Source organism: Apodemus sylvaticus, chromosome 11 (genome assembly GCF_947179515.1).
Source record: "Apodemus sylvaticus chromosome 11, mApoSyl1.1, whole genome shotgun sequence".
NCBI classification, from domain to species: domain Eukaryota; kingdom Metazoa; phylum Chordata; class Mammalia; order Rodentia; family Muridae; genus Apodemus; species Apodemus sylvaticus.
In genome coordinates, this window is record NC_067482.1 from 50,079,617 (window position 1) to 50,151,705 (window position 72,089).

Consider the following 72,089-nt stretch of genomic DNA (forward strand, 5'->3'; position numbering starts at 1 on the left):
CACAGCTTTAAAATCATGCCCAGTCTAAAATGAAAAACAAGAAACCAAGAGCTCTCAGGAAAACCTTTTTTCTTCTCTTATCATGCTTCGTTTAGAAAAAATTACATCCCTAAAACAAAACTATACATTTTTATTTTATTTATATTACTTTTGCTTTATTTCATTTGATGCTGTCTGTGCTACATGTATGAGTATATGTTCACTTGTGTGCAATGGTGCACACACACACACACAGAGAGAGAGAGAGAGAGAGAGAGAGAGAGAGAGAGAGAGAGGATGAACCAATGGAGTGCTTCCTCAGAAGTTGTCCAGTTTTTCTTTCCATACAAGTCTTTGACTGGGACATAGCAATCTCCAAGTAAGCATGACTGTCTGACAGGAGAATATCAGGAATATTCTGGTTTTGCCTGCCCAACCCTAGGATTACAAAAAAACAAGTCAGGTTTCTAGTTAAGGTAGTGAGGACTGAACTCAGCTGGTATGGAAAGCAGTTTCCCTAATGAATTTTTTCCTGGACCAATTTACTTGAGTCGTAATAGCCAAAACTAATTCACATCACCAGAAGTGGCTAGAAAAAAAAACTATTGAAAAATAGGTTATTTGAACTTAATTATTATCATATGAAAATCAATGAAGTTGAGTGGATTGTCATTTAATTGAAATTTACACTGAAATATGTAGATAAAAAAATCTAAATCAAAATTATCAACTAATTTTCTTTATTCAATTAATAACAATTTTATAATTTTTGATATTTATTCCATATTATATTATTATAATAACTGTATATAAAATATCCCCTGACCACCAAAAGATTGAACTTATAAAAAAAAAACCCAGCCAAGTTAATATGTGCCTTGAGTTCCTTTAAAACTCTGTTCTAATCCTATCATGGACTCAGGCTATGAGTTTAACCTGCATTTATGAAGATGTATCCTCCTATATCCTAGATTTCCTATCCAGTAGGCTTTTACAAACTAAGCTTATGAACAGCTTTAGACTTCCATTTATGTACTTCTCCAGGCGTAGGCAAAAAGTAATATATATGTGCATCTATAAAATGTGGTAATTATTTGTTAAAATTGGCCAAGCGACCAGTGATAACATTATACAACATATTCACTAAAAGTATTGGAAGCAGCATTCAGATATAGTTTGATAGCATGCTTTTTTTACTGAGTGCTTCTAGTTCACTTGGTTTCAGTAAAGTTACCCATTCCCTTATAAAACTGTGTTTAATTTTTCTGATCAGAATCTCTCATCCATTTTCCATGCCACTCTTTCTGTGTTCTTTTTTTCCTATATTTTTGTTTACATTCCAGATGATTTCCCTTTTCCCTGTTCTTCCCTCCCTATAAGTTCCTTAAGCTCTTTTCCATCTGCCCAAACACCCTTCCCAATTCTCTGTTTTGACAATCCCCTACATTGCTGCATCAAGCCTTTCCAGTACCAGGGTCTTCTCCTTCTTGATTCTTGGGCATCATTTGATATATGAATTATGTCTTGGGTATTCAGAGCTTCTGGGCTAATATTCACTTAGCAGTGACTGCATTCCATGTGTATTCTTTTGTGATTGGGTTACCTCACTTAGGGTGATATTTTCTAGTTCCAACCATTTGCCTAAGAATTTCATGAATTCATTTTTTTTAACTGCTGAGTAGTATTCCATTGTGTGAATATACCACCGTTTCTGTATCCATTCCTCCATTGAGAGACATCTAGGTTCTTTCTAGCTTCTGGCTATTATAAATAAGGCTGCTATGAACATAGTGGGACATGTGTCCTTATTGCATGTCAGGGAATCCTCTGGGTATATGACCAGGAGTGATATAGCAGGGTCCTCCAGAAGTCTCATGCCCAGTTTTCTGAGGAACTGCCAGACTGATTTCCAGAGTGGTTGAACCAGCTTGTAATCCCACCAGCAGTAGAGGAGTGTTCCTCTTGCTCCACATCCTCACCAACACCTGCTGTCTCCTGAGTTTGTGTTCAATACTGAGCAAAGCCCTTTGTTACAGACAGAAGACACACATAACAGATAGACTGGTAACCACAAATACAGAAGGATGAAAGATAAAAGACACAAGAGAGATATGTGGGGAATTCAATGTTGGGCTCCTTCATGTACTAATTATTCTAAGACAGAGTGCTTTGTTTGGCTTTACTCATATCCTTAACTGAATATCAACACATTTTTGTGCATCTGAAGTTATCATTAATTTATTAATCACTCCTATGTTAGCTGAGCAGTACTCAGTGTTTGAAATATGATACTGAATCAATTTGATTGTTTTCTTGCCAGGATGACATACAGAAAATGTAAAACAGCAGTGCCAGAGAATTCATCATTGCATGGAAACATATGGTAGGAAGATTAATGGGTATCTCACTCAACAATGATGACTTGTGAAATTTCCCAGCTACGTAGGCCTGTCAAGTAGTGTGGTCATGATGGAGATCTTGTTTATTCACACAATTTTCTTTCTCCTACCACTTTTATAGCATATTCAGAGATAAGGGGAGATATTGCATTATAGATAAAGAAATTTTGACTTGGTTCTAAACAGAAATTTATTCTCTGAATTTTGACCAACTGTTCTTAGTCTGAGTTCTATAGACTCAGTTAGTTGAATAAGGAGAATCATTTGGTGATGAGTGAGAGATATGCCTACTTGTAATTATAAGGATAATCATTTAGAATGTGTTTAGAAATTATGTTAAATGGTTAATAAAAGAAAGTGAATAGGTTTGTTTAATGGATCAAGCCCCTAATAGGTAATCCATTCCTGGGTAGTATCCATAAACACATATTCATATGTGCAGCACTAAAGGAACTAAGTAGGTTGTATACCTATGCATACAATATCCATACATGATAGTGTCATAAAATTAAAGAGACATTTCATTTTTAAAGGAAAGATCTAAGCTTCATTTCCACAAAATTACGATGCCTAGCTTTAGATATGAAAATAAAGACAAAAGGGCTTGATATTTCTATGCAAACTTGGACAATTGAGAGAAATGAAGCCTGGGCTACTATTTCACTCAAAGTCCTCTGTTGTCCTGGAACTTTGAATAACTGTGATGACAGTGGTTATATGGTTAAGATCTCTCTCTCTCTCTCTCTCTCTCTCTCTCTCTCTCTCTCTCTCTCTCTCTCTCTCTCTCCCCTTTCCCTCTGTCTGTATGTGTGTGTGTGTGTGTGTTATACATTCACATGTTTATTAAAGTAAACGATAAAGAGGAAAACATGAGTTAACATTACTAGGTAAGGTAAGTTATGTTAAGTAACTCAAAGTTATTCTAAAACTATTAGGACTGGTACAAGATTTAAGTCGAAAAACTTCAGGCTTAGCTTTGTGGTTCAGGAAGAAAATGTGTGTTCAGAATAGAACATCTAAGAAAAACTTTCAGAGATACATAAGCTAAAAAGTACTTAAATGGATACATAATGTTAAATTATTTAAAAGAATGATAACCTCAAGCAATGAAGAGAAAGATGAATATATTCAGGGAACAACCATGAGCTTTTTACCAGTAATATTAATATTATCCTTTGGATCTCCAAGGAGAAATACATAAGAAGTTGGGTCAACATATTAGAGTAAAAAGAGCATGCTTTTGATTGAAGTATTTTATTTAGTAATAATCAGTACATAGAATAAAATTGAATTCAGGAGAGTGTGTAAAAGTGCTCAGAGAGATGTCCTGAGTAAGAAGAGAAACTAAATTAGAACCCAGAGGACTGACAACATGTGAGAGGCAGTACCAGGAAACTCATCCATCATTCCTTCTGGCTATAGCGTTCCTGAAATATGGCAGAAAGCAGGCTCTTGGATAATCATACTATCTCTTGTCAAAAGGAAATTGAATGAGCAAGATAAATTGACATATTGTGAGACCAAATGACAGTGATTAAGTACTGGCCATGCACTGAAGTGCTTGATCCAATTACATACTGTATACGGGGCTAGAGTGACCTTTTGAATGACACTACGGTAGAATGGCCTACATTTGAAAGCTTTCTTTTCCTCGGATTTGACAAAAAATGAAGGAAGGGTTTCAATACTTTAAAGTAAAACAGAGCATACTTGCTATCAGACTTAAAATAACTACTGATCAAAGGGTATGTAATAGGATTATTTTAGATGTCTTCCTCTTAATTGATTAAAGTTCTTATTTTCCCTGTCATCATTTAGCCACTTAAATGTATAAATAACCTGCTTAAGTTTGTCTAAAGATGAAAAAATGATGGTGTTAGTTTTCCCTTGCTTTCCTTTCTTTTTTTATTTTCATTTTTAAATTATTCTTTGAGGATTTCATATATAGTTTTACCATATTCTTTCCACTATACCAACTCTAGTATTTCCACCCCAATCTCTCTCTCTCTCTCTCTCTCTCTCTCTCTCTCTCTCTCTCTCACACACACACACACACACACACACACACACACACACCTTTATACTCTTTCTTAATAAAAGAAAAAAAAGAAAAAGGACCAAAAATGGGGGGTCACATAAAATGTGGAGCCTGAAAGGTGCTGACCAACTATTTTTGAGCATAGGGGCTGCTATATGGTGATGTCATTGAAAAGATATGATTTCCCTTCTCCTAGCTGTCTATAGTTTCTTTTTTGGACTTTCGGGGAGTGGGGGTCCAGAAAAGGGGAAATCATTTGAAATGTAAATAAATATATCAATAAATTTAAAAAAATTCAGTTATTATTATATATAAGTACACTGTAGCTGTCTTCAAATGCACCAGAAGAGGGCGACAGATTTATAGATGGTTGTGAGCCACCATGTGGTTGCTGGGGATTGAACTCAGTACCTTCAGAATTGCAGTCAGTGCTCTTAAACTCTGAGCCATCTCTCCAGTTCCCTGTCTATAGTTTCTTAGCTAGATGTGGGACACTGTGGCCATTTCCTTTCCTTTAAGTTGAGATTGTATCTGGTTTGAGTACGTACAAATCTTTTACATGCTGTCACCATGTCTGTGAGCTGTTGTGTCCAGGTGATGCTGCTTGTTTGGTTTTGATGAAATAATCTACTACCTCTATCTCTTATAATCTATCTGCCTCCTCTTCTGCATGGGCACCTGAGTGAGTGAAGAATAGTGTTTTAAAGTCACTTCATTCAGAGCTGAGAAATCTAACATCTCTCACTCTCTGACAATCCAGCCAGCTAATAATTTTTAACTCAGAATTGTCACTGTCTAAAAAAAAATGCAGGGACAAAAATGAAACAGAGGCTGAAGGAAAGGACATCTAGATACTGCCCCGATATGCAATCCATTCCATCCACAGACAACAAACTCCAACACTATTGCTTATGCCAAGATGTGCTTGCAGACAGGATCTCAGTATGACTGTCCTCTGAGAGGCCCACCACCACCTGACTAAGACAGATGCAGATACTCACAGCTAGTCATTGGACTGAGCCCTAGGATGCCAATAAAGGGGACGGGCTGGAGGAGCTGAAGGGATTCCAAATCCATTTGAAGAACAATGGTTATCAATTTACCAGACCCTTCAGGGCTCTCAGGCACTAAATCACAAACAAGAGAGTAAACATGTTCCTGTCCCTGGCTCCCTCTACACACATAGTAGAGGACTGCCTCATCTGGCCTCAGTGGGATGGGCGGCACTTGGTCCAGTGAAGGGAGATTCTAGAGGGGTGAGTTAGAAATGGGCGGTAGATGGGGGAGCACCATCTTAGAGGCAGAAGGGATGGGGTCCGTGGAAGGGGATTCATGGAGAAGAGACCAGGAAAGGGAATAATATTTGAAATGTAAATACATAAAATGATTAATAAAAGAATGAAGTTAGTTTTAAATATTTTAGCAATCAGGCTCATAATTAACTCTAAAGAAACATATACAACATTGGGTATCAAGAATACATTATCACTTAGGTAATAACATTCAACAAGGCATTGAAAAGTATGTGTGCATTTTTCTAGTTGTGTGACAATGGAAACTCATATAGAAACAATTTTCATGACCTCTGGCCAAATAGGAGGAATGGTCTTAAAAGGATTGATAAAAGATGAAAATGAAAATATGCCTTAGGGTAAGATTAGTCAGTCTATACTTTGGGAAGTTATCTTACAAGGTATAATGTACAAAGTACAATGTATAAAGTGCTTCCTCAGAACAAATATCCTGTGTTTCTAATATAACACTTTTGAATATGACTGTGGCAATGTACATTTTGTTGTATAGCTCTTTAACAGTGGCATTTAGAAAAAAACCCAAACATCAGTGTATCCAGTGTAACAATTTAAAACCATTTTTACAAATACTTTGAATGTTTTTGATTGGATCATATTCCATCCCTTCCCTAAATTCTTGTAGACCCAGCCTCCCATTCCATATCCACATTCATGTCCTCATTTCTTTTTGGACTGATTAACTCCTGCTTATATACTCCTAGCATGGTTGCCAAACACTGAAGATAGTTTCTCTTACCAGCTGTCTACCTTACAGAAAGCTATACTTCTCCTGGGTACTACCACTTATCAGAAACTAATATAACAAATTTTAATTATTTTTAAATTACATGTAGTTGGACTGTTTTATGTCATGTCACTCCATCCTCTTTTCACTCCAACCATTTCCATGTCCTCTACTATGACTCTCTCGGGTCTTCTTCTTCTTCTTCTCTCTCTCATATATATACATACGTGTGTGTGTGTGTGCATGTGTGTGTGTGTGTGTGTGTGCGTGTGTGTGTGTGTGTGTGTGTGTGTGTGTGGTTTTAGGACCTACCACATGGTTTTGAACAGATAGGAGATGCATCCCCTGGGAATAATAACTCTTCTCTCAGCTGTAAATTTTCACTTAGGAGTAAGGTCCATGTGATTTGCTCCATCTGCAGGTATTGATACTGTTCAGATTTCAATTATAAAGCCATATCACTGAAATGTTATGAGTACACTGTCCCTGACATATATAGAATATATAACCTGGCAGCATACTTCGTAGTTTTCTGGCTTTTACAATTATTTGGTTCCATCTTCTGTAACGATCCTGGAAGATTAGATGTAAGTGTCTTGTGAATGTACCATTTGGGGCAGAATACCTCAGTGAATATTGTTCTCCAGATTTTGACCTTTGCTTTCTACAGTTTGACAATTCAGGTTTTCTATAATGTTCTCTGCTGCAACAAGAACCCTCCTTGATCAATGATAAGAACTACACTTATTTGTTCATAAGCACTTTGTACACAGGATTTGGAGAAATTGTGTGGTAACTGACCCAAAAGTTTTCTCTTTGAAAACTAGCTTTCTCATAGTGCTTGAAGATGCTATGAAAGTTGCCAAGGGACAAAATCAATCAGCAGCCTCAACTAGCTGTGAAACCAACAAATTACAACACTGGTTCAATATGGGAAGACATTCCTACACTTGAACCATGACACTTAATGTCTTGGTGATAATTGATAATGGCCTAACTGTACTTAAGGTCTGCTCAACAGAAAATAATCCATTTTTGTTACTGCATATCTAGTCATAACAACAAGACTTGCTAGGTCATGGATAATAGGGGAGCCCCTACTAACATGACTTTCCTGCTTGCATTCACATAGAATAATTTATTGCTGTTAGTTTAATATTCATTTTTATTTCAAACATAGGCTTTTCAGAATCCCATCTCACCTTGTCTCTTATGCTTCTTTATTACTCTCTTACCTTTGTAGTTATTTGTAACATAGCCCAAGTTTTTTCATGCCAGGAGCCTAAGCAATCCCAGATCACTCACTGATAATGGTCCTTATAAAACTTTATAGTTAGCACAGTCATAAATACACATTTCTCCCATTGCAGATATTATCTTTAAAGTAGCCACACCACAAAACATTCAGTAATTCTTTAGGAGTGATGCTCTTGACTTAACAATAAAATCTAACATTTAAGCAATGATGTGTAAAAGAGTCCCAGCAAACCCTTTCAAATTACATGAAAACAGGGCAACTGGACATATAATTTTGTTAATATGGACTTCTAGGCAGTGTGAAATAAGGACTATTTTAGAAAACAAATAGAAATATGAATACTGAGTAAAAATTAATTTCTATACAAATCTTGCCAATTTAGCTTAAATAGAAAAAAAGGTTAGCTTTTAGAGATGTTTTTAAAAGCAGAAGCAATTTGATTACCTAGCAGTTTACTGGGGTGAGAATGATGGTTTTTTGTTGTTATGTGAGAGGTATTGAGTGTCTATATGAGTTAATGGAGAAGGTACAAGATGATAATGAATCATTGTTGCATACACTAATATCATGGAAGAGCTCCTTTATTCTTTGGATTGGAAATAAACCTAGACTCTTGAGTTTGCATGTGTCCTGAGCCTGATATAGCTGTCTCCTGAGAGTCTCTGCCAGTGCCTGACCAAAACAGATAGCATATGCTTGTAGCCAACCACTGGACTGAGCATGAGGACCCCAATGGATGAGTTAGAGGAAGGACTGAAGAAGCTGATGTGTTTGCAACTCCATAGGAAGGACAACACTATCAACTAACCAGACCCTGCCCCCAGAGCTCCCAGGGACTAAACCACCAACCAAAAAGGGAACATCTAGGGACCCTCTGCATATGTAGCAGAGGGTGACCTTATCTGGCATTAATTGGGAAGGGAAGCCCTTGGTCCTGTTAAGGTTCAATCCCCCAGTGTTGAGGAATGTTAGGGCAGTGAGGAGTAAGTAAGTGGGTAGGTGAGTACCCTCATAGAAGCAAAGGAATTGGGGATGGGATATGGGGTTTGCAGAAGGGAAACCAGGAAAGGGGATAACATTTGAAATGTAAATAAATTAATTAACCAATAAAAAATGCACAAAAAACCTAGATCTAAGAAAATAAATAGTTACACAAAATGAAAAGGGAGCAAACACACATTTGGAATTGAAACTGAACTTTAACAAAAGATATTTAAATATTTTCCCCTAAAATACCAATGATTTCATTTAGTCATCTCAATGTAGATAGTCTGAAGACATTTTCAAGTCATAAGAATGGATGTTAGTATTATCTCTGAAGAATTGGTAATTTAGCAACATATTGAGAGCATCCTGCTAACTCTTTCTCAGGCAAAGGTCATGATCATCTCTGCTCACATACATCTTAGACCACCAAAACTAATCAGGTATATCAGTAGTAACATCAGTTTCTACCTAGTAGGGGAGAATGAGAGAGAGAAAGAGACAGAGGGAGAGAGAGAAGGAGAGAGAGAGAGAGAGAGAGAGAGAGAGAGAGAGAGAGAGAGAGAGAGAGAGAGAGAAGGAGAGAGAGAGAGAGGAGAGAGAGAGAGAGAAAAAGAAAGAGAGAGAGAAGGAGAGAGAGAAGGAGAGAGAGAAAGAGAGAGAGAGAGAGAGAGAGAGAGAGAGAGAGAGAGAGAGAGAGAGAAGGAGAGAGAGAGAAGGAGAGAGAGAAAGGAGGTAAAGGAGGAAGGAGATAACTTTGGTCAATCACAGGACTGTCTTGTCTGGCATTGTAAGCATTATAAAGAACAGGTTTATTGACTTCAACAAATCTTCAGGGTTTTATAAAATTGTAATATCATCCTGACTTTTAACACAAAGGCAGAGAATTTTAAAAGCATGTAATATAGTATTACCATATAATCTGCTAGAGTTTAGGTGAAAATGATTTTACAATGTAATTCCTCAACAGTCCACTTTCTAATTCTCAAATACAGATTGAATTTCAATATGCAACTATAATTATCGATTCTCAGAGAAATATGTATGTCAACACACACATACACACACACACACACACACAAACTAAAAAACCAAAACCAACCAACCAAACAAACAAACAAACCAGCTCTAAACTACAAGATTGTTTATTGTGAAGTCAAATATGGGTAAAGGAATCAATCATTTATGTCTCTCCAAGTGCAATATGGAAATAGTTTCATGACCATTTTATAGTAACAAAATAATGGAAATTCTACATTAAGGAATTTTAAAAATACATTATTGGAAATTTTAAATAAGTAGTTATGACAGGCAAAGGAATCTTAACCACAGATGTCAGATACAATCTGTTAGCATTTTTCCCTTTTTCACTGGTAAGGAAATAGGGATTTACTTACTCAAATATTCAAAAAATTGTATTTATCTTGCTATTAGATCTTGTAATATAGAGGTTATCCAACAAAGCCTTTTTATGTGGCTAAGGAAAGTTCATGAAAATTGTAATTACAATATGAACAGCAACATCCAAATTGTCCATAGTCATTGACATTTTTAGTTTTTAGTTACAAGCCTATGCAGGCATACATTTCTATTTTTATGAATTGCCCTTAATAAATACAGTACTGTGATAAATGTTTCCCCTTAATCTCATTTTTCAATAATGAGAGCCATAAATTGGCCCCTTATCCAATAGGAGATTTGGAAAGTAAAATGGTTTCCTTTCTTCCTTTCCAAAAATCTCACGCTGTTGCTATTACCCTTAGGAACAAATTCTTTAAAAGGAAATTCCATCCCCACCCATAAATACTTTAAAGGTTTTTGTCCCCATTATGTCTTCATAATTTAAGACATAAAAGGAAGCAGAAAAATTGACTAACGTCTGAAAGGAAAGCAAGTAGGCAGGCCATTGCTAAGAGCACTCTTCTAAAAACATGTGTAATTCAGGATTGCTGGGCAAGTGTGTGATAGCTGCTAAAACTTAGGACTTAAAAAGTTTATATATATATATATATATATATATATATATATATATATATATATATATACACACACACATATATAATTATTGTTGCCTGAGGTGATTACTCAGTCAGTCTACTGCTTGTCTTTCATGTATGAAAATCTGAATTCAATAACATGCTAAATGTTAGGTGCAGGAGAGCTGGACGAGGGAGACAGACAGATCTCTGAGGCTGGTTTGGCCTGCCAGGATAATGGAATTAGAGAGGACTATCTTCAATAATATTAGGTCAAATGGAAACTATAGGAAATGAAAATGTTGGAGCACTATTGAAGAAAATAACCAATGATATTTAAGGCCTCCTCACATAATATAAATATATTACACAAACATAGCATTTCTACACACACTTTTTTTACCTTTTTTGTCTTTTGAGTTTTATTGCCATAGTCATATGACATATTATGTCATTTATATCATATTTATATGCATATCATATAAGCGCTCAGGAAATATTATTTTGAAATATAGAAATTCATTGATAAGCAAAGAAATATGAAAACAAAAGTACTGAAATGAGACATCTTCTATCTGGATTAACTTTTTTTATGGATATTAACTAAAGAACACTTTTTTTTTCAATTCGTGGGTTGATGTTTTGTCCTATTGACAGTGTCCTTTAACTTGCAGAAGTTTTTCAGTTTCAAGAGGTCCCATTTATCAATTCTTGTTAGAGCATGATCCACTGGTGTTCTTTTCAGGAAGTTTTCCCCTGTGTCAATGTGTTCAAGGCTATTTTCCACATTGTCTTCTATTAGATTCAATGCATCTGGTATTATGGTGAGTCCTTGATCCACTTGGACTTGAACTTTGTGCAGGATGATAAATATCAATTTACATTCTTCTACATGCAGACCCAGTAATAGTGTTAGGGTTTGATGCCTGGCAGTGGGATGGATCCCAGGTTGGGCCAGTCACTGGTCAACCATTCCTTTAGTATCCGTTCCATTTTTGTCCCTGCAATTATTTTAGACAGGAACAAGTCTGGGTGAAAAATTTGTAGGTGGGTTGGCATCCCCATCCCTCCACTGAGGGCCCTGTCTAAATACTGGAGGTGGATTGCATTTCCCCACTTTAGGGCATTTCTTCTAAGGTCATAACCATTGAGTCCTTGAAGCCTCTTGCTTCCAAGGTTTCTTGGATTTGGGGGGGGGGGGGGGGTGGTTGGTGGGAACATTCGAGATGTAAATAAAAACTAACTAATTAAAATAAAAATAAAAAACCCAATCAACCAGAATGTGGGAAATAAAGCCTGTTTCCAAACTTCGGGACCATTGACAAGAACCATGTAGTTGCAGACTATTTTCCATGATATCTGTTGGGGGGGGGGGAATAGCAAAACATTCTCACATGTTATCTGGATACATTTTTTGTCTCTTTATTAATGGGAGACAGTATAATTTAAACCAGTCTTGTAAAACAGACAGGGTATATGTTTAGTGAACTCTAACACAGTATGGAGTGTTATTAACCTAGAAAACTGGAATATCCAAAACATAATCCACACATCAAATGAGGTACAAGAAGAACGGAGGAGTGGCCCCTAGTTCTGGAAAGACTCAGTGAAGCAGTATAAGGCAAAACCAGAACAGGGAAGTGGGAAGGGGTGGGTGGGAGAACAGGGGGAGGGAAGGGGACTTATGGGACTTTTGGGGAGTGGGGGGCTAGAAAAGGGGAAATCATTTGAAATGTAAATAAAAAATATATTGAATAAAAAAAAAGAAAAAAGAAAAGAAAGTGGTTACATTAGAACACTTGGATTCTCCGGCCCTTCAGAAGGCTCAGTGCTTTAGAGAAATACCTAGGAAGGCTGAATCACAACACTGATTACCATTCTATTATGATCTTCTGAATGTAAAATTATAATTCCTTGATTCCTATTTAATTTGCTTTCTTTAATAAATATATACAAAACAAAGACCAAGCAAGAGATAGGGCATTTCATTTCAACATACTTGTTTTCATATTTCTATGCTTACTACTGTAATGTCCATATTTCCAAATACTATTTCATGAGTGTTCATAAGACTATAAAATTGAAAGGATGGGATAATAGGTAAGAAAATGTAAAATGATGATAATAAGGGAGCATAAATTTCTATAATTTTGAATATGCCTAATGCCCAGAAACACTAATAGGCTTTTTTTTTTCAAGGAAATCAAATCATTAACCAACAAAATACTCTAATGCCTAGAGTATTGCCAAATACACCTAAATAATGTTTTTGAATGTAAATTATATTAATTAAGGTGCAGAGGAAAATTGTGGCTGAAAAAGAGCTAGACGTGGTTTTCATCATCATGAACTTGAATAGCATCTGTGGTTGCTTACATAAGACCTCCAGAAGATCAAGATGGCCAACAACCTGGCATAGATGTGAAAGATGATCTCAGAACTTCATTCCAGATGGAGAAGCTATTGGCAATGGATAGTTAATGGATAGGAAGAATGAGAATCGTGTTTTTTGATGATATCATTACTTATAGGTACCATATGCTCTAGTTAATAGCAACACATCCATGAACATAGGGGCAGTACTAACTAAACTAGTCAGTTATCAAAAAAATATAAAATTTTGAGGAGGTTGTGTTCATGGAACATTATGTGCTTATGGCCCAACAGTCAATAGAATAAGGTGAGCTATATAACTATGTTAGGAATGTTGTTGCTATTAACATGTGTAGGCAGGCATTATAATAGAAGCTGCTAATATAGAAAGTGAGAAGCAGTGTGGCCTCCTAAGGTAAGGTAAATGCCAGTATCATTTTCAGGCTGTCAGGATCCAGAAAAATTCTTGACTAGGGAGAGCAAAAGTTGGTGTAATTAAGAGAAGAGAATCTGTCCTTCTTTTGAGGATGAACCAATCTCCTTCAGGAGAATACATGTGCAGAAAGAATAATCCACCCCAAATCTCTCTTTCTGGTCACTAAACTTGAAGTGTGTTTGCTACATACAATTTGTGCCCATTCCCACAGAGAGACTGCTGCGCCTCATTATTCTCATTAAAGAAAAAAAATATTCATATGGAAGATTAGTTTACTTACTTTTTCTTTTAGTTTTCACTTGCGTAGATCAGTCTTGATATAATAACTTAAAATATAAAGCACTTTAGATAGGTGTAAAATGATATCAAATGTTGCTACCATGGTTATTTAAAATGCAATCTCTGGGTATAATCTATTTCAGTTGGACAAAGATTTTTGTTTTCCTTAAGAGTAATGATTTTCCTAAACCTCAGAAAAGAAGGCTTTCATTTCATATAAAAGTGCTGTGACCTATATTTTACAGGTTACAGCTTCATTAAATAAAATATAATGTTCAAAAAATTAAAGAATTTTATTTATTTATTTATTTATTTATTTATTTATTTATTTATTTATTTAAAACTCCAGAATTAATTCTCCTCCTAGTCCACCCTCTAATTGTTCCACATCTCATACCTCCTCCTCACCCCCTGTCTACACGAGGATGTCCCCACTCTCAACCCCCATCCCACCAGACCTCTAAACACCCTGGGGCCTCCATTCTCTTGAGAGTTAGATGCATCTTTCTTGACTAAATGAAGATGCCACAGTCCTCTGCTATATATGTGTTGGGGTCCTCATATCAGCTGGTTTATGCTGCCTGATTGGTGGTCCAGTGTCTGAGAGATCTTGGAGGTTCAGGTTAACTGAGACTGCTGGTCCTGCTATAGGGTCTCCCTCCTCCTCAGCTTCTTCAAGCTTTTCCCTAATTTTACTAAGGGGGTCAGCAGCTTCTTTTTATTGGTTGGGTGCAAATATCTGCATCTGAATCTTTCAGATGTGTGTTGGTTCTTTTGGGGATTAATCATGAGAGGTGTTCATGCTTTTTGTGAGCATTCCTTAGACTCAGTAATAGTATCAGGTCTTGGGGCCTCCTCTTGAGGTGGATCCCACTTTGGGCCTGTCACTGGATCTTCTTTTCTTCAGGGTCCTCTCCATTTCCATCCATGCAGTTTTTTCAGACAGGAACAATTATCGGTCAGAGTTTTGACTGTGGGATGGCAAACCCATCCCTCACTTGATGCCCTGACATTCTGGTAAATGTGGGCTGTACAAGTTCCCTCTCCCTAATGTATGGCATTTCATCTAAGGTCCCTCCCTTTGAGTCCTGAGAGTTTCTCCCCTCCCAGGTCTCTGGTACACATTCTGGAATGTCCTCTCAACCTCCTACCTCCCAAGGTTGCCTGTTTCCATTCTTTCTGCTGGCTCTCATGTCTTCAGTCCTTTTCCCCCACCAAATGCCAGATCTTGTTCCACTCTTCCCCACATCCCCTTTCCCTCCCAGTTCCCTCTCTCCTTCCCACCTTGTACTTTCTTCTCCCTCCCAAGTGGAATTGAGGCATCCTTTTAGGCCCTTCAGTTTGTTGACCATTTTGCATTCTCTAGACTGTATCTTGGGTATTCTGTACTTTTTTTTCTAATATCCACTTATTAGTGAGTACATACCATGCATGCTATTTTGGGTCTGAGTTACATAATTCAGGATGATATTTTCTAATTCCATATATTTGCCTGAAAAATTCAGGTTGTTCTCATTCTTAATAGCTAGTAGTATTACATTGTGTAGCTGATTGACATTTTCTGTATCCATTCTTCTGTGGTGGTGCATCTAGTTTGTTTCCAGCTTCTGATTATCACAAACAAGGTTGCTTTGAACACAGAGGAACATGTGGCCCTGTGACATGGTGAGGCATCTTTTGAGTATATTTTAAAAAGTGGTATTACTGTGTCTTCTTATACAATATTTAAGAATATATATTCCAAAAATTATATAATTAGGACTTTAAAATTGAGTTCTTATTTTATAAGGTTAGCATTGTAGTTAAGTATTCTGGACATTTATAGTTTTATTCTGTACTATACAACTAAAAATATGTATATGTTGATAGCCTATTCCAAAGACACTTAGAGAATAGCTAGATTGAAGATACGAACATAATTTCAGAAGTTATTCAAAAGCAAGGAAGGTTAAAGAAGTAAAGAGAACAAAAATAATTCATTTGCAGAAATGCAAGGCATACAACCTCTGAGTCAGCTTGTAAAAATGCAAACTACATAAAGCATTAGGGGAAAATAACTTGGCCCATTCAAAGGCCAGGTGAAGCTTGTGTTAGTGCAAAATAGACCCAGGGGTGATGACACAAGGCAAATTCTATATGAGTATGCAATGTAGGTCTGCAACTGAAATGATCCACCTCTTTTGCGATCTATAGAAGTTGAAAGCAGTTTAGGAGCTGTGGTTTGATTGTGCTTTATCCACAAACAGAATAAAACCATTTAAAGCATTTACTATCACTATCATCCTGTGCTAAAATTCATTCTTTTATATTCTATTAAATTCATAGTTGCTACTAGCAATATTAGCAAACATTTAGGAGGCAATATAAAATGTCTGACAAGTTGAATTAATACATTAATAATTAGCTTTTGGTTATAAGAAATTTAAGTGTGGGCTGGAGAGATAGCTCAGTGGTTAATAGCACTGACTGTTCTTCCAGAGGTCCTGAGTTAAGAAGCCAATTCACCCAGGAGGAGTAGAAGAACGGAAATCATCAAACTCAGGGCTGAAATTAATCAAGTGGAAACAAAGAGAACCATACAAAGAATCAACGAATCCAGGAGCTGTTTTTTTGAGAAATTCAACAAGATAGATAAACCCTTAGCCAGACTGACCAAAGGGCACAGAGATAGTATCCAAATTACCAAAATTAGAAATGAAAAGGGGATATAACAACAGAAACTGAGGAAATTCAAAAAATCATCAGATCCTACTATAAAAGCCTATACTCAACACAACTGGAAAATCCCAGCAACTACATGGTGACTCACAACCATCTGTAATGAGATCTGATGCCCTGTTCTGGTGTCTGAAGACAGTGACAATAAAAATGCACATACAATAAATAAATCTTTTAAAAAGTGTTCATACTCCAGTCTTAAAAAAAAATTTAGTGCCACAAATAAATGATAGTTTTGCATAAAGAAAGAAAAGATCAGATCGTAAGTAAAAAAAAAAAACAAAAACAAAATTAAACAAACAAAAACCAATTAATTTGATATGAAAAAATTAAACATTTTCCTAAAGAAATGTAAAATAGTTCATATAATTTAACCTATACTTCTGCTGATTTTTCTTCATGTTTGCATTTAAATTGATATCTTTATATTCATTTATTTTATCATGTTTCTGTATGTGTGCTTGTATATCCATATGTGTGCATATATCCATATGCACATGCTTAATATAGTATACCTATGGAGGTGAGATGACAACTTGCAAGAATGAGTTATTTTTCTTCCACCAGGCATGTTTATGATATTAAACTGAGGTCGTGAGACACAGTGGCAAGTTCCATTAGCTGCTGATTCACCTCACTGTCCCGTGATATTTTTGATATTCTTATATTTGCATAGTATTTACTTCTTTTCCTCTTAGATTATTTATAAATATGACTTTGTGCATCCATACAGTTTTCATTTTTGAGTCTTAAATTGAGGGTTGAATTTCTACTCATACCCAAACCATCTAGAATGTGCTTATGAAGATTAGCATATTTCATTTTTGTGGAGATTTCTGATAAGAATTTTGTTTGGTTTTATCATATACTTCACTCATTTGCAGAGTGTCTGTCCACAGCTCTGAAAGATTGTATCAGTTGAGGTCAGTTGTAGAAGTACTAGGAATTCTCTATGTGAAATGATAAGATGTTAAGGAGCATTTAATAAATTGCATAATCTATTAATTTTTTTTCAGGATTGAATGATGCTTAGAAGGATCATCTCATGATACTTTATGAAATTTGAAATTGTTAAATATCAATAAGAATAATATATGAAAACATAAAAAGAAGAAAAGGATCAGACAACACAGGGACTTCGCTGAGGACAATTCCAGGAGAGGAAATATATCACTCTGGAGTAATAACTTCATATTCCCAGAAACAAGATTATGGGACAAGAGAAAATGACATAATCTCTGGGAACAGGAGTTTGAAAATTACATAAAGACATAAGACTTTTAGAATAGTGATCTTGCTACTGTTTGTGGACTGGGTTTAAGCTTTCAGAGCATTTATCAATGAGAGTTTTCTCAAGATCAGTAAAGCATAACATTCCTAGACAGAAACATGGCCTTGTAGCCGTCACATATGGTGTCTGGCCCTTTTTAGTATGTTATTATCATTCTTAGTTTTAGCCTATAGGGTCTTCCATTTTACAAAATGAGACCAAAATTTAAATCCATGAATTAACTATAATAGCTATTCATAACTTTATTATATGTTTTATAAAAATAATAATACTAGAAACCATTATATTAGAACTACAAAGTATATATATTACTTATCTAATCTAATAGTGTAAAGCTAAGTAAAAGAAATATATCTCTAAAATTTACCATGTAAATATTTTTTCATTTTTATTGGTTATTTTTTTATTTATAGTTCATTTGATTTTTCCATTCCCAATTTCCCCCCATACACAAATCTCCTATCCTCTTTTCCCTCTGGCTGGCTCTAAGAGGGTGCTCCCCCACCTGCCCACCCACTCCCACCTCAGTGGCCTAGCTCTCCCCTATCCTGGGTCATCAAGCCTCCACAGGAAGAAGGGCCTCCTCTCCCAATGATGTATGATAAGGTAATCCTCTACCACATATTCAGTTGAAGCCATGAGTCCCCAGTGTGTACTCCCTGGGAGCTTTGGGGGGGTCTGGTTGGTTGATACTATTCTTCCTGTGAGGCTGCAAACCCCTTCAGTTTTAACGATAGAAATGGCTTCACTTAACTCTATTTTTATTTTCCTCAATAGCTTCCGAATGATTTTAAAAGTTTTATTCTTATTGGTTCTTTTGTTTTTCTAAAGGAATAATATATATATAAAATCTTCCAGTCATAAAAGATACTGTCACTAAGTCACTTAGATTATGGCATTTTGGAACCACAAAACTTTTTATTATCCTTTTGGTATCTGATATTGAAATCTGATAAGAATACTTTCTGCATTTCTTACAGGGTACCATTTAGAATACAGCTTTTACTCATTGGTAATAGTTAAGTTGGTAAAGATAATTTTATATGCTTGAATAATACAAATTAACCTTTATTCACATTTCAACTCCTATCTTCAAAAGCTTTATTCCATTGAAACTGAAAATTGAATTTATACAGTTCAATTGCTTTTTTTCAAAATTAGAGAAATACATGGACATTGATTTAAGTATTTTATTTCACCATTAAATTACCATTTTGTTTTTTTCATTCCAGATTTTATCCCCCTCCTGGTACAACCTCTCAACCTCTGACTGTTCCACATCTCATACCCCCTTCCCCTCTTCCCCCACAAACCTGTCTCCAAGTGTATGTCCCCATCCCCCATACCCCACTCCAACAGACCTCCCCACTCTTTGGGGCCTCCAGTATCTCAAGGGTTAGGTGCAAGGTGCACCTTCTGTGACTAAACCCAGCAGCCTTCTACTGTATATGCCACGTGGGCCTCATGTCAGCTGGTGTATGCTCCCTGGTTGGTGGTCCAGTGTTTGAGATATTTCAAGAATCTGGGTTAACTGAGACTTCTGGTCCTCCTACAGGGTCTCCTGCCTCCTCATCTTCCAGCTCTTCTCTAATTTAATCCCAGGGGTCAACAGCATCTGTCCACTGGTTGGGGGTAAATAGCTGCATCTGACTCTTTCAGTTGCTTGTTGGGATTTTTAGAGGGAAGAATGCTAGGTCCCTTTTTGTGATAGTTCCATAGCCCCAGTAATAGTATCTGGCCTTGGGGCCTCCCTATTGAAAGAAATATCCTACAACAAAAAAAGAATCCTGCCAGCTCTCCAAGGTGGTGCCAGACCATGCTCCCTCACTTCTGCCGCCACCAAGGTCTCTCTGGAACAGTCTCGGCCCCTCTTGCCAACTCCCCTGCCCCTCCAGGCCACAGCACCAAGTCCCAGCAGGGTCATACTCAGTGCCATTCTTGCATCCAAGCTATTTTCTCTGGGCTAGTTGTCACAGCATCCCAGCTGTGTTCCTTCTCCACCATCAGGGGATCCACACTCCAGTAAGTAAGTAAATCAAAACTCTTAAGGCTTAATTAACTAATCAGATTTATGTACAATAATAACACAATTTACAAGATTCCAATACAGTAATTCCTGAGCCAATTAAAAATGATAAAGCTTATCCCAATATTTCTAACTTAATGAAAACACACAGAGAAAACATCAGAATCCATCCTGGTTCTCTGATCTGTGACCTCTTTCCTCAACTCCAACTTCACCCCATATTTCCCAGTCCAATCACAGACCACCTCGACTTGGGCAGGATCCCACTTTGGGCATGTCACTGGATCTCCTTTTCCTCAGGCTCTTCTCCAATTTTTGTTCCTACAGTTCATTCAGATAGGAACAATTCCGGGTCAGAGATTTTGACTGTGGGTTGACAGGTTTTATTTATTTAAACAACGTCAAAACAATTAAGAATTATTTGTTTTGAATCTTACAATGAAATTAAGTTATTAAATTTTGAATTGAGTAAATCATGTAATAGTGAAGCTGCCATATGCCTGCTTTCAAACATCAAGCAAGAATATTTATATTTTCATTTATTAAATGAGTATTTTACCAAGTTAAAAATATTTGTCAAAACTCTGACCCAAAATTGTTTCTGTCTGTCTGAACGAACTGCAGGAATAGAAACAGAGGAACCTGAGGGAAAAAAAAGTCCAGCGACATGCTCAAAGTGGGACCCAGCTCAAGGGGAGGTCCCAAGGCCTGATACAAGTACTGAGGCTATGGAGCACTCACAAAAAGGTACCTATCATGACTGCTCTCTGAGGAGAACTAGACCTTGTAGAAGGACCAGCACTTTCAACTAACCAGGGCCCCAGAGATCTCTCAGAACCTGGACCACCAAGCAGGCAGCATATACTAGCTGATATGAGGCCCTCAACACATATACAGCAGAGGACTGAAGGGTCTGGGTTCAATTAGAGAAGATGCACCTAACCTCAAGAGACTGGAAGCCCCAGTGAGTTTAAAAGTCTGGTGGGGTGGAGGATAAGGGATGGGGCTGGGGGTAGAGACATCTTCCTAGACACAGGGCCTGAGAGAGGGTATTTGTTGTGGAACTATTCAAGGTTAGACTGAGAGGAATAAAATGTGGAGTATAAAATAAAGAAAGAAAGAAAGAAAGAAAGAAAGAAAGAAAGAAAGAAAGAAAGAAAGAAAGAAAGAAAGAAAGAAAGAAAGAAAGAATATTTGCTGATGAACTGACTGTTGTGGGTGGCCCATCCCAGCATTCAAGAGGCAGAGGGAGTTAGACTCTGTGGGTTCAAGGCCAGCATGGTCTACAGAGGTCTAGAGTCACATAGAGAAGCCATAACTTAAATGATCAAAACTTACGAATATTCAGTCATTGAACATTGAATATATAGTTTCCCCTGCATGCACTGTCACTAATTATCAAAAACATAAAGATAAATATATTTTCTAAGAATACTGTGCTGTGATGTCTCTGATATGTATCTGATCAAATATCTCAAAATTAAAATCAAAATCTAAATATATTTGATCAAAATCTCTTTGTACCACTCACTGGATACTTTCTAGTATGAAAAAATGATAAAAAAAAATTGACATATTTTACTTTTTTAAAATATTAAGCAAACATCTATTATAATTTCATTACATTTGAATATTTTAATATTAAAAACATACAACTAAAATTAATATACCACTAATAAATAAAGAATATGAGGAGCAGCAGGTAAAATTACATCATGGACTGCACTCTGGAAAACAATGTTTTCTAAATTAGTGGCCACAGATCCAACATTTTTCTGCTTTCGTCGCTGGATGACCTTGTATTAAATATTTGGGCAGAGGTAATTCTCTCCTACAGAGCCACAGAGGGATTGATGCTGTCTCTGAGATTTGTTTTGATGGGATATTTTGTGCCCAAGTCCGAGTGAGATCTTTGCGTACTTTACTTGCTGTACTTTTAGAAGTTGTTTTTTATATCTTGTGTTTGCATTTTTATGAACTTTCATGAGTTTATTTGCATAATGCATATAGAGAGACTCTGGAAGCAACAAAGGGCATCATATCTCTTGGTGCTGGAGTTAGAGTAAGTCATGACCGTATATGTGTGCTGGGAGTCAAGCCATGACCTCTTTCATGGTTGCTGAACCAGCTCTCTATCCCAAACTTAACTTTTCTTTTTTTTAAAAAGATTTATTTATTTATTTATTATATGTAAGTACACTGTAGCTGTCTTTATACACCCCAGAAGAGGGCATCGGATCTCATTACAGATGGTTATGAGCCACCATGTGGTTGCTGGGACTTGAACTCAGGACCTTGGGAAGAGCAGTCAGTGCTCTTAACCACTGAGCCATCTCTCCAGCCCCCAAACTTAACTTTTCTTTGAGAAATATTCTAGGTAAATTTTATCCATGTATGAATTCAGATACTAGAGTACGATTAGCTTTCTTTGTCTCATCTATAGCTGTCACAAGGAGTGGAAACTCAAAAATTTTTCCACAAATACTTGTCTCAGTGATCAAGTTTTTATAGAGTCACGAAAAACAGATCCTATCTGAAAGTCTATTTGGCTGGTTGAAAATTTATGTCCTTTAAATTTCTTCAAGTTTCCTCTCACATATTTATAGTAAGGTCATTTGATAGGTAAACAACATTCACTTAAAAACTCTCATTAAGTCTTCCTCTCTTATTTGCTAAATTATTATTGCTGCAATAAAAAATATAAACCTTCACGGAGGTAAAGTTATTCACAAAATGGTTCTTGTTCTCAGATCCCTTCTATCTCTGCCACACTGTGCTGAACTAAAATGGTCTAGTATTGGACTTAGATTTAAGTACAGATGAAAATAGATTAGAAATAACCCTGATGCCTTGTTCATTTTTCTCTCAGTTTCACATGCCAGAGAATGATAGTTTATTGATGACAGTGTTCATCAGTTTTACAGGAAACATCAAAAGAATATTGTACTCCATCTTCCTTTGCTGTATCCTTACAAAAAATAGCACTGCCCTTTGAATAATATCTACTGCTAAATAAGTGCACAGTAAGATATAGAGTAGAGTATAAGAACTCCACATAGGCAACTTCTGAAAAGGATGACTAAAGACCTTTTCCTGTTTTTTTATGGCTCAAAACACCCTTTTAAATATTTTCTTCATTTTTTAGCCATTCCTTGACTACTTTATTTTGATAATACTCATCCTCTTCTAGATTCCAACATCCTCTAGATCTATCTGCCCTGCATTTCCCTCTGATTTTATAAGTCTATCACATACAATTTGTGCTGCCCATTTACTCTTAGATATGTGATTTTCCACTCAAATATCATATGCCTACCAGGGATCATATTTCTAAAGACCCAATTCTTTTGGCAAAATGGCCATTTTAACTATATTGATTCTACCGATCCATGAGCATGGGAGGTTTTCCCAATTTTGAGGTCTTCTTCCATTTCCTTCTTCAGAGTCTTGACGTTCTTGTCATACAGATCTTTCACATGTTTGGTAGGAGTCACCCCAAGATACTTTATACTGTTTGTGGCTATTGTGAAGGGGGTCATTTCCCTAATTTCTTTCTCAGCCTGCTTATCCTTTGAGTATAGGAAGGCCTACAGATTCAATGCAATACCCATTAAAATCCCAACTCAATTCTTCACAGAGTTAGAAAGAGCAATTATCAAATTCTTCTGGAATAACAAAAACCCCAGGATAGCTAAAACTATTCTCAGCAACAAAAGAAAGTCTGGGGGAATCAGTATCCCTGACCTCAAGCAATACTACAGAGCAATAGTGTTAAAAACTGCATGATATTGGTACAGTGACAGGCAGGAGGATCAATGGAACAAGATTGAAGATCCAGAAATGAACCCACACACCTATGGCCACTTGATCCTCGACAAAGAGGTAGAAAACATCCAATGGAAAAAAGATAGCCTTTTCAACAAATGGTGCTGGTTCAACTGGAGGTCAGCATGCAGAAGAATGCAAATTGATCCATCTTTGTCTCCTTGTACTAAGCTCAAATCCAAATGGATCAAGGACCTCCACATAAAGCCAGACACTCTGAAGTTAATAGAAAAGAAACTGGGGAAGACCCTTGAGGACATCGGTACAGGGAGAAAGTTTCTGAACAGAACACCAATAGGGTATGCTCTAAGAGCAAGAATTGACAAATGGGACCTCATTAAATTACAAAGTTTCTGTAAGGCAAGGGACACCATCAAAAGGACAAATCGGCAACCAACAAATTGGGAAAAGATCTTTACCAATCCTACATCAGATAGAGGGCTAATATCCAATATATATAAAGAACTCAAGAAGTTAGATTCCAGAAAACCAAACAACCCTATTAAAAATGGGGTACAGAGTTAAAGAATTCTCACCTGAAGAACTTCGGATGGCTGAGAAGCATCTTAAAAAATGTTCAACTTCATTAGTCATTAGGGAAATGCAAATCAAAACAACCCTGAGATTTCACTTTACACCAGTCAGAATGGCTAAGATTAAAAATTCAGGAGATAGTAGGTGTTGGAGAGGGTGTGGAGAAAGAGGAACACTCCTCCACTGCTGGTGTGGTTGCAATTTGGTACAACCACTCTGGAAATCAGTCTGGCAATTCCTCCGAAAACTGGGCACCTCACTTCCAGAAGATCCTGGTATACCACTCCTGGGCATATACCCAGAGGATTCCCCAGCATGTAATAAGAATACATGCTCTACTATGTTCATAGCAGCCCTATTTATAATTGTGAAATGCTGGAAAGAACCCAGGTATCCCTCAACAGAAGAGTGGATGCAAAAAATGTGGTATATCTACACAATGGAGTACTATTCAGCCATTAGAAACAATGAATTCATGAAATTTTTAGGCAAATGGATGAAGCTAGAGAACATCATACTAAGTAAAGTAACCCAGACTCAAAAGGTGAATCATGGTATGCACTCACTAATAAGTGGATATTAACCTAGAAACCTGGAATACCCAAAACATAATCTACACATCAAATGAGGTACAAGAAGAAAGGAGGAGTGGCCCCTGGTTCTGGAAAGACTCAGTGAAGCAGTATTCAGCAAAACCAGTACGGGGAAGTGGGAAGGGGTGGGTGGAAGGACAGGGGTACAGAAGGGGCTTACAGGACTTGCTGGGGGTGGGGGGGCTAGGAAAGGGGAAATCATTTGAAATGTAAATAAAAAATATATCGAATAAAAAAGACCCAATTCTTCCTTTCACATGCGCTTTCAAATCCTAATAATTTCTTATGAGTGGGACTTTGTACATCCTTTTGTTCTCAGTGACCAGATTGTTCTTGCTTGAGCTTGTACATGTTTTGTGAATGGTGTTATAACCACTGCTGAGTTCATATGACTAACTCCTCCACTGTTTCTACAAAATTATTTCCATGTAGTCATATACCACTTGTGACTCTGGAAATCTGTCCATGACTTCTTATGCAATGATCCTGGAGACTTAACAAGATCTGATGTGATATAGTTGCTCCATTTAGGGTGAAGTTTCCTTTAGTCTACTACCTTTTGAATGGTGTTTACTTGTGGGTATCTCTGTTACTCTATAGAAGTAAAAATATGTTTCTTTGATAATGGATGTGTCCGAGGTATTAATTTGTGGATATGAATGTGCATCATCATTATTATGACCATTTAGCAGAGTATTATGTCTGTTTTCCCTTAGGACCTATGCCCTCTTTTGCTCCAGGTTTTCGAGCTGATAGTACTATCAGGTATGTGCTTCAATTTATTGAAATGGTCTTAAGACATTCTTTCAAATGCCTCTTATGCCAGAAATTGAATATATTTTTGTTGCTTTAAAAATGTTTAAGCATTTTTGATCATTTTCACACATTTGCATATAATTGTCTTGTTACATATGGAGCCCACTATAAAATGAATAAAACTATTTTTTACTTTTGTAATTAAAAATATCTCAGCCACTGCCCCATTACTGATCACAAAAATCTAGATTTCATATTGTTATTCTAAAATTAGGGTGAAAGTCATTTCATCTGTTCTTTGCTTGATACTTTCACCTTACTCCAGAGAATTAAACACCATATTTCACTTAGACTACTTCCTGTCCTTTGTCCTTCTAGACAATAAAATAGTTAGATCTTTCATTTTTCTACTGTGTTCCATTGGACCTCATTACATAGATCAAAACCAGATAAACCTCTTTATACTCAACATGGAATTTTCAACTGTAGTGTCCTGAACATAAAATCTATGTTTTAGGGTTGACATTACAAATTATTACTTTAAGCTATAATCTCAGATTTATCACTACCTCAGTGTAACATATCCTTGTTCAAAGTTTCCTTTCATGAGAACTGGCTTGATTTAGCTCCGTAGTAATGAGATTTGTTAAACTAGACCAAGCAGTTTTGTGTTGTATTTGTTGTGGACAGTGATTCTTGTTCCAGGCTAGTTGGAGTAGAGCTCTGTGTCCTCCTGTATCCAGCTGAGTAAATTTAGGCATGTTCCTCTTCTCCCTGTACCCTCCAATGCCACTGCTTAAGCTTGGAAAATACACAGTAGGCTGGAAACCCTATCTCGCATAATAAATCACTGTGCTTCTCAAACCGTTCCATGTGACAGACATGACAGTGTTTCTAAAACAAAACAAGACAAAACAAAACAAACAAAAATTTCTCTGAGACTTTCTCACATCATTGTATTTTAATTGAAAATACATATTTAATACAATATATTCTGAGCACAGTTTCCTCTACCCCATCCCCCTACCAGTTCCTCCCCTTGTATCCCTTTTACCCTATGCCTACTTTATATATATATATATATTAATAACAGAAATAGGCAAAGTGAAAAATGTAAAACAAAATCAGCAAACAGAAAGACAGAAACAAACAAACAGCAATAGAAGAAGAAACAAAGCCCAAAGAATTCACATACACACAGGCACTGAAAAATAAAATCCATAAAACACAAAACAAGAATTCATAATATACCAGTATTATTATTGCTTTTTTTTTAACTAAAGCACTGAATTCTCTGAGGACTTTTGTTCATCAGGTGTGGTTTCAGTTAGGGTAAAACTGATTGATTCAAAAATGATCATAACTTGAAGCTTGAAATCCCTTTCTTTCTATAATGTAAATTCTGATGGTTTTACTTGATTAACTTCGGATCACACTAACTTCAGTGTTTGATAAGTTAACCAACTTAACTACCTAAATATTCCCTCCAGATCAAATCAATGTATAAAATCTCTGCTCCTATATTACTGCCATAGGAGTGAACTTTTTCCAGTAGAACACAGCTTTTATTTATTATAGGCCAGCATCTGCAACATCTACCCACTTCAAAAGCAGCAGAATCATGCTCATAGTGAGCAGAATATTTTTGAATTGTTTTTAGTATATAAGCATCACTTCTTTATGCTACTGGTTTATGATTTCATAAATCTTGTTACATGAGAGGCAATAGGAGTGTTTACTGAAACAAGTGTTCTTTTATCCTTATGCTTAGGGTGAAATATGATGGATTTCTGAAAAAAATGTTTACTTTGTTCTCACAGTTATATTAGCTCATGAATTTTTGAAATTATCTTCTAAAAAAACATTACAGTTTGCTATCTGTATTACCTTAAAGACACTGTGTTATGTGCCTGCATCCCACACTTTCTGAACAGATATGATTTCTATGGCATTGGAGTGAGCCAAGATTGTTCTTTAAATGCAAATTAGAACTAATTTGGGTGTTATAAATGATACATTGTCTGCTGGAACAAATGAGCTCTGTAGACTATGCCATGGTATCATAACAACATAAATATAAAGACCACTGTGATTATATCCAAATAAATTTATTAACAAAAATCACAGGTGTTACATAAGAATTCTGATTTACTGTCTCTTGATACAGAAATCAAAATATAACATGTTTAGTCTTTAAATGAACAATAATACGATTAGATATTTTATTGATTCATAGACATAGCTGCCCACTGATTGTGAGAAGAAACCACCTCAAATTTTCCTTGGAATCCTCTGACTCTCAGCACAGGTTGTAACTGATACATTATTCATAACATTTTCCAGCCCCCACCTTGTATATGCTCTCTGGGAATGTCAGAAAATCCTGCTATTTATCCTTGTTACCAGGGCACATAATTGCCACATGGATTTGAAATGTTACTGCTCTGTCATCATCTTGCATGCCATCCTACATTATACCTGGGATGATTTGAATAATCATGATGCCAATCTATGCCAGGAAACGCAAGTATTGCATTTCCGACAGCAATGGGATTAACCTCATGTTTTTGTGATAAATGATAAAAGCAAACCGGAGCAGGTGCTTGCAGCCAACCGTTGGACTGAGCAAAGGGTCCCTGATGGACGAGTTGGAGAAGAGACTGAAGGAGATGAGGGGGTTTGCAGCCCCATGGGGAGGGCAACAGTGTCAACTGGCCAGGCCCTCTCAGAACTCTTGGGGAGTGAACCACTAACCAAAGAGTACACATGGAGGGAACCGTGTCTCTGGCCTCATATGTGGCAGAGGATGGCCTTGTTGGACATCAGGGGAAGGAGTGGCCTTTGGGCTGAGGATGTTCGATGCCCCAGTGTAGGGGAATGTCAGGGCTAGACGACCGGAATGGGTACATGGGTAGGGGAGCACCCTCATAGAAGCAGGGGGAAGAGTGATGGGATAAGGGGTGTCTGGAAGGGAGACCTGGAAAAGGGGTACCATTTCAAATGTAAATAAAGAAAATATTCAAAAACAAACAAAACAAAACAGATTACAATTTCAGAGTTTGTACCACCAAGCTCTTCTGGTAACAATTCATCATTCAGGATCATTGCAGATATAAAACAATGCCACAGAAATTATTTATATAATAGTGAAACTATTATAAAGTGGGAATGGTGCTTAGTTACAACATGGGGTTTGTAAACTACCTATATCATCTAATGTCCATATATTTGTTGTTTCCATTAAAACTTTTTCTAACCTAACTTTTAGAATGGTCACAGGAGTGCTAAGGATATGACACAGTCGTTAAGAGCATCAGCTGCATTTCCATAGAAGCCAAATTTGATTATGAAACATATATGGTATTTCAGAACCATCTATAACTGTGGTTCTGGGGCACAACACCATCTCCTGGCTTCTGCAGTTATAGGCCCCATACCACACACATATGTACATCCAGGCAATACAGTCTTACACTGAAAATAAAATAAAATGAAATGAAATAAAATAAAAAGCTCAATTGCTCTTTACTTTTAGTTCTCATATCCTAGAATCCTGTGATACATACATCTTATTTGTTCATAAAAAGGTTCAAAGTAAATTTGATATGTACCATGTTCCTTTGTTTTGGTCACCAGAGAAAGCATTTAAGGCTCTTTTTGTTTTTCTTTTCCTTTCTGTTTCTTTTTCCTGTAGGATTGCATCTCACTCTTTTCAGTTCTCATCTAGCTAATTTTAGATTAAAAAAAATAATTTAACAGTATTTAAGGCATTTTAGATACACTGTGTTTTCATTCAATATTTAGCCAGGTATTGTAGAGCATGCTTGCAATACTAGCTCTCGGGAATAAGAGGCAAAAAGATCTCCCCAAGTTCAAGGCCTGCCTTTACTACTTAGTGAATTATAGACTAGGTATTTAGTAACACACTGTCTCAAAGGAAAAAAACATAAATAAATTAAAAAAGCACAATTTTTGAATGATTGATAATTGATGTTAATAATTCATTTTATATGCTTAAATATTAAAATATTACAAGTAATATTATAACCACCATTATTACATTCTTGTTAAAGCCAAGAAGCTTGAAAAAAGTGCTTTTGATAATAATAATAATAATAATAACTGCATTTTTGGCATGGAGTGCTAATCTGTCCTGGCAATGCAGGAGTATTAGTTTCATGTGTTCTGCTCCCCTCCTCCTCTGTACCAGTACACACTGCTCAAACAGATCCCAGTAATGGCGATGGCGCCCCTCTCTACCCAGCCCAGTGTTCTGCCTTCCTTAATGAAACACACAGACATGCAGCCTTATGTTTTAGTAAGTCTTTTCTCTCTCTTCTCTATGTCTGTCTTTCTGTGTCTCTGTCTCTGTCTCTGTCTCTGTCTCTGTCTCTCTCTCTCTCTCTCTCTCTCTCTCTCACACACACACACACACATGCACACCCCACTTGCTATGTATCTAGCCCTCTGGTCAGAATGGTTCTTGCCTTTTATGAATGGCCATCCATGCCAGTGTAATAGCTTCTTCAACAAGAAGATATACTATATGACAACATATATTTACTTTCTAGGCTTCAGAAGATATACTATATGACAACATTGATTCAGTTTCTGGGCTTCAGAAACTAAATAAAATAATCACATAAAATGTGTTCAATGGCTGTAAACCTGTTCCACTGACAAGAGCCTTTTCATGTTTCTCTATATTCTAATTCAGCATAAGGCATAAGGGTTTTAAATTTAGATTACAGTTATTGAACTAAAAATACCTTAAAACACAGGATTTGGACTCTTATGTAGTACTGAAATGTTTGAGGGTTAAAAGGTATTTCTTTTACACTTATAAAAACTAGCAATATTTAAACTACTGTGTATGTAAAACTCTTTTCCACATTCTTCCTGAGTCTGTTTACACATTTATCATCATCAGTATTGTTTTCTAGAATACATATATAAGAGTTTATATAAGAGTATATAAAAATTTATCTCATATATTCCTAACTTTACGCAAACTTCGTAAGGTCTTGATTTTGAGTCTTAATGTAAACTAATAGAAATTTGAATAAAGCAAGCAAAGAGTGATTTTAAAACAAACTTCTTCATTTTAGAATATTCTCTTCCCCTTAAACAAAACACGTGTTTTATTTTACTTATAAGCAATAATAATGTGGGTATACCTAGGACACTAGAAAATTAGCAATTGTGAGAATTTTGCCAAAAGTTCTGAGAACAGCTCCAGCAGATTTAGTAGTATAAGTAGATATTATCCGTGTTGTCATCCACTATCTGCCTGGAGGGAGTGAATTGGAGCCAGGGATAAGGCTTTTGTCTAGCCAGGAATGCTGGGAGTGTTATGGATATTAGAAGAGAAGGAGGGAGGTTTGGGTAGCCTGCAGAGTGCATGCAGCCAGTGTCCTACTACTTATGCAGTAGCGACATCGACAGCTACAGGGGCAGCAACAGATCCAAGAGCTGCTTCATGAGCCTGGACAACCAGGTGGGTCCAAGATCAAGTAGTGAATGTTTCGGGAGAGAGAACTCTTCCCCAAGTTTTACAACTCAGTATCGTCAGCCACTCTTGGACAATTCTCTGTGAAAAGACTTGAGTGCTTCATGTTTCATTTCCTGTGGACAGGATCAGTACATACATTGAGGAGTAGGAAGAGAATTAGGGCTAAGTGTTTTCTATTGGCTCCGTTTGAGACATTAAGCAATGTTCTATTTGCGTGGGGAAGGACTCCGGGCGTTACAATACGTGATTGATGTCATCCGTTCTCACAATGAGGTGTCCAGGTTACTTGTACATGTTCCAGAGTGGGTACAGAAATGGATATGGAGAAGCTCTCCTCCTGCTAGTCTCAAGTTTCTGATACCCCCAGGGTCTGTGCTCACTCGTCCTTTCGAGTTCTTCTGTCTGGTGGCATGGCCCACTTTCCCTACACAGCACAAAGACAGAAAACAAAAATAATTTCAGAGAACGCTCTGTCACACTTTGAAAGGCCATAGGATCTTTACAAAGGATAACCTCTTTGTTATTAAATTATATATGTGGAGCATCAGAAACTCCAAGTAACAAACTTAAAACTATTCTGCCTCTCTGTTAACTCTCATTCCCTCCCTTTACTGACAGCCAGTTATTCATTAAATCTAGATGAAACCATTTAAATAAGTCAAGGTGGTGTGGATGATAACAGTCCCCTATAGAATCATATTTTTGAATATTTGGTTCCAAATTGGTGAAACTGTTTAGAAATGATTTGGAGGTTTTATCTAGTTCAGGCATATGTGCTGCTGTTGGTAGATTTGAAGTTTCAAAGCCTCATATTGTCATAGTTGTTCTCTGTTTCAGTCTCTGTCTGTCTGTCTCTTTCTGTGTTTGTGTGTGTGTATGTGTGTGTATGTGTGTGTGTATGTGTGTTTGTGTGTGTGTATGTGTTATGACAGTGGAGCCTATCTGTCTGTCTGTGTGTGTGTGTCTGTGTGTGTGTATGTGTGTGTGTATGTGTGTGTATATATGTGTGTGTATGTGTGTGTGTGTCTCTCTCTCTGTGTTTGTCTCTCTGTATGTGTGTATGTGTGTGTGTATGTGGGTGTATGTGTGTGTATGTGTGTGTGTGTATATGTGTGTATGTGTATATGTATATATGTGTGTATGTGTGTGTATGTGTGTGTATGTGTGTGTGTATATGTGTGTGTATGTGTATGAATGTGTGTGTATGTGTGTTTGTGTGTTTGTGTGTGTGTGTGTGTGTGTGTGTGTGTGTTATGACAGTGGATCAGATTTAGCTACTACTCCAGGTCTAAGCCTGGTGACTTATTTTCACTGTCCTCACCATAGCAGATATGGACACTAACCCTCTGGAGCTATGAACTCCACAATTTAATCCTCTGTTAAAGAAACCACCTTGCTCATCATGAAAAGAGAGAAGTAAGAGATAAATTTTGGGTGAAAGTATGAGAGTGTATATCAGTTTTATTTCATCGACAACAGTCTTTAAAGTCAGCAAAATGTCCTTGATTCAACTGTCTGAGATGCAAATTTCTGGTGAGTGAGTGTGTGTGTGTGTATGTGTGTGTGTGTGTGTGTGTGTGTGTTTATGTTAATTTGTCACAAGCTAAAGTCATCTGAAAGGAGGAATCATCAATTGAGAAAACACCCCCATAATTTCTGGCTGCAGGGCATTTTTTGAAGTAATGATTAATGGCAGAAAGCCCAGCACAGTGTAGTTGCTGAGCTGGTGGTCCTCGGTTTTATAAGAAAGCAGCCTAAGACAGTGACGGTAGCTTTGCAGTAAGGAAGCCCCTCCTGGGTCTCTGCATCTTTGGAGCTTAAGTCACCAGGTTCCTGCTCTGTTTCAGTTCTTGCCCTGAACATCTAAGTCAAATGAACAATTTCCCCCCGGGGTTTATTATTATTTTTAAATCACACTGTTTTATCCCAGCAATATAATCCCAAAATGAGACATCTCCTGCAAAAAAATAATATTAACCTATGCATAAAAAATACTAGAAAGAGCTATTATTAAAAGCGATTGCTTGATAAAAAAGCATTGCATCATTGAGATTGTGGAATTTATGTTCCAAACTCTTGAACTACAATAAGTACTTTATGCATGGGGGAATTGTACATGGATTTGAGCTTGATAAATATTTTCTGAATATATATGTAATGTATTAACATGACTACACTGGAAATGGGATAAAAACACACTTTAAAACCTGATGAAGTTTTGTATTCACACCAGGGGAAATTCTGTCCTTAATTTTAATAACTAGTATCACTCAATAAACTGGGAAACAAGAGAAGTGGTGGCAGGGGAAAGGGAGCAAACAGGAAATTAAATGCTTAAAGGTTTAAGTTTGTGACCATGAATATCTAAGAGGTAGTCATGAATAATTGTACAGCTTTTATTCACATACAATGAAAAGTCTCTTGACTGGGTAGATGGTGCATTTTAATGGAGAAGTAACTTTTGTTTGCCTAATTTGATTGTCATCCTGGAGATTTACCGCCTTCCTCTGCTAACCTAGGCCTAGTCCAGGAGGCTTCTAACCTCTACAATCTTATCAAGGCCTAGAATATTTTTAGTTTCTGAGACATGTTGCTGAATAATTCTGACTGGCTGGTTCAACTCAGCCATACTGGCTCAGACTCCTCTCCAGGCTGACTGATCCGATCCGGCTTCTCTAGATTTCTCCTAAGTTGTTCTACTTGGCTTCATACTAACTTTGCTAATCTGTTCTAATCTTCTGGCTCCTTATTTTCTGGCTTGTTCTGTCTTTGCTTGCGTCTATCATGTTCTCTCTGCAACCTGGTTCTATATCCTTATCCCCATAAAATTGTCTCTATTTTTTTTCTCGCCCATTAAGTAGCTTCCCTCTCCTCTCTCTTCTGAGCATATTCTCTTCTGTCAAATCTTTCTCTGATTCATCTCTTTGTCTGACACTCAATTAGAAACCATTTTGAAACACAGGAGGTTCCTTCTGCAAACTAACTTTACCTTCCTTATTTGGGATTAAAGTGTAACTAGGAGATGGAATTCTAGCCAGAGGCATTAAAAGTGTGTGCTGTGGTTAAACCACACCACAGACAGAAACAGTTTGTTTGGTTTTTCTTTCTTTTTTTTTTTTCAGAATTAACACAATCTCAGGGTTCACAGTGTGATCAAATATCATGCAACATTTTTACATGCAGATATTTACATGTGCCAATATGTGATATGCTTTCTCTAAAGCTAATGCTGTAATGTGGGCATTTTCCTGCTTTTTGGTAGCTTTTTTTCCTGTGCCTAAAACAACATGAAAGGAAGTAAAAAGTTATTCTTTTATGAGATAAATCTCAGACATTGTATAGACTTCAGAAATTTTAAGGAAGAGTCTGGAAAAATATTAAATGTAGAAAGATTCCTTTGACAGCATAGATTAATGCAATTATAAACTTTTAAGTTAATAACTGACAAAGTATAATTTAATAATTAAGTATATGACTGAATTCTTATTCTTATAGACTTTTTCACATATAAATTTCATTTCAGTATTTTTCTGGCAAACTAACAGTAAAATGTGCTTTCAACTCAACAGTAATTTCATGTTGTAAAATTTCTTTCAGTAGACCAATTCACTTGTCTTCTTTTCTGTACCATTTATTTCAGCTGAATAAATATAGTGCCTTTCTTCTCTATTTTCAGTGAATAATGAAGACAGAATATGCCTTTATAATTTTTGCCTTCGTTAACAGAATGAATGTTCTTTTAATTGAAAAAAGGTTAACAAATTTATGTTTTAAATTACCAGGTATACCCTCTATATTCTTTAGAGAAATGGAACAAATGATGATTATTTTAAAAATGGCAATTATTTTATTATTGTATTTAGGGGATAGCATTACTGACCTAAGAGATAGGTGCTGACTGACCTAAGAGTGGTTATATAGACCTGGCTGACCTCAAATTTAAAGAAATACCCCTGCCTCTGCATCTAGATTGCAGAGGTTTGTTATGAGCACAACCATGGGATGGTGCAGTGCCTCATGCCTTTAATCCTACACTCCATTCAGGAGACAGAGGTAGCATCACCTCTGAGGTTAAAGACAGTCTGCTTTATAGAAAGAGTTCCAAGACATTCGAGGCTAAAAAGAAATATACTGTGACTTATTTGTTTGTATTTTTATATTTTTAATTTGTTTCTGGTGTTTTATTGTTGTTTTATTTCTAGGAGATTAATTTTTATTATTTTATTGGATACTTTCTCTATTTACATTTCAAATGTTATCCCCTTTTCAGGACCTCCCTCAGGAAAACACCTATCCCATCCCCCTCCTCTGCTTGTATGAGAGTGCTCTGCCACCCACTCACCCACTCCTGTCTTCCCTCCCTGCCATTCCCCTACGCTGGGGCATTGAACTCCTTCAGGCCAAAGGGCCACTTCTCCCACTGATGTCCAAGAAGGCCATCCTCTCCCACATATACAGCCAGAGCCATGGATCCCTCCATGTGTACTCTTTGATTCGTGGTTCAGTCCCCGGGGGTCTCCAGGGATCTGGCCTGTTGACACTGTTGCTCCCCACATGGGACTGCTGTTTGAAAACTTTACTTTGGTTCTCTACTGCCATATAAATTTGTAAGCATTATGTGTATACTTTTTTTATAATCAAAATACTTAAAAGTACAGCAACACGAAGCAAAAGAATATTTTAGACTTGCATAAATGTTTGAACAGCTTTCTAAGGAGAGCTGAGTGGTACTTGCTTGAGTTCTTCAAGCAGTTGGTACAAGTCAGATAAGATTGCTGGGATGGAAAGCTGAACATGGATGACTGAAGAGTCTCACTCTCTTCTGTGGATTTGATGCTGACTTTCAACGCTTAGATAAACTTGTCAAGTAGAAAGTCAGCAGGGAATTTCAGATAATATGCAGAGAATGCACTTCAGTCTTTACTAAATGTAAGAGTAAAGGGAACAACAACAAAAACCTCAGGAAGAATTATAGCATGTAGAAATAGGAAGTCTTGGTTACCTTGACAACAGATCCACCATCTCATACTAGCAACATTGTCATGATAAAAATACAGGGGAATTAAGTAAGTACCAAATAATAGCTTTGCTTGTCTGCTTAGTTCTTCTCTTTTGAATTGTCATGGAGAAATGTGGGGTGGATTTTCTGCTAAAGGTCACAGGGCAAAATTAAAATTAATATATGAAGGAATGGAAGTGAGACTGAATTCGGTTTTTTATTAGATATTTGCCTTATTTACATTTCAAATGTTATCCTCTTTCCTCATTTCCCCTCTAAAACCCCCTATCCTCCCCTCCACTGCTAACCAACCCACCCAACTTTCCTGTCCTGACATTCCCCTACTCTGGGGTATTTGAGCCTTCACAGGACCAATGGCTTGTCCCCTGATTGATGGCAGAAGAGGTCATCCTCTGCTACATACATAGCTGGAGCCATGGGTCCCTCCATAAGTACTCTTTAGTTGGGTTTAGTCCCTAGGTATTCTGGGGATACTGGTTGCTTCATATTGTTGTTCCTCCTTTGTGGCTGCAAACCCCTTCAGCTCTTTTAGGCCCTTTCTCTAGCTCTTCCATTGGGGACCCTGTACTGAGTCCATTTGTTGGCTATGAGCACCAACTTTTGTATTAGTCAGGCACCGGCAGATCCTCTCAAGAGATAATTATATCAAGCTTCTGTCAACTTGCACTGGTTGGCATCCACAATAGTGTCTGGGTTTGGTAACTATAAGGGATGGATCCCCAGGTGGGGCAGTCCCCGGATGGCCTTTCCTTCAGTCTCTGCTCCACACTTTGTCTCTGAAGCTACTCCCATGGATATTTTGATCCCCCTTCTAAAAAGGACTGAAGTATTCACATATTGGTCTTCTTCTTGAGCTTCCTGTGATCTATGAATTTTATCTTGGGTATTCCGAAATTTTGGACTAATATCCACTTATCAGTGAGTGCATATCATGTATGTTCTTTTCTGATTGGGTTACCTCACTCAGGATGATATTTTCTCACTCCATCCATTCCTAGTTCCATGAAATAAGCATTTTATGAATTCATTATTTTTAATAGCTGAGTACTACTTCATTGTGTAAATATACCACATTTTCTGTATTCATTCCTTTGTTGAGGGACATCTGGTATTTTTCAGCTTCTGAGTATTATAAATAAGTCTTCTAGGAACATATTGGAGCCTGTGTCCTTGTTACATGTTGGAGCATCTTCTGGGTTTATGCCCAGGAGTGGTATAGCTGGGTCCTCAGGTAGTACTATGTCCAATTTTCTGAGGAGCCACCAAAGTGATTTCCAGAGTGATTTCTTAATAAAGTGGCCTTCAACCTTTTAGCTCCTCAGGTATCATATCACCTCTGCATTTTGGATCAATGTTTAGCTATAAATCATTTTTATATTTCCTTGAACATTTTAAGAAGTATCCCTGATTAAAGGATGTATTATAAGGATGCCTAAAATTCAAGAACTTAAAAAGGGTGGAAAGGCTGAAAAACTCCTTGTTTTCTATGCTGGCTTTCTGTACAATTTAGGAAAGTTAAGTGTATAATTTGCTTTCCTCTCATTATTTCAAATGACTGTGCTCTCAGAACTATCATATAGAGAAAGGAAGACAAGCATTTCCCTCAAACACCAGAAGGAATTATGGGTACAAACATTCTTAATATGTGATTTGGTTGGACTATAAACTAGTGTGGAACATGATCAATGACTAAAGGAACCAGAAGCTACAAAGATTCTAGTCTGGAAATTTCTATGTTTTATTCAAGAATGTGAAAAATTAAATAGATAGAACCTGGACTATCAGGAGTCCAGAAAGTTGATGGGTAATTGGAAATATCAGCATCTCAGAGAAACTTGGAAACCTTCCTCCTTAACATGTGCCCTGTATCCTTGACAAGAAAAGGTGCCTTGAAAAAACTGATATGGAAAATAGCCAATCACTTTTAGGAGATCTCTAACTTCACAAAAATAGAAACAAATGTCAGAAGGTTTTCACCGAAATGTGACTCTGCAGGAATAAAATAAAAGATACAGATATGGAAAGATGAAAGAGGAATTACAAAAAGTCCATTTATATTTGTATTCCCCAAAGAAGGCAAAAGGGTGAGTATTTTAATGAAAGCATGCTGTTCTAAAATTTCTGTAATAAATATTTCATTTAAGTACAAGAGTTTTGGCCTTAGAGATAGCTTTTTTTTAATAGCACTGTAAATAGTTTTATTTAAAGTTTATCTTGAGACATTTATGAGTTTTTGTACTTAGCATATAGTGTTTCTACCCTCTAATGGTAATTTTCTTTAGAGTTTTATCTTGATAAATGTATTTTTGACGGTTCTGTCCTTAATGGAATTCTTGTTTAACATAAGTACAAGGTATATGAGAATATGAAACACTGTAAATTATTCCTGCTTTTAATAAATATGCTTAATTACTAGGTTTTAAAATTCAAAGAACTAGAAAGTTAAATATATATACACATTCTTTCTAGAAGAGTATGTTTCTGCTGTCTAGTAGAAAATGTGATGTCATTTATTTTCCTAAATTCCTTAGAAATGCAAACTATAATTTCTCTCATATTATACATACATATAATTTTGTATCCCTTACTTCCAGGAGAACTCCTGCCACAAACAAGGCAGAGATGACAGTCTCAATGGAAAAAAGTAGGGCATTCGAGACAACCCCTTCCACACAGGCTGAGCTCTTTTTTGACCTGCTACTGTCCAGGTAGTGAAGCCCGGAAAATGTTGCAATTAAAAACAAGCTTGTTAATTTTAGGGCTAGGTGGATACATTGATAAGACTCTGAGAAATGAAATTGTTATTACCCTGAGGAAAGCTAATCTAAAGTGATTTCTTGGAAATGATTCAGTTATGGAGAGGCAGTTTACATATGTCATATATAATTGGAATTAAACTTGTCTTTTGAGGCAGAGTTGCATAATGTATGTCTGCCTGGCCTCAAATTCTGTATGTAGCCTTAGACACACTACCTCCTTACTTCAGCCTTCCAATGTTGGTATGTTAGTCTGTGCTACTACACTATGGTAAGAATTATTTTACATGTCTGAGTTGAAGGAAAGAACAGTATTTTCTGAACAACTAATAGATTAAATGTGATGCACAAAAATCAGAAGATTTACATAGAATTTATGGTCTATATAAAAACATTTCAATTTAGCAATTATGATAAAGATTATTTCTTATTTCAATCAAATACTTTCTTGCTATCTTTTTGTTACCTTTTCTCTGCAACAATTAATATGAATTAGCTAACATATATGTATATTGATTATTTTAAAAAATACATTAATCTGAAATTCTTTGTATCACCTGAGTTTATTTCACTGGTTAGTGATGCTGTTCATATCTTTAAAAAACACATTTGAAGTTTCCACAAATGATTAACAAATAAATCAATGCATCACATTTAATTGAAGCTAATTTTTAATGGCTTCATATCTCTAAATAGCACACAGACAGTTAAATTATCTAGTTGAAATGAACAATAATTATGATAAGTTCAGAAATAAGCTTGTGTTTCAGAGCATTAAGATTAAAGCTAAGGGCTGATGGTGAACCAGAACAATTATGGAAATGAAAGAATATTTCCAAACTCTTCTGCTACTAAGGAGTGTTAGGAAGAAAATAAAAACATACATACTAACAAACAAACACAGAAACCCTGTAAATAAGGGGAAAATCTTAGATCCGGTTTCTTTTAATTTTTATTGGATATTTTCTTTATTTACATTTCAAATGTTATCCCCTTTCCTGGTCCCCTGCCTGGAAAACCCTCATCCTATCCCCACTCCCCCTGCTTCTAGAAGGGTGCCCCTACCCACCCACCCACTCCTTCCTCTCCACCCTCGAATTCTCCTTCCCCTACACTGGGGCATCAAGCCAACATTCACAGGACCAGTGGCCTATCTTTCCATTGATGCCTGACAAAGGCCATTCGCTGCTACATGTGTGGCTGGAGTAATGGATCCATCCATGTGTACTCCTTGGTTGCTGTCTTAGTCCCTGGAAACTCTGGAGGATCTGGGTGGTTGATATTGGTGTTCTTCCTATGATGTTGCAAACCCCTTCAGATGCTTCAGTCCTTTCTCTAACTTCTCCATTGGGTACTCTGTGCTCAGTCCAATGGTTGTCTGAGAGTATCCATTGCTGTATTTGTCAGACTCTGGTAGAGCCTCTCAGGAGACAGCTATATAAGTTTCCTTTCAGCAAGCACTTCTTAGTAATCCACCATAGTGTCTGTGTTTGGTGACTGTATATGGGATGGATCTCCAGGTGGGGTAGTCTCAGGTTGGCCTTTCCACACTGTGAGATTCAACTTCATGCCAGTCAGAATGGTGAAGATCATCATTTCTCCGCCTTTTGGCTAAGATCAATTGTAGAATGGCTAATATCAAACACTCAGGTGACAGTAGGTGCTGGCAAGGATGTGGAGAAAGAGGAACACCCCTCCATTTTTGGTGAGATTGCGAGCTCATACAACCACTCTGGAAATCAGTTTGGTGATTCCTTAGAAAATTGGACTTAGTATTACCTGACGACCCAGCTATACCATTCCTAGGCATATACCCAAAGGATTCTCCAACATTCAAGAAGGAAACATGCTCCAGTATGTTCATAGAAGCCTTATTCATAATAATCAGAAGCTGGAAAGTACCCAGATGTCCTTCAACAGAGGAATGGTTACAGAAAATGTGCTACATTTACACAATGGAAATACTCAGCTATTAAAAACAATGAATTTATGAAATTCTTAAGCAAATGGATAGAACTAGAAAATATCATCCTGAGTGAAGTAACCCAATCACAAAATCACAAAAGAACATACATGGTATGTACTCACTGATAAGTAGGTATTAGCCCCAAAACTTGGAATACCCAAGATCCAATTCACAGACCACATGAACCTCAAAAAGAAGGAAGACGAAAGATTGGGTGCTTTAGTCCTTCTAGGAAAAGGTAAACAAATTGCTCATGGGATCAAATACAGATTCAGTTTCTTAATCTCCTATTTGAATAACAAGTTTATTCTATGGTAATAAGTCAACACAAATTTGAATATTTTAAAAGATTTATGTATGTTATTTGTTTATCTGTCTATATAGCTTCTTTTTTTATTTTTTTTATTCGATATAATTTATTTAAATTTCAAATGATTTCCCCTTTTATAGCCCCCCCACTCCCCGAAAGTCCTGTAAGCCCCCTTCTCTTCTCCTGTCCTCCTTCCCACCCCTTCCCACTTCCCCGTTCTGGTTTTGCCGAATACTGTTTCACTGAGTCTTTCCAGAACTAGGGGCCACTCCTCCTTTCTTCTTGTATCTCATTTGATGTGTGGATTATGTTTTGGGTATTCCAGTTTTCTAGGTTAATAACCACTTATTAGTGAGTGCATACCATGATTCACCTTTTGAGTCAGGGTTACCTCACTTAGTATGATGTTCTCTAGCTCCAACCATTTGCCTAAGAATTTCATGAATTCATTGTTTCTAATGGCTGAATAGCACTCCATTGTGTAGATATACCACATTTTTTGCATCCACTCTTCTATTGAGGGATACCTGGGTTCATTCCAGCATCTGGCAATTATAAATATGGCTGCTATGAACATATTAGAGCATGTATCCTTATTACATGGTGGGGAATCCTCTGGATATATGCCCAGGAGTGGTAGAGCAGGATCTTCTGGAAGTGAGGTGCCCAGTTTTCGGAGGAAACGCCAGACTGATTTCCAGAGTGGTTGTACCAATTTGCAACCCCACCAGCAGTGGAGGAGTGTTCCTCTTTCTCCACACCCTCTCCAACACCTGCTGTCTCCTGAATTTTTAATCTTAGCCATTCTGACTGGTGTAAGATGAAATCTTAGGGTTGTTTTGATTTGCATTTCCCTAATGACTAATGAAGTTGAGCATTTTTTAAGATGCTTCTCTGCCATCCGAAGTTCTTCAGGTGAGAATTCTTTGTTTAACTCTGTACCCCATTTTTAAATAGGGTTGTTCGGTTTTCTGGAGTCTAACTTCTTGAGTTCTTTATATATATTGGATATTAGCCCTCTATCTGATGTAGGATTGGTGAAGATCTTTTCCCAATTTGTTGGTTGCCGATCTGTTCTCCTGATGGTGTCCTTTGCCTTACAGAAACTCTGTAACCTTATGAGGTCCCATTTGTCAATTCTTGCTCTTAGAGCATACGCTATTGGTGTTCTGTTCAGAAACTTTCTCCCTGTACCGATGTCCTCAAGGGTCTTCCCCAGTTTCTTTTCTATTAGCTCAGAGTGTCTGGCTTTATGTCACCCACAATTATTGTGTTAGGTGCAATGTGTGCTTTGAGTTTTAATAAAGTTTCTTTTATGAAAGAGTGTGCCCTTGCATTTGGAGCATAGATGTTCAGGATTGAGAGTTCTTCTTGTTGTATTTTTCCTTTACCAGCAAGAAGTGTCCCTCAGTGTCTCTTTTGATGACTTTGGGTTGAAAGTCAATTTTACCTGATATTAAAATGGCTACTCCAGCTTGTTTCCTGAGACCATTTGCTTGTAAAATTGTCTTCCAGCCTTTTACTCTAAGGCAGTGTTTGTCTTTGACCCTGAGGTGTGTTTCCTGTAAGCAGCAAAATGTAGGGTCCTGTTTACGTATCCAGTCAGTTAGTCTGTGTCTTTTTATTGGGGCATTAAGTCCATTGATGTTAAGAGATATTAAGAAATAGTGATTGTTACTTCCTATCATTTTTGACGTTATTTTTTAAATTTGATTGCTTAACTTCTTTTGGGTTTGATGAAATGTTACTATCTTGCTTTTTCCAGGGTGAAGTTTCCCTCCTTGTATTGGTGTTGTCCTCCTATTATCCTTTTTAGGGCTGGATTTGTGGATAGATATTCGGTAAACTTGGTTTTGTCATGAAATATCTTAGTTTCTCCATCTATGGTGATTGAGAGTTTTGCTGGATATAGTAGTTTTGGTTGGCATTTGTGTTCTCTTAGAGTCTGCATGAGATCTGCCCAGGACCTTCTAGCCTTCATAGTCTCAGGTGAAAAGTCTGCTGTGATTCTGATAGGTCTTCCTTTATATGTTACTTGGCCTTTTTCTCTTACTGCCTTTAATATTCTTTCTTTGTTTAGAACATTTGGTGTTTTGATTATTACGTGACGGGAAGTATTTCTGTTCTAGTCCAGTCTGTTTGGAGTTCTGTAGGCTTCTTGTATATTCATGGGCATCTCTCTCTTTAGGTTAGGGAAGTTTTCTTCCATAATTTTATTGAAGATGTTTGCTGGCCCTTTAAGTTGTAAATCTTCACTCTCATCTATGCCTATAATCCTTAGGTTTGGTCTTCTCATTGTGTCCTGGATTTCCTGGATATTTTGGGTTACAAGCTTTTTGCATTTTGCATTTTCTTTAACTGTTGAGTCCGTGGTTTCTATGGAATCTTCAGCATCTGAGATTCTTTCTTCTATTTCTTGTATTCTGTTGCATCCCTGTCCCCTGATTTCTTCCCAAGGCTTTCTATCTCCAAAGTTGTCTCCCTTTGAGTTTTCTTAGTTGTTTCTACTTCTGATTTTAGATCCTGGATGGTTTTGCTTAGCTCCTTCACTTGCTTGTTTGTGCTTTCCTGTAATTCTTTAAGAGATTTTTGTGTTTCCTCTTTCATGACCTCAGTCTGTTGAACAAAGTTCTCCTGTATTTCTTTAAGTGATTTTTGCGTTTCCTCCTTGTTGGCTTTTATATTCTCTTGGATTTCTTTCAATGATTTTTGTGTTTCCCTAGTAAGGGCTTCTAACTTTTGATCCATTTTCTCCTGAATTTCTTTAAGTATGTCCTTCATGTGTTCCTGTACCAGCATCATGACCAGTGATTTTAAATCCAAATCTTGTTTTACTGGTGTGATGGTGTATCCAGGACATGCTGGTAGAGGAGAATTGGGTTCAGATGTTGCCATATTGCCTTGATTTCTGTTAGTGACGTTCCTGCGTTTGCCTTTTGCCATCTAGTTCTCACTGGTGTTACTTGGTCTTGTCAGTACTGGACTCACCAGTGCAAGCTGCCCCTTCCCCGTTGTCCTCTGGTGCACAGCTTACACCCTGCACTGTCTGTAGACAGGGTGCTGCTGTCCAGTCTGTTCAGATCCTGAAGCAGGCACCTGAAGGCTCCCGCTGGGGCCCACAGGATTTACCAGAGCACACGGTCTTCTCCTAGCTGGCCGCCCGGAAGCCTCTGCTAGCCTCTTGAGGGACCTGGAGATGTGGTGCGGCCGCCCAGGCTGATCTGAAGCGGAGAGAGTTGAGCTGAGGGCTTCCGCCTGAGGCCTTGCCCCAGATTGTGTCTGTGGACCAGATGGAGCCCATGTGCACCCCCAGGGAACACCGATGGTGTATGCTGCTGTGACCTCCCCTGTGTTCCGCTCACTCCGCTGGGCAGCCGATTCCCCAACCGGGCTGGCGCACACAAGGTTAGCCTGGTAGCCCAGGCCCTGAGTCCAGGCAAAAGTCTGGGAGGCCAAGGTCCGAGCAAAGTTCCCCTAGGGCTATGACTGTTAATTGGATCAGATGGCCCACCAAGCCGCCCAGTTCTTGGGGTCAGTCCTGTGCCTTTTGGGGCCTAGACCCCCATTTTGTTAGCCTCAGGCTACGCTTGTTAGCCGTCTCTGCCCTCCCGAGCACTCTGGGTCCTGTAGGCAAAATGGCGGCGTGTGCGCAGGCCTGGGCAAAAAAACCTCCTGGCTGGGTTGGCACCCCGATGGCCACCCGAACAGCCCAGGGCCTGGGTGCAGGCCAACGCCCGTCGGGATCAGACCCCTGCGGTGTTGGGCCTCGGATTATGTTTGTGTACCTCAGTCTGTCCGATCTCTGGAGTCCGAAATCAAGATGGAGGTGAGTCTCTCCTGACTGGCGGGAGGCCGCGTTCTGAAGTGGCTTCCGTGCAGCGAAAGGCGCTGCACAACCGCAAGCTGCTTGCCGCCCGGCTGGTCAGGGAAGGTCAGTGGTCGTGGGCGCAGGGCCTAACTGGACCCTGTGTCGCCTTGGTTCCACTGCTGATGGCCCTTCAGCTGGACCAGCCACTGCTGCCGCCGCCGCAGCAGCCTTTGTTTGGGGAATTCTCTCTATATAGCTTCTTATAGTATCCTGGCTATTCTGCAAGTCACTAGTTAGTATCAACCTTGAAGTAACTGTTTCTTATACCTGTTTCTCCCATATTCCTTAATTTCTGGCATGTGTCATAATGCCCACCATATTATATTGCAGTCACAGCTTTTACATATTACTTCCAGACAATTGATTCATATTTCTTCTTCCAAATGGAATTATAATAGAATTCTGACACTCATGAACATAAGCCACATAACTTTGTGATAGATAGAAATATTTAATGCAGACGATCCCTTTAAGTGATTCAAGAATAAATTATTTATAATTTATACTGAATATTTCTTAGATTATTTGTGATAATTTAATAAATACAAAAACAATTATAGAAAGGAGTTAAGATACAGAGTATATAGTACTGAGTGACTTGGAATGCTAGCACACAGATGTGAGGCTTAGAAGTGTGGCATGGAGAAGACCTGATTAGAGTTTTTCAAGATGTCATTTTATTCACTTATTTTGTCTTGCAACTCTGCCTTGAGAACTTGATAATAGTTTTTATGTTGTTGGTGGCAGTAGATTTGTATTGTTTGCTTGTTTTGGATTTTGTTTTCTTTATTTGCTTGTTTCTTTTAATGATCTCAAGATTATTAATGTATTTACTGATATTGGGCAATGCTAGGTTCTTAGTGTTCATAATTTTCTGACATAAAGTAGTGTAACATAGATCCAGGGTAATTTAAATAATTCAAACTGAATTCTTTCTCGTGATCATAGCCATTTTTGGAAATAATGTGAATGTGTACTGAATCAAAATTGAAGCTATATTTTAGATTGTATTTTTAGATGCTTTATAACACAGAATGACAATACATCACAGAAAAGCCTGTTTTTCCCATTTAATGTAAAATGCCATATGAACAAGGAATAAAGTAGCATAGTATATTATAATCCATGCATGATGTATATAATTCATTTTAAAAATCAAATGAAGCTTCTTTTTAAAGAGTTTTTAGTATCATTTTTCTTTGAGATTTACTTATTTTTTATTTGATGATCACTAGTCATCCTAGCTGTTTCAAGCTTTCAGATACAAAAAAATTGTATTTATTATTTCTTTTTTTAATATTTTTTATTTGATATATTTTTTATTTACATTCAAATGATTTCCCCTTTTCTGGCCTTCCACTCCCCTAAAGTCCCATAAGCCCTCTTCCTTCCCCCTGTTCTCCCATCCACTCTTTCCCACTTCCTGTTCTGGTTTTTGCCCTATACTGCTACACTGAGTCTTTCCAGAACCAGGGGCCACTCCTCCGTTCTTTTTGTATACCATTTGATGTGTGGATTATGTTTTGGGTATTCCAATTTTCTATGCTAATATCTACTTATTAGTGAGTGCATACCATGATTGATCTTTTGAGACTGGGTTACGTCACTTAGTATGATGTTCTCCAGCTCCATCCATTTCTCTAAGAATTTCATGAATTCATTGTTTCTAATGGCTGAATAGTACTCCATTGTGTGTGTGTGTGTGTATGTATATATATATATACCACATTTTTTGTATCCATTCTTCCATTGAGAGATACCTGGGTTCTAGATCCAGTTACATGGATCCTTTGGCAAGGGATTACATCATGGGCTATGATCTGGCTGAAATGTATCCACTCCACACAGCTTTAATCCATCTGGATGGAATATAGACACACCTTTAGTACATACATTTAATCTCAAAGATGTCTAATTGACGGTCAGACAAGGTGATGAATCAGAGAAAAATTTGACAGCATGAGTCAGAGATAGACTATCCCAACTCTCACTAGGACCAATAGGAAAGAGTAACTTCTTTTTTTTTTTTTTTCTTTTGGTTCCAGGTTAACTTTACTCACAGTGATTTTATTTTTGCTCCTGGGAATTTTATAATTTCTTTTTTATCTTAACAGCTGAATAATATTCCACTATGTAAATTCCCTTTCATGATCTATTCATCAGTTATGGACATGTATGCTGCTTCCAATTTCTTGTTATCCTTAATAGAGAAGTAATGAACATTAATGAGAAAATATATGTATAGTATGATGGGTATATTCTCAAAAGTGGTAATGCTGGGCCTGGAAGTAAATCTATTCCTAGCTTCTGGATGAATTTCCTCACTGATTTCCGTAATGGCTTCACTACTTTGTACTCCTACTAGCAATGAGTAAGTGTTCCTCTTTCCCTCACATCCTTACCAGCATGAACTTTTTTTTTTTTTTTTTTTTTTTTTTCTAGGTTAAAGGGTATGTGTGTTTGCAGTTTTTTTTTTTTTGTCTTTTTTTTTATTTGATATAATTTATTTACATTTCAAATGATTTCCCCTTTTCTAGCCCCCCCCCACTCCCCGAAAGTCCCGTAAGCCCCCTTCTCTTCCCCTGTCCTCCCTCCCACCCCTTCCCAGTTCCCCGTTCTGGTTTTGCCAAATACTGTTTCACTGAGTCTTTCCAGAACCAGGGACCACTCCTGCTTTCTTCTTGTATCTCATTTGATGTGTGGATTATGTTTTGGGTATTCCAGTTTTCTAGGTTAATAACCACTTATTAGTGAGTGCATACCATGATTCACCTTTTGAGTCTGGGTTACCTCACTTAGTATGATGTTCTCTAGCTCCATCCATTTGCCTAAGAATTTCATGAATTCATTGTTTCTAATGGCTGAATAGTACTCCATTGTGTAGATATACCACATTTTTTGTATCCACTCTTCTGTTGAGGGATACCTGGGTTCTTTCCAGCATCTGGCAATTATAAATAGGGCTGCTATGAACATAGTAGAGCATGTATCCTTATTACATGGTGGGGAATCCTCTGGGTATATGCCCAGGAGTGGTATAGCAGGATCTTCTGGAAGTGAGGTGCCCAGTTTTCGGAGGAACCGCCAGACTGCTTTCCAGAGTGGTTGTACCAATTTGCAACCCCACCAGCAGTGGAGGAGTGTTCCTCTTTCTCCGCACCCTCTCCAACACCTGCTGTCTCCTGAATTTTTAATCTTAGCCATTCTGACTGGTGTAAGATGAAATCTTAGGGTTGTTTTGATTTGCATTTCCCTAATGACTAAGGAAGTGGAGCATTTTTTAAGATGCTTCTCCGCCATCCGAAGTTCTTCAGGTGAGAATTCTTTGTTTAACTCTGTACCCCATTTTTTAATAGGGTTGTTCGGTTTTCTGGAGTCTAACTTCTTGAGTTCTTTATATATATTGGATATTAGCCCTCTATCTGATGTAGGATTGGTGAAGATCTTTTCCCAATTTGTTGGTTGCCGATCTGTCCTCTTGATGGTGTCCTTTGCCTTACAGAAACTCTGTAACCTTATGAGGTCCCATTTGTCAATTCTTGCTCTTAGAGCATACGCTATTGGTGTTCTGTTCAGAAACTTTCTCCCTGTACCGATGTCCTCAAGGGTCTTCCCCAGTTTCTTTTCTATTAGCTTCAGAGTGTCTGGCTTTATGTGGAGGTCCTTGATCCATTTGGATTTGAGCTTAGTACAAGGAGACAAGGATGGATCAATTCGCATTCTTCTGCATGCTGACCTCCAGTTGAACCAGCACCATTTGTTGAAAAGGCTATCTTTTTTCCATTGGATGTTTTCAGCCTCTTTGTCGAGGATCAAGTGGCCATAGGTGTGTGGGTTCATTTCTGGATCTTCAATCCTGTTCCATTGATCCTCCTGCCTGTCACTGTACCAATACCATGCAGTTTTTAACACTATTGCTCTGTAGTATTGCTTGAGGTCAGGGATACTGATTCCCCCAGATTTTCTTTTGTTGCTGAGAATAGTTTTAGCTATCCTGGGTTTTTTGTTGTTCCAGATGAATTTGATAATTGCTCTTTCTAACTCTGTGAAGAATTGAGTTGGGATTTTGATGGGTATTGCATTGAATCTGTATAGTGCTTTAGGCAAAATGGCCATTTTAACTATATTGATTCTACCGATCCATGAGCATGGGAGGTTTTCCCATTTTTTGAGGTCTTCTTCCATTTCCTTCTTCAGAGTCTTGAAGTTCTTGCCATACAGATCTTTCGCATGTTTGGTAAGAGCCACCCCAAGATACTTTATACTGTTTGTGGCTATTGTGAAGGGGGTCATTTCCCTAATTTCTTTCTCAGCCTGCTTATCCTTTGAGTATAGGAAGGCCACTGATTTGCTTGAGTTGATTTTGTAACCTGCCACTTTGCTGAAGTTGTTTATCAGCTGTAGGAGCTCTCTAGTGGAGTTCTTTGGGTCACTTAGGTAGACGATCATGTCGTCTGCAAATAATGATAGTTTGACTTCCTCCTTTCCAATTTGTATCCCTTTGACCTCCTTATGTTGTCGAATTGCCCGAGCTAGTACCTCAAGTACAATATTGAAAAGATAAGGAGAAAGGGGGCAGCCTTGTCTGGTCCCTGATTTCAGTGGGATTGCTTCAAGTTTCTCTCCGTTTAGTTTGATGCTGGCTACCAGTTTGCTGTATATTGCTTTTACTATGTTTAGGTATGGGCCTTGAATTCCTGTTCTCTCCAAGACTTTAAGCATGAAAGGATGCTGAATTTTGTCAAATGCTTTTTCAGCATCCAATGAAATGACCATGTGGTTTTGTTCTTTGAGTTTGTTTATGTAGTGGATTGTATTGATGGATTTCCGTATATTGAACCAACCCTGCATTCCTGGGATAAAGCCTACTTGATCATGGTGGATGATCGTTTTGATGTGTTCTTGGATTCGGTTGGCAAGAATTTTGTTGAGTATTTTTGCATCGATGTTCATAAGGGAAATTGGTCTGAAGTTCTCTTTCTTTGTTGGATCTTTGTGTGGCTTTGGTATCAGCGTAATTGTGGCTTCGTAGAAGGAATTGGGTAGTGTTCCTTCTGTTTCTATTTTGTGGAATAGTTTGAAGAGTATTGGTGTTAACTCTTCTTTGAATGTCTGGTAGAATTCTGCACTGAAACCATCTGGTCCTGTGCTTTTTTTGGTTGGAAGACTTTCTATGACTCCTTCTATTTCTTTAGGCTTTATGGGACTGTTTAGATGGTCTAGTTGGTCCTGATTTAATTTTGGTATTTGGTATCTGTCAAGGAAATTGTCCATTTCCTCCAGATTCTCCAGTTGTGTTGAGTACAGGCTCTTGTAGTAGGATCTGATGATTTTTTGGATTTCCTCAGTTTCCGTTGTTATGTCTCCCTTTTCATTTCTAAGTTTGTTAATTTGGATACTTTCCCTGTGCCCTTTGGTCAGTCTGGCTAAGGGTTTATCTATCTTGTTGATTTTCTCAAAGAACCAGCTCCTAGTTTTGTTGATTTTTTGTATGGTTCTCTTTGTTTCTACTTGATTGATTTCGGCCCTGAGTTTGATGATTTCCTGCCTTCTACTCCTCCTGGGTGAAATAGCTTCTTTTTGTTCTAGGGCTTTCAGGTGTGTCATTAAGTTGGTAATGTATGCTCTCTCCATTTTCTTTTTGGAGGCACTCAGGGCTATGAGTTTTCCTCTTAGCACTGCTTTCATTGTGTCCCATAGATTTGGGTATGTTGTGTTTTCATTTTCATTGTGTTCTAAAAAGTCTTTAATTTCTTTCTTTATTTCTTCCTTGACCAAGGTGTCATTGAGTAGAGTATTGTTCAATTTCCACGTGTATGTGGGTTTTCTGTTGTTTCTGTTGCTATTGAAGACCACTTTTATTCCATAGTGATCAGATAGGAGGCATGGGATTAGTTCTATCTTTTTATATTTGTTGAGGTCTGTCTTGTGACCAATTATATGGTCGATTTTGGAGAAGGTACCATGAGGTGCTGAAAAAAAGGTATATTCTTTTGTTTTAGGATAGAATGTTCTATATATATCAGTTAAATCTAATTGGTCCAAAGCTTCAATTAGTTTCATTGTGTCCTTGTTTAGTTTCTGTTTTCCTGATCGGTCCATTGAGGAAAGTGCAGTGTTGAAGTCACCCACAATTATTGTGTTAGGTACAATGTGTGCTTTGAGTTTTAATAAAGTTTCTTTTATGAAAGAGGGTGCCCTTGCATTTGGAGCATAGATGTTCAGGATTGAGAGTTCTTCTTGTTGTATTTTTCCTTTGACCAGCAAGAAGTGTCCCTCAGAGTCTCTTTTGATGACTTTGGGTTGAAAGTCAATTTTATCTGATATTAAAATGGCTACTCCAGCTTGTTTCCTGAGACCATTTGCTTGTAAAATTGTCTTCCAGCCTTTTACTCTAAGGTAGTGTTTGTCTTTGACCCTGAGGTGTGTTTCCTGTAAGCAGCAAAATGTAGGGTCCTGTTTACGTATCCAGTCAGTTAGTCTGTGTCTTTTTATTGGGGCATTGAGTCCATTGATGTTAAGAGATATTAAGGAATAGTGATTGTTACTTCCTATCATTTTTGACGTTATTTTTTAAATTTGATTGCTTAACTTCTTTTGGGTTTGATGAAAGGTTACTATCTTGCTTTTTTCAGGGTGGAGTTTCCCTCCTTGTATTGGTGTTGTCCTCCTATTATCCTTTTTAGGGCTGGGTTTGTGGATAGATATTGGGTGAACTTGGTTTTGTCGTGAAATATCTTAGTTTCTCCATCTATGGTGATTGAGAGTTTTGCTGGATATAGTAGTTTTGGTTGGCATTTGTGTTCTCTTAGAGTCTGCATGAGATCTGCCCAGGACCTTCTAGCCTTCATAGTCTCAGGTGAAAAGTCTGCTGTGATTCTGATAGGTCTTCCTTTATATGTTACTTGGCCTTTTTCTCTTACTGCCTTTAGTATTCTTTCTTTGTTTAGAACATTTGGTGTTTTGATTATTATGTGACGGGAAGTATTTCTGTTCTGGTCCAGTCTGTTTGGAGTTCTGTAGGCTTCTTGTATATTCATGGGCATCTCTCTCTTTAGGTTAGGGAAGTTTTCTTCCATAATTTTATTGAAGATATTTGCTGGCCCTTTAAGTTGTAAATCTTCACTCTCATCTATGCCTATAATCCTTAGGTTTGGTCTTCTCATTGTGTCCTGGATTTCCTGGATATTTTGGGTTACAAGCTTTTTGCACTTTGCATTTTCTTTAACTGTTGAGTCCATGGTTTCTATGGAATCTTCAGCATCTGAGATTCTTTCTTCTATCTCTTGTATTCTGTTGTTGATATTTGCATCTCTGTCCCCTGATTTCTTCCCAAGGCTTTCTATCTCCAAAGTTGTCTCCCTTTGAGTTTTCTTAGTTGTTTCTACTTCTGATTTTAGATCCTGGATGGTTTTGCTTAGCTCCTTCCCTTGCATGTTTGTGTTTTCCTGTAATTCTTTAAGAGATTTTTGTGTTTCCTCTTTCATGAGCTCAGCCTGTTGACCAAAGTTCTCCTGTATTTCTTTAAGAGATTTTTGTGTTTCGTCTTTCATGACCTCAGCCTGTTGAGCAAAGTTCTCCTGTATTTCTTTAAGTGTTTTTTGCATTTCCTCCTTGTTGGCTTTTGTATTCTCCTGGATTTCTTTCAATGATTTTTGTGTTTCCCTTGCAAGGGCTTCTAACTTTTGATCCATTTTCTCCTGAATGTCCTTCATGTGTTCCTGTACCAGCATCATGACCAGTGATTTTAAATCCAAATCTTGTTTTACTGGTGTGATGGGGTATCCAGGACTTGCTGGTAGAGGAGAATTTGGTTCAGATGTTGCCATATTGCCTTGATTTCTGTTAGTGACGTTTCTGCGTTTGCCTTTTGCCATCTAGCTCTCACTGGTGTTACTTGGTCTTGTCAGTGCTGGACTCACCAGTGCAAGCTGCCCCTTCCCCGTTGGCCTCTGGTGCACAGCTTACACTGTGCACTGCCTATAGACAGGGTGCTGTTGTCCAGGCTGTTCAGATCCCGAAGCAGGCACCTGAAGGCTCCCGCTGGGGCCCGCAGGATTTATTGGAACACACTGACTTCTCCCAGCTGGCCACCCGGAAGCCCCCACTAGCCTCTTGAGGGACCTGGAGATGTGGCGGCCACCCAGGCTGATCTGAAGCGGAGAGAGTTGAGCTGGGGGCTTCTGCCTGAGGCCTTGCCCCAGATTGTGTCTGTGGACCAGGTGGAACCCGTGTGCACCCCCAGGGAGCTCCGAAGGTGAATGTTGCTGTGACCTCCCCTGTGCTCCGCTCACTCCGCTGGGCAGCCGATTTCCCCAACCGGGCTGGCGCACACTAGGTTAGCCTTGTCGCCTGGGCCCTGAGTCCAGGCAAACGCCTGGGAGGCCAAGGTCCGAGCAAAGTTCCCCTAGGGCTATGTCTGTTATTTGGGTCCGCCAGGTGACCCGGATGGCGGGCGTGCGCGTCCGCGCTCCCCGAAAGCACCGGGAGAGTCTGTTGTGCTAATAACCTCCTGGGCGGGTTGACACACAGATGGCCCACCAAGCCGCCCAGTTCTTGGGGTCAGTCCTGTGCCTTTTGGGGCCTAGACCTCCGTTTTGTTAGCCTCAGGCTACGCTTGTTAGCAGTCTCTGCCCTCCCGAGCACTCTGGCTCCTGTAGGCAAAATGGCGGCGCGTGCACCGGCCGGGGCAAAAAAAAAAAAACTCCTGGCTGGGTTGGCGCCCCACTGGCCACTCGAACAGCCCAGGGCCTGGGTGCAGGCCAACGCCCGTCTGGCTCAGACCCCTGCGGTGTTGGGCCTAGGATTATGTTTGTGTACCTCAGTCTGACCGATCTCTGGAGCCCGGGATCAAGATGGCGGTGAGTCTCTCCTGACTGGCGGGCAGCCGAGTTCTGAAGTGGCTTCCGTGCAGCGAAAGGCTCCGCAGAACCGCAGTTGCTTGCCGCCCGGCTGGTCAGCGAAGGTCAGTGGTCGTGGGCGCAGGGCCTAACTGGACCCTGTGTCGCCTTGGTTCCACAGCTGATGGCCCTTCAGCTGGAGCAGCCACTGCTACCGCCGCCGCCGCCGCCGCCGCCCAAAGAGTAACTTCTTAAAGAGCAGATAGGGAGAGATAATGATTTGAGTTCAATTAAATGGAATTCATTTCAGTTAAGTTCAGTTATCTTTAGAGAAGTGCAATTTAGTGTATTTCAACTGAGTTCAGTTGATGTCAGTTCATAGCAGAGCAGTTCAGTTCAGAGCATTTCAGTGTGTGTAGTTCTGAGGCAGTTTTTCCAAGCCTAACAATTCAGTAAGAAGCTCAGAGAAGCCAATTTGAAGCAGTCATCTTGGAGACAAGTATGAGCTAGAAAGGCTGATACTTTCACCAGTCACCCAGAGTTTAGAAAGAATTTGTTTTTTTTCATCATTAAATCTCTGAGGCTGAAGTGTTCTAGGCATAGGTTAGTAGATTTAGGCTGGAAGCTGAAGCCTTCAGCGTCCAGGTGTACAGAAGTTTAGATTTTTACGGAGGCTAGAAACATCCAAATCTAGGCCTAGGGATAGATAGAAACGAGGGCTCAGCCCAAGCTATGTATTTGTAAATTTTGTAAACTGGCTCTCATGCCATCCTTTCACCAGAGGAAATAAGAGTAACATTTACATTTACAGTGTATTTGTCCTTGCTCTTCATTTATGTTCTAAATCATAATGTTTTTTTTTATTTCATATTCCAGATAAAAATTAATCATAATGGAAATAAGTGAAAATAATAACATTTGCAGGAGTTTATTTTTTAGTGATAGTGTATTCATATATTTTCATGTTACTTTCAATGAATATTTGGTTGTTCTTTTTCTATTAGAAATATTCATTATTTACATTTCAATTGTTGTCCACTTTGCTGGTTTCCCCCAACTCCCGAAAATCTGATAAGCCATCTCTTCTCCCCCCTTTCCTTAATCAACCATCTCCTGCTTCCCTGCTCCTGTATTCCTTTACACTGTAGCATCAAACCTTTCCAGGACCAAGGGCCTCTCCTCCCTTTGATGTCCAACAAGGCTATCCTCTGCTGCCTATGCATTTGGAGCCATGGGTAACTCCATGTGTACTCTTTGGTTGATGGTTTTGTCCTTGGGAGTTCTTAGTATTCATTCCATTTTTTATAATGTAATTTAAAAGACATATACCTCCACCATTCTAAAAAATGCATTGGATTTGTTTTACATATAATAATGTTTCTTGGATAATCTTAAATATAAGCAAGTAAACACATATTTTCCAAGCTTTGCCTTTTGAATGGCTCTTCAAACAATCTTTCTCTCACACAGCAAATACATTCACTCAAATTTACTTTCTGACCCAATTTCTTACATTATGGGTGTTTAGTTTTATTTTATTTTATTTTTATTATTTTCTTTTTTACAATCCAGATTTTATTACTCTCCTAGTCCACCCTCCAAGTGTTACCCATCCCATGCCCTCACCACCCGCCCCTGCCTCTGACCTAACCAGACCTCTAAACTCCCTGGGGCCTGTAGTCCCTTGAGGGTTAAATGCATCTTCACTGACTAAACCCAGACTCAGCAGTCTTCTACTGTATATGTATTTGAGGTTTCATATCAGCTGGTGTATGCTGCCTAGTTGGTGATCTATTGTCTGAGAGATCTTGGGGGTCTAGGTTAATTCCTCAGTTTCTTCCAGTTTTCCCCTATTTCAAACTCGGGGGTCAGTAGCTTCTGTCAATTGATTCAGTGCAAATATCTGACTCTGACTCTTTCAGCTGCTTTATTGGGCCTTTCAAAGGGCAGTGACGCTAGGTCACTTTTTGTGAGTGCTCCATTGCCTCCATAATAGTGTAAGATCTTGGAGCCCCTTTGAGCTGGATCCCACTTTGGGCCTGTCTTTGGACCTTCTTTTCCTCAGGCTCCTCTCTGTTTCCATTCCTGCAGTTCTTTCAGTCAGGAGCAATTATGGATCTGAGTTTTGACCCTGGGATGGCAACTCCATCCCTTATTTGATGCTATATTTTTCTGCTGGAGGTAGGCTCTACAAGTTCCCTCTCTGCAATGTACCATATTTCATGTAAGGTCCCTCTCTTTGAGTTCTGAGATTCTCTCACCTTTCAGGTCTCTGGCACATTCTGGAGGGTCCCTCCAAAACTGGCTACCTTCTGAGGTTGCATGTTTCCATTCTTTCTGCTGTCCCTCAGTGATGTCAATCCTTTTTTCTCCACACAATACCAGATCAGGTTCTCCTATCTTCCCCACACCATCCCCTTTTCCTCCCAAATCCCTCCTCCCCACCAATAGTTGCTTTCTTCTCCCTCTCAAGTGGGACTGAGGCATCCTTACTTGGAACCTTTTAGCTTGTTGAACTTTTTGAGATTTGTGGGCTGAATTTTGGGTGTTCCGCATTTTTTATTTTTTATTTTTTGGCTAATATCTACTTATTAATGAGTACATACCATGAATGTAATTTTGGGTTTGTGTTACCTCACTCAGGATATTTTCTGCTTCCATCCATTTGCCTGCAAAACTCAGAATGTCCTCACTCTTAATAGCTGACTAGTATTCCATTGTGCAAATGTACCATATTTTCTGTATTCATTCTTCTGTTGTGGGGCATCTGGGTCATTTCCAGATTCTAGCTATCACAAACAAGGCTACTATGAACATAGTGCAATATGTGCCCCTGTTTCATAGTAGGGCATCTTTTGGGTATATTCCCAACAGTGGTATTACTGTATCTTCAGGTAGATATCTTTCCAATTTTCTGAGAAACCTCCAGATTGATTTACATAGTGGTTGGACTAGTTTGCAATCCCACCAGCATTCCCAAGTTATCTTGTTCAGGTAAACAGGAAATCTACTATATTTAAAGTTACCAAACGACACATTTATTTTTTCTGCATTTTTTGGTCATAGTATCTGTATTAGTCAGGTTGTCTAGAATCACAGAACATGTGGATAGTCTCTATATAGTAAGGGAAATTGTTATTATGGTTTACAGTCTGTAGTCCAACTTCCCAGCAATGGTCATCTGTGAATGGGAAGTCCAAGGATCTAGTATTTGCTCAGTGCCACAAGGCTAGTAGATTCCAACAGATATGCTGGCAAGTAAATGCAAGCAGGTAAAGAACAGTGAATCTTCCATCTTCCAATGTCCATATGTAGGTCTCCAGCAGAAGGTGTGGCCGATATTGAAGGTGTGTACCACCATGCCTGGATCTGGGACTGTTTTCCCAGGCTGACCTTGAACTCAGAGATCTCCTTACTTTAGTCTCCTGGGATTCATAGCCACTATGCCTCAAGATGTCCATGCCAAGATCCATATCAGAAACTTGTATCTAAAAGCCTCAAGATCTGGATCACAGGTGAGCCTTCCAACTCTGGATTGCAGTTCATTCCAGATATAGTCAAATTGACAAACAAGATTAGCCATTGCAATAGAAATCGGAGAACAAATAGATAACTTGTTATAACTAACAAACAACATTAAAGTTCTCTACTCAGTACAGAAACTACCTTTAGTTTATTTACCTTTTGAAAGTAAATAAAACATTGTCATGAGAAACAAACAAACAAACAAACAGCAACAACAACAAAATCTTGCCCTCAACTGCAAATATAGGAAACCAAACTTTCTTCAGTTCTCCCTGTCTTGGATTCCAAACAATAAAAATGAGGGTAATAAGACTCTGTATTGTGATTTGTATCTAACAGTTTATTGTGCCATAAAAGAGTGTCAAAGAGTAAGTAGTTTAACAACAGAGGCATGTCTTCCTCCGACTTCTAATAAGGGATTCAGCAATACCAAATAAGGGACTCATGATTCTGTCCTCATTTGTCTTAGTTACCTCCTCATGTCTGCACAAATTCACATCAGGGCCAGTGATTTAGGGGAGGTGTACTATGTTCACAATTGTTTAGCTTTAGTGACTAATTGATGCTAAGCAATCAAAATTGCAAGCTATTACATTTCACAGTTTTCACGGTTGTGCAAACCATGGTGTGATCTAGAATTTCATCTCTGCTATATTATACTGGGAGGTAAAGCACATAGCTTATGTCTTATAACACTTTCATTCTCAAACTTTGGTGACTTCTTAGAGATAATATTCTAATGTATTCATTTTAGTTTACATGATTTTATATCAAATCTCAATATATTGAATTGAAATAATAATAATGCTAAAATAAATTTTAAAAATCAAACTTTAGTTTGTTCCCAGAGATAATGTTCTAGTGTGTTCTCTCTTGTTTTCATGATTTTATGTCAAATCTCAAAGAAAATAAGACAAAAAAAAAAGAAGGATAAAATCATGAAAACAGTTTTTTTGTACATCCTACCATACCATGCATTTAGGAATAATGTATTTATCATAACAATTCTCTAGAGCTTTGCCATGCACTTTATATAAAAGTAAATTTTGCATTACTGTAAGCTTTTCTGGCTTCATAATTATTTTTCGTGGCTCTTTTGGAGTCACTCAACCAAGCATACACATTCCTTTTTGTACTTCTAGACAGTTTTCATTGTTCATTATGAAGAATAATTAGGAAAAAAGTTCTCTGTTTTAAAATGTTCTTATGCAAATGTTGTCTACACATGTAGGTTTATTAATAAACAATATGTGTTTCATTTTCAGTTGCATTAATATTTTACACCTAAAATTGCAGTCATAGCAAGTTTACTAAAAACACTTTCTGGTTAGAATTTAAATGAAAGCACAAAGAAAAACATTTAACATATTGGCTTTAGAATTTTCAAAATAAATTATATTTTTAGACTAGATATAAAAACTATGGAAAATAACTTCTTTCACTGGAACTGCATAACATAATAATTGGACATGTTACTTCAACACTGAAGAATGAGTTTTGTTTAGTTACGTTACATACTTAAGCAATTTCTGGACTAATAGTTTAAATTAAATTAATAATATTTTGCCAATAGTAAAAAGAATACACTTAAATTTTGAAAATTATGTCTACTATAATATTCAAAATAACCAGTGTTAGTGGTTATCAGTTTAGAAATAAATTATTTTTAAAAGTTTATGTGGTTCTTCCTCTCTGCTTTCCGGATGCTGCTGCTACATCAGCTCACAGAAGACAGGGCAAGGTCTATAGTGGGCAGTATCCACAAACTCCATTGCCCACTAGGCCAAGAGGGTGAAGGGGATTCTAGACAAGCAGGATCCTGGTCTGGTTTGGAGCAAGTTGTATCGAGGGTGGTGGGGATTTAACCTCTCTGAGGAACTTTGTGTTCCTGCCCCTTTAGAGGAAGGCCTTCTTTGATGATCTTTAATGAAGCACCTCTCTGAGATGATCTAAGCTTATTTATACTTCTTTATTTAGGGTGGGCTTGAATGCATACACTTTATTCAGGGATGAACCAAGAGTTGTATAGTTTTGCGGGTGAGAATATCCAGGGTGAAATGAAGGTCAGTGACTAAATGCTAAGGTTCTGAGGTGCCTAATTTGCATGGAGAGGCAATCCAGGTGCTGTGCTACATGCTTGACTACTTATGACCTACTGGTTACGTTTCTCTGAGCTATGGGCTCTGAGATAAGCAGTGGAATACGGGGAGTTCGACCCACTCCTTGAGGGTTTCAGTATGAGATTCTAATCTGTTGTTGAGATTTCTGCGGTTTGGTCATGCTCTAATCTGCCAGGTCCATGAAAGTTTATGTTGTGACACAGCAACATGCCCTGTAAGTTGACATTGTTCCAAAGCCCAATAAGTTCTTAACTTAATTGTTACCATGAAAAATGATTGAGAAACTATCTACATATTGAATAGGAAAGGAAAGTGACCATTTCACATTTCTAGATATATATCGAGACATTTTGTTCATTTATGTTTTATGTGAGCTATATATCTCATCCTGTCTGGTGGTAATGACAACTCTCCTTACCTTTTGTTAAGGCATCAAATACAAGGTAGATGAAATCCAGCATAGAACAATGAAAAATGTTTTAATTCATAAATGATTAAAATAATACTTAAAATTCCAAGTGCTAGATTTTTGCTTTAGCAAATCATCAATCTAGACTCTCAAATTAACATCAGCATTTTTCTTCTATTTTCTTTTTTCCAATGTAATCTTCAGTTTTATTATAGCTAATATGGGAGAAATAGTGTAGGTCTACTGAAGAGTGGGGGAGAGAACTTTTTATTTACCTTGCACCAGAATATGTCATTTAAGAGTAAAAGAGGCCCAACCAGCAGATGACTGAAACAGACACATGGCAACTCAACAAGAGGAAAAGATTCTCCAGAGCAGGCATAAGAGTCAGAGATCCACTTATTCTAACAGTCAGAAGTCCCATAAAATAGTAAACCAAAAGCTGTAATACATACAAAGGATGTGATCCAGACCCATGCAGGCACACTACATCAGTCACTATGAGTTCATATGTGCCTTGTGTATTTGATTTAAAGAGACAGGTTCTTATGCTGTTCTCTGTCTGATTTAGCTGTAAAACTCTCCACCGGATTGCCTGAGCTTTGAAATGAGGGATTTGATGGAGACCTCTCATTTAGACTCTATCTGTATAATATTTGACTTTGGGTCTATGTATCTGTTCTCATCTTCAGCTTGTGTTTGGACATTTCCATGGATTGGCTTTAGTCAATAACACAACTGAATGTCACTCAGTCCTTCCATTGGAAGTCTCCCCTTATAATAAGACAAGGCCAGTTGAGACCCCCCATTACAATGATTTCTCATCAAGATCATCTTCATAAATTCCAACTAATTCTGCCACCACTAGATTTCCATATTACCTATCAAAACCCCCACTAATTCCAGCCTTTCTCCCTCTACTCTCTTTCTCCACCTCATCTCCCTCTGTTTTATCCCCTGCTCTTGTCTTCATCTACTCCCAATCTTCCTATTCTATTCTATCTATTCTATTCTATCCCCCCTCCTCCAAGAGAGATTCATGCCCCCCACCCAATAGCTTTTCTATTAATCCAACTTCTATGGGTCAACAAATTATAGTTTGGTTATCTTTCATTAAAGGCTTATACCCATTTATAAGTGAATACGTAACACAACTGTCTTTATGAGTCTGATTTTCTCACTCACAATGATTTTTTCTAGTTCTATCCAATGGCCTCCAATTGTACTGATATGATATTTTTAATAGCTGAGAAAAAAGTATGTCTGTTTGACTAGCACCATTTATTGAATAATTTTTGAAACTCACTTCTTTGATCCAATAATTCCTCAGTTTCTATAGCAAGATCTCTGGGTTTCTGTGTCTAAGATCAGTGATTTTTGTTTGTTTGTTTTGTTGATTTGTTTTGCTTGAATATTTTACAGAGGGTCTTACTCTGTAAATATGGATGACTGGAAACATGCTTCATAAATCAAACTTACTTAGAACTAAGAAGGTCAATCTTCTGCATTCTGAGTGCTGTATGTTCAACTTTGATACTTCTAATTCTATGAAAAACATTTTGAAAGCAAGAAAGAGACTGAAGCACTCTTCAACACAACTGGGGCTTTAGAGAAGGTTAAAAGCCTTAGAAAAATTCTTCATAAAAGATAGTTTGGCTGTCTTTTCATTTCATTAAGCTCACCATACAGTCTATAATTCCCAAAGTGGAAAATCTAGATCACCAAGATACATTTTTTTCTTATGAAATTAGAATATCCTGGATAAAAAGCAACAGTGATTTCTTCTCAAAATAAATCCTAACCAAGAACACTTTGATGCAGAATTGCAGTACTGCTTTTGGTTCAGGTTGTCTAATGGAATGTTCTTTGCTACTGCATAGGATGTGTTTGAGAAGTATCAAAGGAGAATGATGCTAGTACATGAACTCTGCTTCTCATACTCTATGGGGCACATTTGAGTCACAGAATTCATTTAATTTTTTTTAATCGAAAAATGATTTCATATTTTTAAAATGTTATGTAAGTCATTATCCCTAATGATTTAACCAGCTGCTGTTGCTTAACTGTATTCCTCTGTATGAAAACTTGATGATTAGTGTGGCTAATGTAACGGTACAAGTGCCACTTACCTACTTTCAAGTCAAGAAACTACATTCTCTATTCAGAAACGATCATGATTTCAAACGTAAGCTTTCACAGCTCAGTGTATTTCTGTAGCCATTTTCTTTAGAGGTCTCTGATTAACAGCACCATCCTCACAAAGCTTACACATTAGTTTTATTAGCTGAATTTTAACAGCACCCAGGAGTGTTGGAAATTATTTTTAAAGTTAAAAATGAGTGTGTTTACACACCTGTTCATTGGAGACCTAATTAGCTGGGTAATTTAGGTAGCAACTGTGGAGTTTTAGAAAATAAAAGAAGCCATGCTATTTTATACTAATTTTCCAATAGAAGCAGCATTGAAATCATTGTTTGATTTATGAATAAAATACTGGTTGACATGTAGCATTTGTATAAGAATTCTAATGACTTTTTACTAAGAGTAGGTAAAACTAAATTCAGAAGAAATTTTTTTATACTCTAGCCTTTTCAGATATTATTATGTATGTTGGCAATGTATTTTCTTTAAATTTATGTCTTACAGTTAATTTTTTAATCCCATTCCTTTATTTTGAACATATTTATGTACAAGTCAGTGGGTTTCACTGTGATAGTCTATATGTCAACAAATCGTGATATATCGTGCCTACCCTTCCTCCATTTTTTTCTGCTAGTTTTTCTCCAGATTTTCTTTCTAGTCTCTAAGAGTCCATCTTCTCCATTCAGTTTCTTTTTTATTTTTTCTGCATATGAGAGAAATGTGGAACTCTTCTCTCTCTGTTCTTGTCACTTTCTGCAGCATGATGACCTTAGTTCAATTAACCATCCTAGAAATGATTGGTTTTCTTCACTAAGTAACCTATGGACACATGCTTAATCTAAGTGACTGTATTAGATATGTTAATGTCACAATAAACACAGGATGAGAAACAAAGATATACATTTAAATTTTACATATGGATATCCAGTTTGATAAACACCATTTATTGAAGAGGCTGTCTTTCCCTCTAATGTGTTTTTACATGCTTTTGCTAAAAAAAAAAAATCAATGGGCTATGAGGATTTATTTCTTGTTTAGCTATTCTGTTGCATGGTCTATGTATGAATTTTTATGTTTTAGAGATTCTTGTTATAGCATTGTATTACAACTGTATAATAAATCATCATTATACCTACACATACATGTTAATGTTATGGACATATATTCTATGGAGTTTCATGATATGGACAGTCACAAAATAGATATTCATACCATAAATATTCATGTCATGAATATTCATATCCTGCAGGTGTAGATAATCTCCTGAATTAGATATGAAAATATAAGTTCTCTGGTTTTCTGCCTAATGAGTCATGTTAATCAGTTAATTCATATCAGCACTTTAGGTCAGTAACATCTTTCATTTTATCTCTAAAATTTTATTAAAGCTAATTTCTACTATATAATGGATATTAGCACTTTCTTGCACATAAGGATGTTATAATAATCCGTAATATTATGGATAGGGTGTTTCAAAAGGACATCATTGGTCTGCTTAAATCAGATAAAAACTTTTAAAAGCATGTAAGCCAGATAAACATAGACCCAAAGATCATCATTTTTATCAAAGTGTATAAAAAATACGTTTTTGTGGCAGTAAAATTGGTTTATGCATTTGTACGTCCAGTGAAGTGATTTTCCAAACATTCCCCACCATTCACTCCCTATTGTGTCAAGAGTACTACAATGTAGAGAGACAGGCAAAACTGGCTTTTATTGCTGGCTTCAAGGTGATGGCTTACAGGTTCAGAAGTTGCTGAATCATGTCTTTTAGATAAATTTCCTGGGAAAGAGTCTGAGGTATGCCACACCTTGATGCTATTGCAAGGATTTTCTTCCACATGGACAATAAAGATTATAAAGATAAATGATAATCATGATGAATATTAAGGCTTGAATGCAGTGGCCTTCCATCTTATTTTTCTTACTAATAATGTTTTATATTAAGAATCCCAAGAAAAGTAAACCAATGTTTTCTACAGAAAATAAATATGACAAAAAGCAAATGCTTATTTAAATTAATCAGTTTTCTATCACTATTTTGTGGGATTCTATAAAATATGTATTAGTCCCTGGAAGCCTTGGAAGGTTCTGGTTAGTTGGTATTGTTGTTCTTCATGTTTAGTTGCTAAGCCTTCAGATCCTTCATTCTTCCCTAAGCTTAGTCCTATAGTTGGCAGCAAACACTTGCATCTGTATTCATTAAGCTCTGGGACAGCCTCTGAGGGGACAACTATGCCAGGCTCTTGTCAGGAACCACTTCTTGACAACAACAGTAGTGTCTGGGATTGGTATTCCAATGCCCTAGGATGGATCCCTAGGTAATCCATTCTCTGGGTGGACTTTCCTTCAATCTCTGCTCCACTCTTAACCAAAGAGTTCAATGGAGGGACCCATGGCTCCAGCTGTAGCAGAGGATTATCTTAACTAGCATCAGTGGGAGTGGAGCCCCTTGGTCCTATAGAGGCTTGATGATCCAGCTTAAGGGAATGCTAGGGTGCTGAGGTGGTAGGGGTGGATGACTGGGGGAAGTACCCTCAAAGACGCTGGCCGTGGGGGGGGGGAGAGGATGTGGGTTTAACTAGAAAGAGGGATAACATTTGTAATGTAAACAAAATTACCAATAAAATTATATGTGTTAGTAGGGATCAAACTTAAGGCCAAGACAATTCTGCTATCTTAATACCCATTTAGTTTTTGATCTCTAAGCAGGTGGGCAGGCAAGTTATTTTTGTAGTTTAAATTATGGACATGATTTTTATGGTGTCAGTTGAGGCCATTGTCTCATTTTGTATAAAGCACCAAACAGCTATTTAAAGCTAATGAACTCTCTTAATAGCATATTAGGAACATTTAAACCAGTGATCTAGAGAAAGAGTTCTGTAGACCTAATCATAAATTTTGGAGCTCCCAATCATCTTGATTAATGTTCTTTATATTATGTTCAAATATTAATGTTTCTTTAATATTTGAAAGAATATATTCAAGTGTCCAGGTTGAATAGTGGCTTTTAAGGAAACCCCTTTCGTTGTTATGTTTTCAAAGCAAATTAGTAAAATTTGCTCATCATTTTAAATAATATAAATTATTTTAGTTGTGTATAATATATGTCTTCTGAAATTATACTTACTACAGATTGTATAGCATGTATGTGGATAAATATGATAATAAGGAAACAATCTTATTGCACCTACATATGCATAAATCATGTCCATAATTTAAACTACAAAAATAACTTGCCTGCCCACCTGCTTAGAGATCAAAAACTAAACGGGTATTAAGATAGCAGAATTGTCTTGGCCTTAAGTTTGATCCTTACTAACACATATATTTTTATTGGTAATTTTATTTGTTTATATTACAAATGTTATCCCTCTTCCTAGTTAAACCCACATATGTGGGTAGGGAGAGGCTGAATATGTTTGTGGGGTGTCTAAAATGGTCAGAAATTATGAAGCTGAACTGCAGGGAGTTATGAGCCATTTGAAATGAGTGTTGGCACTCTTCATAGCTAAGCCATCTCTCCAGCCCATTCACCCCAAACTTACCCTTCTACAAATAAATATTATTTTGCTTTCCCACAGGCTATTTGCTAGTTTTCTTTAATGTTTCTTATGTTTTTAGGAACATACCTTATCTCTTAGACACATACACATGCTATGCCAGTATCCACATTGCATAACCTAGTTATTTTTTATGTCTTTGTTTTCATATCTTCCATTTCATTCTTCTGCATTTGATGCACACACATGGGTTCGTTTATTGGTTTTACTACTATTTAGTTATTTCTCTTCATTTGTATCAGAGAAAATATGTACTTCTTATATCACATATTAGCTGACAGGTCTTGTTGAACATAAATGTATATTTTTACTGTCTCTGCTTGCCTCTCTATCTGTCTCTGCCTCACTCAATGTCAGTCTCTCTCTGTCTTTTTCTCTCTGTGTGTGTATGTTTAAAAATGTGTTTGTACAACGACTAAAATTATTTATTTCACTGGGTAAATAGGATTGAATAAGTCATTCTAGAAAGTGACTCAGTCTATCCCAATGAAATATAAATCCTTTTCATTCTGAAAGAAACACTGTCAGTACAAGTTCATTTCGTATTTGATGAGTGTGTGTGTGTGTGTGTGTGTGCGTGTGTGTGTATGTATGTATGTATGTATGCAAATATGTATGTATGTAGAATTGATGCCTTATGCTCTTTTCTTCTTTTCCTTTAGCCTGTTTGTTTATTGATATTGTCTTGTTCAAATCATCTGGAAGTCATGTTAGGGATATATTATGGGTGTTGCTTCTGATATTACTTGGGGACACAAGTTTTCAACAAACACCTTATTTCTCTGGCTCTTAAAAGTTTCCATGTCATCTTCTGCAATGTTGCATGAGCTATATATACAGGAATAGTTAAGTAGAGATTTCCCTTGGGGCCAGGCTCCACATTTCTTTATTTAATTGGTTGTAGTTTTCTGTCATTGTCTCTGAATATTGCAAAGGGACATTTTCTTGATAAGGGATGGGAAATTATCTTATTTGTGGCTCTAAGGGTAGCTGTGAAAATAGAGTTAGAGATTATGCTGATTCAATAAACTGGTGTTAAACATCTTGCCTTAACCCCAGGTCAAAGGACTGACTAGCTATCTAACTGGGACCACCTTGCTTCTTGATTCAGCAATAGTGCTTTTTATTTATATTGACAAGAATTATATGGGGTGATGAGATTTGTAACATGATCCTATCTCTGTAAATGGTTACTTAATATGCCCAGGCAATATCAAGCATTTTAACTTAAATTATAACTTATTCAATGGGAGAATCTAATCCAGTTATGGGTTTATACATTTAAACAACATTCTACAAAACACTACATATGATACTAATATACAGCCCCACTGTTTCTTCAGTCAAAGCATGGATAGAAAGTGGGATAAGCTAGGCTGTAAATGTGGAATGTATTACTAGAATATATAGTGATGTCAAAGTGACAAGAGATGATGTCTGAAAAATATGTTATTAAAAAATATCTCCATAGGATACTCTATGTAATTTTAATGTTTATGGTAAACCACTTTAAACTGTTCAATAGCTGGAACAAATGCTTGTGTAAACTGGGTGACCACATGGACAATTGACTACTGACATCATAGAATACATCCTTCTACCAGGTAACTAATACAGATTTACAGATCACATTTTCTAATAGGCTTCTCATTCAATGAAGACTTCAATTTATTTTTTACTAATGAGGAAAGTAAAAGACAGAAAAAATAACTCAAATTCTCAACGAATCTCTGTGTTGTACAAGACTATTATCTAATCCAAACTGCTGTATTCATCAGTTCAGTTGAGTCTTCTGTTCAAAGTTCAACATACCCGGGCTTGCTAACTGTTGACTTTCGCTCTCTCAGGGAAGGAATGAAAGAAATGGTCATAGAGCCTTTACCTGTTTATGCAACCACTTATCCCAATTGTACTCTAATTGCCTGTGGCTTTGGGGTCCTGGGCAAGACTAGAGGATAGATGATGGATTGAGGGAGTCTACCATAAGAATACTTATCTAAATCACCTATACTTTGGGTCATACCTATTGCTCTGGAAGAATAATAATTTTATTGGTTTCCTAAGGTGAATTTTGATGGAATCACACCTCTGTTTGTTGCTGATATTGTTGAAGAAGGAGGAACACTTAAATGTTCTTTATATCTCCCAAGAGGTAAGATTCTAATAACTGATCTCAACATTCTTAGCAAAATGACAGCTGTGTGCATAATATATTTTGGAGCCAGGGAGATGGTTTAGAGTTTAAAGATACTATGAACCTGCCCAAGGATCTAGTTAATTCCACCAAATACTTCTTAAGTTGTCCACTGATCTCCACATTCAAATCAGGGCATATGGTAACACGTGAATTTCCACACACAAATATATTCACACACAATCATACAAAGTCATAATTAAAGTAATGTTTAAATTAATAAGTAAAATATTTAAAAAAACAAAATAAACTTTTAATTCAAATACTTTGAAAATAGTTATATATTTTGATGTAATTGTACTTATCTTTAGGCTAAAGTCTGGACATTTATTAGCAATAGTTTCTCAGTTTGTTATAATGTAGTATTTGTCCTAAATGATAAAAATTGAATTGATATAAAATCTATACTCCCCAGAAAATTCAATTCATTTTTGTACTGTTACATAGAAATGTTGAATTACTCAGGAATTCTATTTTACATTTTTGAAATGTTATGTATATATATATATATATATATATATATATATATATATATATACATGTGTGTATGTTTGCATGGAGGAACGGTGCATTGAGTATTTACATGCACACTTATGGAAGTCAAACCAACATTTCTTTAAGACAGAGTAATACACTAAATCTGATATTGTTCAGTTACATCAGAATAGCTGGACAAAGAGCTTCATGGATACTTCTGACTCTGCTTTCCTAGTATTGGGATGAAAAGTATGTGTTGACCCCTTTGGAATACAGTCTAGACTTTGAATTCAGATGCTCATACCTTTGAGCCAAGCATAAAAAATTTCCCAACAGAGCTTTTCCCCAGGCCCTGAACATCTGAACCACTTAAAATGATGAAGTGCCACCTTTCCTGTATACCTTTAAATTAATGTTTGAATCAAAGTTTTCTTTGATATACAATTTTAACTTAGCATATTAAATTTCATAAATATCCCTAAACTCTTTATTATGGAATGATACAACACTCAATAAAATACGTATTTCATATCTTAAAATATCTAGCTTATAATTTAAGTGCATATTAATTAAATACTTATACCTATAAAAGTTTTATACCTTGTTTAATTAAACATGTTTATTTAGGACATCTTTGCTGGATCAATATAGCTGAGGGACAATTTCAAAGAAAAAAAACAAAGTTTTGGCACACCAATGTTCTAAAAATGCATGGTCTCATATGTAAAAATCAAACATCTAGTTATTAAAATAAAAGAAACTCCTTAGAGTGCCAAAATGGCATCATTTGTGATAGAATATTAATAAGCTAATTGATAACTTGGCATATTACAAATTATTTTAAGAGATTTAGAACTGTACCAGTAATTTATGTAGTTGGGTCTACTCACATTTTTTGCATCAGATTTTTTAATGAATTCATTGCATGAACTTTGTAACTGACTTCATGAAGTTATTGTATTTGCTTTCTTAACTTTTGGAATCTTGGCTTTATTTCTTTAAGGTTACCAAAACCAATGAAAGCAGAAAGAGGAGGTAAAAAAAAAAAATAGCAGGATTTAATTTCTCAGTTAATAGGCTAGGAAAATGAAAGACTTCTCCCAACTATTACTTGCTTTGTATTCTCCCCTTGTTTTCACTGTCATAATTATTCAGGTTTTAAGAAATCACTGAAAACACAGGTATATGTTAACTAATTTTTAAGAATGCAAAGTTCAAAACCAAGTACATGATTTATAAGACTTGCCTGAAAAGAAATGAATTAGAAGTTAAATTGAGAGTAATAAGAAATGTTTATAATTCATATTTGGTTTCCAATAAAATACGAGATGGAATATCTTTCTTGGTCTGCCATCATTGCTAACATTTAATTGTTATATTTACATAGTTTCTATGAAGAAGTCAAAGACCAGATATAGTAAGCATTCTGTGTCATAAAAATATTATGTGATAATGTTCCAAAATATTGCTTCTTTTCCATGACATGATTCTCATTCATATCAGCTATAATATAGAGGGACACGATATTTTTAAAAGTTAATTTATTTAATATTAGGAGACTGACTATATATTTGCCATAGACTTAGCTATATTTCCATTAAATTTGTATGTTGATATTACAACCCTGGTTATTTGGAATATATTTGGAGATCAAAGGTTTAGAGTGGTAAGAGTTTAAATGAGTTTTGGTATCAACCATATTTTCATAGACCTGGAGATTTTATGAGAAGAGATAATCCACCAGAATGTTAGAAAGAGGCAAAGACATAGACAGAAGAGAGGTATCAGTGAATCAAGAAAAGTGCTTTAGTAGACACCAATACCTTTGGTAACTTGCTCTTGGATAATGTTACCACAATTGTCAGAAAGTAACTATTTTGTTTAAGGCACATGATCTATATACAATATTAAGGCAGGTCTAAAACTAATACATGCTATAAAATACTTACTCTCAACCACCATTGTAATCAAAATAGAAAAATATCCCAGTCAGGGTTATATAAACAGATTACATTATTTCTCAAACTTTTAGTTAGTCTCACTTAAGACTTAATCTACTACCAGAATGCCTAAACTCAAACTATTTCCTGTAATTTATCTTTATTTCATAACAATAACTATCTATGAAATATCAACTGTAACTTTCCTAATGTATTCTTAAAGTCTTCCACTATTTTGAAGTCTGTATTTTTAGTGATTTTTTTAAAAAAAATATGTAATTATAGAAATAAATTTATTTTGCTAACCTATTTTGAAGGATCAATGCAAGGATGAATAAAAAGATTGAAAAGACATGGAAATAAAAATCTCATTAACTTTGAATGTTCTAAGCTTGACCTAAAAGATCAATGTATTATTCTATTCTCTGAAATAGGAAAATGGATTTGATTGTAGCATGTAAAGGGCTAGCGACATAATGTGCTATAAATGTAAGACATAAGAGTAACTTCTGTTTTATAAAACTTTCTTTTAGAGATATTGTATTAAAAACATGAAAGTTTTATAAATGAAAATGAAGTGTTATAATGGAGTGGCCAATTACTATTTCAAAATCTGTGAAGTCGTCTCAGATTAATCAGATACTTAGAGTGTTATTTTATGTAGTTGTACAGTCTTTCCCTTATGTGAGGTATAATGGTAGCCCTCTTTCCTGTGGCTTTGACCTAAAGTAATTATTCCTATATACCTATCATGCAGATGCATGTTTTTAAGACAACACTATTTTTCTTAGACTCTTATAGACTGAAATATTACTACTTCTGGTGTTTTGAATAGATATGGCCCCAATAGACTCATATATGTTAATATTTGACCCATAGGGCATGGCACTATTAGGTAGGACCTTGTTGGAGGAAGTGTGTCACTGTTAGGGGACAGGCTTTGAGGTTTCCTATATGCTCCAGATATGCCCAGTATGGCGCATAGCATAGTCTCCTCCTGCTCCCTATGGATCAAGATGTAGAACTCTCAGCTCTTCCTCTAGCACCATGCTTCCCACAATGATAATGGACTAAACATGTAAAAATGTAAGCAATCCCCAACTCCTGTGTTTCCATTTATAAGGATTGCCATGGCTATGACGTGCCTTTACAGCAATGAAACTGAAACAAAGATACTACTTTATGCCCACTTCCTTGTCTCTGTACTGGAATTTTGTGTGGCTTGAATTTGTGCAGGTTTTGTTGATGCTTCAAATGTCTGTGAGGCAATATATGTTCCAACTTTGTAGTAAACTGTCTTCTTGAAGTTATCCAGCATCCCTGACTCTTAGAATCATATTACTTCCTCATCTTTCATGGATCCCTGAGCCTTGATGGGAGAGTTTTTGACAGAACACTTACTTCTCCTTTAGGGCTGAATAATCCAGGTCTCTCACTGTGTGCATATTGTCCAGATTTGGATCTCTCTGTGTTAATTCACACCTGCTGCAAGGAGAAACATCTCTCACAATGGCTGAGGGATAGACTGATCTCAGAATATTTGTTTGACCTCCTGAGTTTTTGTTTTGAGTTTAATTTCAGTTTTTCATTTAGTGATACTATTTCTTTGATACATTATTTTTTCATTCTTGAATTGTTTTTGTTATTTTATTATGTGTTTGGGTTTTCAAAACTTCATTGAAGCATTGATCCATATTTTCTTTCTGTTTCATGAACATATTCATAATTGCTATTTTGAAATGTTTATCTGTTGCTATAATGAAATCAGTGAAAATGCTTTTATTGGTGGAATTTGTGAAAAGACTGCTGAATTCTAGTGGAAGCATATTGACTTGGATTTTTGTTATTTTTTTCCATGAAGTTTAGTCATCTACAGTTACAATGCTTGTGATGTTTCTTGGTGTGGATCTCTGGTCTCACATTTGGTGGCTGGGTGTTTCGTTCT